General features: G+C 58.9%; 4 protein-coding genes across 8 annotated transcripts; 3 read left to right on the top strand and 1 right to left on the bottom strand.

Moving 5' to 3' along the window:
- The first annotated feature begins 2,277 nt into the window (after window positions 1-2,277).
- Window positions 2,278-15,184, top strand: Iqcn (IQ motif containing N). The gene is given in 4 exon segments (XM_076856876.2): window positions 2,278-2,290; window positions 3,689-3,798; window positions 3,800-7,216; window positions 11,981-15,184. Coding segments are annotated over 4 exon segments (6,744 nt in total).
- An 18,316-nt stretch (window positions 15,185-33,500) lies between these two features.
- Pde4c (phosphodiesterase 4C) lies at window positions 33,501-45,103 on the top strand. Of its 5 annotated transcripts, none has more exons than XM_076845748.2 (15): window positions 33,501-33,680; window positions 36,458-36,649; window positions 37,147-37,183; window positions 37,258-37,337; window positions 37,606-37,658; window positions 38,024-38,136; window positions 38,214-38,307; window positions 38,797-38,960; window positions 39,112-39,210; window positions 39,596-39,760; window positions 39,840-39,939; window positions 40,693-40,847; window positions 42,184-42,306; window positions 42,699-42,881; window positions 43,094-45,103. In XM_076845748.2, exons 1-15 carry the CDS (start codon window positions 33,535-33,537, stop codon window positions 43,361-43,363), a joined length of 1,974 nt encoding a protein of 657 aa, XP_076701863.2. In that variant the 5' UTR covers window positions 33,501-33,534; the 3' UTR covers window positions 43,364-45,103. The 5 variants fall into 5 exon arrangements, with proteins under 5 accessions (XP_076701863.2, XP_076701827.2, XP_076701845.2 ...); XM_076845712.2 differs by having other exon boundaries at window positions 33,525-33,680; window positions 40,675-40,847; window positions 42,184-42,318; XM_076845730.2 differs by having other exon boundaries at window positions 33,525-33,680; window positions 40,675-40,847.
- Window positions 45,104-48,421: 3,318 nt separating this feature from the next.
- Window positions 48,422-54,630, top strand: Rab3a (RAB3A, member RAS oncogene family). The gene is made up of 5 exons (XM_076845985.2): window positions 48,422-48,581; window positions 49,738-49,965; window positions 50,989-51,107; window positions 52,881-53,005; window positions 53,877-54,630. The coding sequence occupies exons 2-5, from the start codon at window positions 49,738-49,740 to the stop codon at window positions 54,065-54,067; spliced, it is 663 nt and encodes a 220-aa protein (XP_076702100.1). The 5' UTR covers window positions 48,422-48,581; the 3' UTR covers window positions 54,068-54,630.
- A 57-nt stretch (window positions 54,631-54,687) lies between these two features.
- On the bottom strand, window positions 54,688-57,437 carry Mpv17l2 (MPV17 mitochondrial inner membrane protein like 2). Its single transcript, XM_076846029.2, has 5 exons — window positions 57,231-57,437; window positions 56,636-56,806; window positions 55,892-55,968; window positions 55,651-55,779; window positions 54,688-55,273 (listed from the first exon to the last, which is right to left on the bottom strand). The coding sequence occupies exons 1-5, from the start codon at window positions 57,415-57,417 to the stop codon at window positions 55,217-55,219; spliced, it is 621 nt and encodes a 206-aa protein (XP_076702144.1). The 5' UTR covers window positions 57,418-57,437; the 3' UTR covers window positions 54,688-55,216.
- Window positions 57,438-60,948: the final 3,511 nt, after the last annotated feature.

Raw genomic sequence — 60,948 nt, forward strand, 5'->3', positions numbered from 1 at the left:
ATCCTACACAGTTTTATAGATGGGACATAAGTATGCGTGGATCTAGGTGTCCACGGGGACCTGTGGAGACAGAGGTACAGCTGTAATTAGAAGAGTTGTTCTCCAATCCTTAACTGATCCCAGAATTTTCAGCACCTTGGTTTACACTTCTTCCTTCCTTCCTTTCTTTCTGTTTTTGTGGTGCTGGGGTTGAACCCAGGGCCTTTGCATATGAGGTGCGCACTGTACCAGCTGAGCTCTGTCCCCAGCCCTCAAGCTGTTTCTTGGAGGGCAGCTCTGATCTCAGTTTGGTTCGGTTATTCCTACCTGGGCTGCTTAGAAACTTCCCCACCCACATGTAGTTCAAAGGTCCTGTCGTGATCTTGGTGGTATATTTTATATTTATTTTTTAGTTGTAGTTGGACATGATACCTTTATTTTATTTCTTTATTTCTTTATTTTTATGTGGTGCTGAGGATTGAACCCAGGGGCCTCGCATGTGCAAGGCAAGCACTCTACCACTGAGCCACGGCCCCAGCCCCTGGTTTATTTTATTGTATATATTTTTGAGATGGGTTTTGGTTGGGTTGCTCCGGCTGGTCTCAAACTCCTGGGCTCAAGCGATCCCCTGGTTTCAGTGTCCCAAGTCAATGGGACTTCAGGTGTGCCCCGCTGCACGGGGCTTGGGCAGTGCTGGGGATGGAACCCAGGGCCTTGTGCATGCCAGGCAAGTGCCCTGCCACTGACCTACACTCCCACCCAGATGGAGGGCTTTTTTTTTTTTAAGAGAGTAGGGGAGAGAGAGAGAGAGACTTTTTTAATATTTATTTTTTTTTTAGTTCTCGGCGGACACAACATCTTTGTTTGTATGTGGTGCTGAGGATCGAACCCGGGCCACATGCATGCCAGGCGAGCGAGCTACCACATAAGCCACATCCCCAGCCCCTCATCAGACTTTTAAAAACCTTTCTGTGAGGAACCAATCGGGGTTCCCGTAGGCTAAGCTCATAAAAAACAGGAGAAACTCCCCATCAAAAATCTGCCGATGGACTCGGATGTCGCTCAGTTGGTAGAGTGCTTGCCTGCACGGCCCTGGGTTCAATCCCCAGTGCCACCAAAAAAAAAAAAAAAAAAATGCCTATGAGCCAGGCCAGTGGCACACCTATAATCTCCAGCATCTTGAAGCTGAGGTGGGAAGATTGCATGTTCAAGGCCAGTCTCAGCAACAGGGAGGCACTAAGCCACTCAGTGAGACCCCGTCTCTGAAAAAAATACGAAATAGGGCTGGGGGTGTGGCTCAGTGATCGACTGCCTCTGAGTTCAATCCCTGGTACCAAAAAATAATAAAAAAAAAAACAATCTGCCTGATGGGAGAGGGTAGACAGCTCCGTGGCCGAGCAGTTGCCTATTGTGCTCAAGGCCTTGGGTTCCATCCCTAACACACACACACACACACAAAAAAAAATCATGGTGCCTATGATTTTGTAATTTTCACTTTCCATTTAAGACTATGTAGTGATTATTACCTCAACAGCCCTTAAAATAATTTTATGACTTGTTTATGAAGATCCTGGATTGTCATGTGGACCCCTTTTTTCTGCTGAGATAGGATCTTGCTCTGTTGCCTACGTTGTTACTCTTAATAATTCATAAGGTTAAATTTCTGGGTTTCCTTCAAGATACTGTTGTTTTTTTTTTTTTACCAGGGGTTGAACTCAGTGTCACCCAACCACTGAGCCACACCCGAAGCCCTATTTAGAGTCAGGGTCTTACTGCGTTGCTTAGTGCCTCGCTGTTGCTGAGGCTGGCTTTGAACTCGTGATCCTCCTGCCTCAGCCTCCCGAGCCTCTGGGATGACAGACGTGCGCCACCTCGCCTGGCCCGAGATACTGTCAAACAGGGCCTGGGCTGGCAGAGCAATCGCATAGCAAGTGTCAGGTCTCGGTTTTGTCCCGAGCCTGGGGGCGGGAGGCATCCTGGACTCTATTTCTTCTCAGCCTTGGGTTGTCTTCACTTTTCCTTCTTCTAAACAACAGTGAGGGATGACGTCCTATACTCATATCTGAATTCCTGCTATTTTCTAGTATGTTCCTTCCTGTGGACTCTCTTTTTATTTATTTATTTTGAGGAATTTGGTGTTTTTTGCTTTTAACATTTCTTCTTGTGTTGGTTTTGAGGACAGAGCCAGCCAAGAGCAGTGTTGCTCCACGGTGCATGTGATGAAGAGCTGAAGGCAGCCGCCTCTTACAGGCTGGCTTCTGAGACTGTACCTTCTTCTCCTGCTCCTCTTCCAACTCTATGACCCTCCAAGGTAAGAAGGTGGCTGGGCAAGGGCTTTGGCTGATCCAGCCAGAGGAACAACATACTTTTCTGCTAAACAAGTATGTCCTGCTGCAGCTTGTGCGGGAGGACTATTTGATAGGGTCCCGAGTCTGCGAGGTAATCATCACTACACGGTCTTAAATGGAAAATGCAAATTACAATCCCAGAGGCACCGGTATTATTAGTAGTATTATTTTTTGGTGTTAGGGATGGAACCCAGGGCCTTGAGCATGGTAGGCAAGTGCTCGGCCACGGAGCCCTGTACCCTGCTCCCAATCAGGCAGATTCTTTTTTTTCTTTTCTTTTCTTTTCTTTTCTTTTTTTTTTTTTGAGATGGGATCTCACAGAGTTACTCACAGGTCCCAAGTTACTTCTGAAGGCCACAGTCATCCTCTCAGTCTGCCTTCTGCTCCTCCTCCCACCTGCAGTTGGTCCAGCCACCCACCAGCCACTCACTCATCCACCCCATTCATCCCTTTACCCATCCACTCACCTACCATCTACTTAATCATCCATCCACCCACCCATCCACCCGTCCATCCATCCATGTATCCATTCTTTCATTCTTTTGTCTATCTACACGTCTGTCCATGCATCTAAGCATCCAACCATCATCCATCTATCCATCTGTCTTTCCGTTCATCCTCCATCTAACCATTCTCCCACCCACCCACCCATTTGCCATTCATCTGTCCATCTATCTATCTGGCCATCCATCCACCCATCCATCTACCCATCTATCCACCTATCCATCCACTATCTACCTATCCATCCACCCATCCATCCATCCGTCTGTCTGTCCACCCATCTATCTGTCCATCTGTCCATCCACCCATCCATCCACCCACTCATCCATCCATCCATCCACCCATCTGTCCATCTTTCTGTCTATCCATCCATCCATCCATCTGTCCATCCATCCATTCAGCCATCTGTCCATCCATCTATCTATCTATCTATCCATCCATCCCTCCACCCATCTGTCCATCTTTCTGTCCATCCATCTATCCATCCATCCATCTGTCGGTCCACCTGTCCATCCATCCATCCATCATCCATCCATCCATCTGTTCATCTTTCTGTCCATCCATCCATTCAGCCATCTGTCCATCCATCTATCCATCCATCCATCCACCCATTCATCCACCCATCTGTCCATCTTTCTGTCCATCCATCCATCCATCTGTTCATCCATCCATCCATCTGTCTTTCTGTCCGATCGTCCATCCATCCATCCATCCACCCACCCACCCATCCATTCACCTGCCCATCTACACATGCATTAATCTGTCCATCCACACATGTAGTCACTTCCACCCCCCAACCATCCATCTACCCACCCACCCCTGCATCCCCCTGTCTGTCCATCGACCTGTTCCCCCCACAGGCCCATCTGACCTGCTCAGGAACCAAGATGATGCAGCCGGCCGCACAGCTCCAGTTCATGAACCAGTTGTCACCGAGTGGGCAGTGCATCCCCCCGCCCCAGCCCATCCACTGCCTCCCGGACAAGGTGGGGAGAGCGTCTGCGCAGCAGTATGAGGCCCGCAAGTCCAAGGAGCAGCTTCTGCAACAGCCGGCTCAGAGCAAGACGGAGCCTCGCCGCATCCCGCGCCTCCGGGCGGTGGTGGAGAGCCAGGCCTTCAAGAACATCCTGGTGGACGAGATGGACATGATGCTGTCCCGGGCAGCCACCCTCATCCAAGCCAACTGGAGGGGCTACCGGCTCCGCCAGAAGCTCATCTCCCAGATGTTGGCGGCCAAGGCCATCCAGGAGGCCTGGCGGCGCTTCAACACAAGGCGCCTTCTCCGCTCGAGCAAGGTCACGGTGAAGAGGGTGAGCAAGGAGGAAGGAGACATCCCTTACCACCCGCCCCAGCAGGTGCGCTTCCAGCCCCCGGAAGACAAGCCCCTTCAGATGCAGCCCGTCATGATGAGCAAGGAGACCCAGTTCCCGTCCTCCGACAGCCTCGTCACCTGCATCCCCCAGCTGGGCCTGCTGCAGCACCCCGCGGCCCAGGGCATGGCTGGGCCCGGCATGCAGGCTCCTCACGGCCCCGGAGCCCACGGGGTGGCCTTCCTGCCGCACCAGACCATCGCCATGAGACTTCCGAGTCCGGTGAGTCTAGATCCCAAGTGCCAGCCATGCCTGCTGACGAAGACCGTCAGGAGCTCCTGCCTCATCAGGCACCTAGAGGGGGACACGGTGAAGACCAAGCACGTAACTACCAGAGCCACCAAAGCAGGGGCCCCAGAGCCACCCCCCTCGGGCAGGTATGGCCAGACAGTTCCTGGAACATTCAAGGCCCAGATCCAGGCCCACGTGGAAGCCGATATCCACAAGACCCCACCCCAGGCCTTCCCAGCGTCCACCCCGAGCAAGACCCCACCCAAGACAAGTCCACTGGTTTCCATAACCAGGACCCAGGCCCAGGTGTCCCCCATTTCCACAGCGACCAAGACGCCACCTCAGACAGGTCCGGGACCCATAATGACAGTCATGAAGACCCTGGCCCAGACAGGCCCGTCGCCCACAGTGACCAGGACCCAAGCTCAGATGCGACAGACACCTTCACTAACCAACGCTCCACTGCAGTCACGGTTGGCAGCCACCATGGCCAAGATCCCCCCCCAGGTGTGCCTGTTGGCTTCCGTGATGAGGCCCCCGTGCCCCGCACGCCCAGGGGCCACCACAGCCAGGCCCCCGCCACAGACGTGCCCAGTGTCTGCAGTGACGAAGCCCTCACCCCAGATACGCCTGGTGACCGCCCCGACCAAAAACCAGATGCCAACTTGCCAAGCCGCCACTGTGACCAAGACTCCGTCCCAGGTTTGCCCAGGTGCCTCCATAATGAAGCCTCCGCCCCAGACGCGCCTGGCGGCCATGATAACTAAGACCCCAGCCCAGATCCGCTCAGTGGCAGCTGTCCTCAGGACCCTGTGCCTGGTCCCTCCCGTCGTGGGAAATCTCAGAACGCCACCCCAAACGGCGGCGGGATCCGCGGGAATTCCCAGCGCGTGCTCCACCATGCACCTGAATGCACAGAAGGGCAAGGTCATGGTGAACGTGAGGCAGACAGCCGGCGTCAAGGACTCATCCCACTCGTACCTGGCTGAGGGGAAGGTCCGGGGTGTCCCCCAGCCACACCTCGAAGCTGGGGCTCCCAAGCCCATGGCCAGGGGTCCCTTGGAACCTGAGAAGGTCAGGACCGGCCTCCAGAGGCAGGTGAAAAAAGAAACGGTGTCAAAGACCAACATGACCATGGAGATGACCCAGCCTTTACCATGGACAAAGGTTGCTGAGGACAGGAACAAGTCCCCGCCACAGGCACAGCAGAGGATAGAGCTCATCAAGGTGCAGTCCCAGGTGTACGTACCTGTAGAAGCAGCTGCGGCCCTGCCCCGGACCCAGACGGCTGCCCCTCTGACCAAGACCTTGTGCCAGGCGCGTCCGTCTCCCAGGCAGGCCAAGGTCCTGCCCCAGGAGCAGCTGACCACACCCCTGACCAAGACCTTGACCCAGTTACATCCAGCCACCGAGCAGGCCAAGGCCCTGTCCCAACAAGTACATCTGGCCACATGTCCCCCAACAGCCATGCCCCAGCCACACCTGGCCACGTGCCTGACGAAGACCACATCCCAGGTGCATCTGACTTCTGAGCAGACCAAGGTCCTGTCCCAGGGACATCTGTCCACAACCCTGGCCAAAACCCTGCCCCAGCCCCCGCTGGCCGCATCTCCGACGACAGCGTCCCCGCTGCACTCGCCCGCCAAGCAGACCAAGGCTGTGCCCCAGGCCCCGCAATCACCCAAGACCCCCTCCCAGGTGTACCCACCCTCCAGGCTGACCAAGACCCCGTCGCTGGCTCACCTCGTCACGTGTCTGACCAAGGCCCAGTCCCAGGTGCATCTGAGCTCGGGGGCAGTGAAGATCCAGTCCCAAGCGCAGCTGCCCGTTGGGCTGACCAAGACACAGTCCCAGGCCCAGCTGGTCTCCCAGACCAAGTCCTTCTACACAGCTCGCCAGTCCACGGACCTCAACAGCAAGACGCAGTCCCAGCCCCTCCTGACCGGGTCCAGGGCGTCTGCCGCCTCCTGCCAGCACCTGGGGGCAATGAGCTTCCTGTCCCGACCCAAGTCCGAGGACAGGCCTGCCCAGCTCCAGCCCCAAGGCCATGTACAGAGCAAGACCACGCACGGACCCTGCCCAGTGGCCTCAGAGGCCCAGGGCATGCTGGTACCTCTGATGACCTCCACCGGACACCCCACGTGCAACATCGAGCCCTGGGGTGACAGCGGAACGGCGCGGGCCCAGCCGCCGGTGGCTAGCCAGGCGGTGCCCTGTCAGGAGGCGGCGGCTTCCCAGATCGCCTCCCTGTGCGCGGAGCTGGCCGCTGTGCTGGGCTCCCAGGAGGACATCCGGGCCCTGCTGGCCAAAGCCCTCTCCCAGGGAGAAGTGCGGGCCGCTCTGAACCAAGCCCTGTCCAAGGATGTCCTGGGCACCACTGTGACCAAGGCGATGCCGCAGGGCATGCTGGGCATGGCCCTGGTGAAGGCCTTGTCCTGGGGTGAACTGGGCATCACCCTCTCCCGGGCGCTGTCTCGGGGCGAACTGCGCTCAGAACTCACCAAGGTCATGCAGGGCAAGTTGGCCGAAGTGCTCAGCAAGGCCCTGACCGACGAGGAGCGGGCGGCCCTCGGTCAAGCCCTGTGTCAGGGGGAGCTGGGTGCTGTCCTCAGCCAGTCTCTGTCCCAGGCAGCCTTGAGGACTGCAGCCATCCTCCCCAAGGCCTCCTCGAAAGCTGTGGGCAGCGGGATGACTCTGCTGCCCGCCTCGGTGGAGGTGGACTGCCGGGGGAACGCGTCGGCCGCGTGGGGATCCGCCGTGGGCCCCGGGAGACCGCAGCCCAGCAAGGTCAGGGTCTCCCAGGTTGGAGGCTGGGAGGACTTCACCAGGGGCCAGCACGCCGGGCTCCTGGAGGAGATGGGGGACGGGGCCACGTTGGAGGGGTCACCCTGCTCAACACTGTTCCCTGTGGGTGTGTCCCTAACCCGGAGGATGGTCCCCAGCATCTACCACTATCCCATGGTCATGGGCCTGGACCTCATACAGTCCTGGGGGAGGGGGCCCGCGGGGGTCTCGTATCTGAGCCCCAGCATCACAAAGAGAAGCAGGTGGCTGACCCCAGGGGCCAGCCCCGTGACGGGGGTGGAGGGCCCCCACTTGCCTACGGCGCCCCGCGCTCAGCCGCCCCCCAGCCTGTGGCAGTCCTTCATTGTCAACGGCATAGGCCCCAGCACAAGCCAGCCATCCATGACATGTGACAGTACCCCGAGCTCCCACAAGCCACAAGTGGTCAGCAGGGTGGCCTCTCATTCGTGGGCGCTGTCAGGGAAGGGCAGCGGGGCCTTTGGTAGACCTCCGGGCAGCGTGGGCGGCAGGAGGGCGGCCCATTCCCAGCCGTCTTTCCCCGTCTGTCAGGATGCCGCTTGCTGGTGTCAGTTTTCGGGGGTCAGCAGGGTGTCCCCCAAACACTCCCATCACCGCTCAGTGATCAGAGGTCAGAATCAGCTGTGCAAGGCCCCCGAGGAGGCTCTGAGGAGGAGGCCCCAGCCTCCATGTCCCAAGCCGCCCTTCCATGGTCCCAAGCAGGTAGTCACCAACATGGCCTCAAGCTCAATGAGGACCACCATGGTGAGCAAGGTGCAGGCACCCAAGTGCCCGGCAGGTGGCGGTTTGTACCCAGGTCCCCCAGCCATCATGTTGGGACGCGGCCTTCCCTGGACACCCACCCCTAGGCCGAGGGGGGCTCTAACAAGGAATCCTCCCCGTCCCCGGGAGCACGTGGCTAGTCACCAAATGTCCCTTCTCAATGAGTTGGTGTCCAGTTTGCCCCAGCACCCAGACAATGTCCTGACTAGAAACTTTACCCCAGGCTCCGGGGTCCCCAGGCAGAATAACAGCGAGTCCCAGAGCTCTCTGCAGAGCTGCAGCTCCCCCAGCTTCTCCGCCCTGTCCGTGGCCAGCCTGACCGCTGTGGACCTTGTGGACAAGGCCCAGGCAGGCCTCGCAGACCAGGCCCCCCGGCCCAAGTCCCTCCCCGCTCAGGACGACCAGGGGAGGTGCCAGAGGCTCGTGGCTACAGAAAAGTCCGAAAGAGGGAGCCCCGGGCAGAAGATCCCAGACCTCTACTGGCGCCCCCCTACTGTCCCCCCGCTCACCCCAGTCCTGAGCCGTGGCCCAGTGTCCAGCCACATGGCCTTGAGTGTCCACTGGGACTCAGAGGATGAGAAGAAGAATAGGTCCTCCCCGGGCCAGAGCTCCTTGGATCTGGTGGAGCGAGTCTCGCGGGAGGCTCTCAGACCAGGGCTGAGGAGGAGTCTGTCTCTGGGCGCTGTGGTCCCTGTGGAGCACCAGCAGCCATCTCTGGCCACCAAGCTGGCTCTTAACCAGTCTCAGTCTATATCGGCCAGTCGGGGAGCCCCAAACCTCGCCAAGTCGATCCTTTGCCAGCTGCCAGTGGCCGGCAGGTTGACCCGAAGCCTGTCCCAGCCTACAGTGTGCATTAAGGTGCCCTCAAGCAGAGCCCAGCCTCTGGCTACCATTAGACCAGCCTCAAGCCCACCCCAGCCAAGAGTGGGTGGCAGGGTGTTCCTAGTAATACCCAGCACGTCCTCAAGCGGCGAGGTAGCCTCTGGAGGTGTATGTACCTCTGGGACTGGCAGGGAGACCCCGAGCAAAGCCCCCCCATCTATGGCCAGTGAGATAGTCCCAAGGTCTGGCCATTTATCTGAGGCCAGTAGGGTCTCCACAAGCCTGGTCCCTATAGCTAGGACTGATGGGGTCGGTCCAACACAGAGCCACCCATCTGAGATCAGTAGGGTGACCCCCGGCCCAGCTCAGCCACCTTTGGCCAGTGGGGTGTCCCCAAACTTGGCCCAACCTTCTGTGGCCATTGGAGTGTCCTTAAACTTTGCCCAGCCACCTGTGGACAGTGGGGTGTCCCCCAGCCTAGCCAAGCCATCTATGGCCACTGGACTGCCCCCCAGCCTAGTCCAGTCATTGGTGGCCAGTGGGGCATCCCCAAACCTGGCTCAGCCGTCTCTGTGCACTGAAACGTCCCCCAGTCTAGCCCAGCCATCCAAGGCCAGTGAAGTATCCCCAAGATTTGTCCAGCCTTCTACGGACAACGGGTTGTCCCCAAGCCCAACTCAGCTACCTATGGGCAGCGGGGTGTTCTCAAGTTTTGTTAAAACTTCTCTGACCGGTGGGGTCTCCCCCAGCCTAGCCCAGCCATCTATGGACAGTCGGGAATCCCCTGGCCCAGCCCAGACATCTTTGGCCACTGGGGTGTCCCCTTGCCTAGCTCTCCCATCGACGGCCAGTGGGACATCCCCAAACCTTGCCCAACAATCTATGACTGTTCGGGTGTCCCCAAACCTTCCCCATAAGTCTATGGCCGGTGGGATGACCCCAAGCCCAGCCCAGCCTTCTATAGCCATTGGGACGGCACAGCTTCTTGAACAACCTTCTGTGGCCCATGGGATGTCCTCAAACCTTGGCCAGCCTTCTATGGCCAGTGGGATGTCCCCACATCCTGCCCAACCATCTTTGACTAGTGGAGTGTCCCCTGGCCTCCCTCATGCATTGATGTCCAGTGAGGTGTCCCCCCCACTTGCCCAGCCTTCGATGACCCCAAGCCCACCCCACCAATCTGTGGCCAGTGGAGTGTCTCAAAGCCTAGCTCAACCTTGCATGGCCACTGGGCTGTCCCCAACCTTTGCCCAGCCTTCTATGGCCAATGGGGTGTCCCCAAGACCACCCCAAAGATCTACAGCCCAAGGAATGGTTCTGAGAATGTCCCAACCTCCTATGGCCATTGGGATGTCCCCAAGCTTGGCTAATCCCTCTGTTTCCCATGGGGTATCCTCAAGTATTGGCCAGCCTACCATGGTCAGTGGGATGTCCCCAAGCCCACCTCACCTATCTCTGACCAGTGGGATGGCTCCAAATCTAGATCAACCTGTGGCCAGTGGGGTGTCCCCAAGCCCACCCCAACGATGTACAGCCCGTGGAGTGTCTCTAAGAGCGCCCCAGCCTTCTATGGCCAGTGGGCTGTCCCCCACCTTTGTCCAGCCTTCTATGACCAGTAGGGAGCCACCCACCCTTGAGCAGCCTTCTATGACCAGTGGGCTGTCCCCAAGCCTACCTCACCAACCTATGACCAGTGCGCTGTCCCCAAGCCTACCTCACCAACCTATGACCAGTGCGCTGTCCCCAAGCCTACCTCACCAACCTATGGCCAGTGCGCTGTCCCCAAGCCTACCTCACCAACCTATGACCAGTGCGCTGTCCCCAAGCCTACCTCACCAACCTATGGCCAGTGCGCTGTCCCCAAGCCTACCTCACCAACCTATGGCCAGTGCGCTGTCCCCAAGCCTACCTCACCAACCTATGGCCAGTGGGATGTCTCAAAGCCTAGCTCAACCTTCTGTGGCCAGCGGGGTGTCCCCAAGGCCATCCTACCAATCCACAGCCTATGCAGTAGCTCCGAGCCTGGCCCAGCCTTTTATAGACAGTGGGGTGTCCCCAAGTCTGGCCCAACTGTGTATGGCTATTGGGATGTCCCCAAGCTTGGTCCATCCTTCTATGACAAATGGGGTGTCCCCCAGCCTAGCTCACCCACTGATGGCTGGTGGCTTATCTCCCATTCTGTCCCACCGACCCATGGCCACTCCCAGCCCGGCCCATCTATCTATGGCCAGTGGGGTACCCCCAAGCTTTATCCACCCCTCCGTGGCCAGTGGGATGCACCCATACCTGGCTCAGCCACCGGTGGCCAATGAGGTGTCCCCAATCTTTGCTCAGCCTTTTATTGCCCACAGGGTTCCCCCAAGCTTTGCCCAGCACCCTATGCCCTGGGGAGTATCCCAAGGCCTGGTCCAACCCTCTGTGGCCAGTGAGGTGACCCCAAGCCTAGCCCATCCAGTATTGGCCAGTGGAGGGTATCCCATTCTGTCCCACCAACCGATGGCCAGTGGGGTAGCCCCCAGCCTTATCCAAACACCTCCATCCAGTCCACCGGTCTCCAGGCAAACCTGGGCCAACCACCCCTTTCTGGCTCCCGGGGCATCCCCTCTTCTGGCTCAGGCCTCCATGGCTCATCTGGGGCCCCTGAGCCTGTCCCAGCCCTGCGTGGCCACTGGATTGGCCTGTGGTCTCTCCCAGCCATCCGTGATCTATGGGGTGGGTCGGGGTCTCTGTGAGCCATCCCCAGGGCCCCGGGTGGATCCGACCCTGCAGGCCTCACGAGTGAGTGCAGGTGGCCCCGGCCTGTGCCCTCCGTCCATCTTCCTCTCCCTCGGCTCGGGCAGGTCCTACTCCTGCGTGCCTGGGAGGCTGGGCCTGGGTCTGCACCAGCCTCCTCTGGACGTCGAGGTGGGCACGTGTGAGGACCCCGCTGTGGCAGATAGGGTGGTCTCAAACCTCCAGGACGCTCAGTTTAGCAAGGTGTCCCTTGGGCTCCACCAGCCATCCAGTGTGTGGGGGAGGCACCCCACAGCGGTCTCCATGTCCGCTCCCAACCTCTACCAGTCGGATATGACCAAGGAGGCCACCCAAGGACCCAATATGTTCCATTCGACTTGGCTCAAGGGCATGTCTGCCTGCTCCTCTGAGGGGCCCGCAGCCGCTGGTATGCTGCTCAGTCTGTCCCAGGGGGCTACCCCCGCTGGCCTGGCCAGGAGCATGTTCCAGAAAAACATGGTGCCTTCAATGGGCCCAAGCCAATGTCAGGTGACGGATGGCCTGGTTCCCATGGCGTCCCAGGTCTTGGAGAGAGGGGTCTCTCTGACTCATGGAGAAACTTCCATGGCCTCGGGGATGGACCCCAGTCGTCCCCGTGTCGCCCTGCCCGGCAGACTGGGTACGAGCCAGGACCCGCTCTCCATGTTTCATCTGGGCCTCAGAACCTCTCAGGCCACCGTCCCACTGCCCGTGCCATTAGACCACCAGCTGCCCGCCATGCCCACAGCTGTCCCATCTAGTTACCCATATGCACGTATTGTCCCTGAGGATGCTGTGATGGGGACAGCCAGCGGTAGCCTTGCCTCAAGGTCTGCAGACCGTCGGCTGACCCCAGCCATGGTCCCAAACGCTGTGGCTAATTTTATGGCCTGTAGTCTTTCCCGAGGGTCTGTGATCAGGGGTATGGGTCAGAGCCTTCCCCGGGGGTCCATGGTCACTGGCATGGCCCAGAGTCGTCTTCTAGACCCCACGGCCAGTGGCGTGGCCCACAGTCTCCCCCCAGGGACTGGAGCCGGTAGGGTGGCCCCTCATCAAATGGCGGCATTGGGAACTAAAGGGAAGAGGCTGGACCTGGCCATGGGGCCCTTGGCCAGGTTCACTGCTCCGAGCTTGTCCCCAGGTTCGGTGGCCCGTGGGGTTGGCCCAAGTGTCCCTCTTGGTTCTGTGAAAACCGGAGGCCAGAGTCCTCCCCAGGGGTCCATGCTCATCGGACTCACCCCCCGGCCCTACCACGGAGCTGGGGAGGGCCCTGCGGCCCTGCTCCAGGCCGCCCAGGCCGCCCAGGCCGCCGGCCTGGCCCAGGTTCACCCTCAGGCCTCAGGAGCCCAGGGCACAACCAGGGGTCAGCACCGAGTGCCCACAGTTCTGTCAAGAGCCTCACCCTTTATTCAGGACCCTAGGATACTGACACCGGGGACCATAGAGGACCCAACCAAATTGAAACCAAGAGACTTAGGTGAGGCTCTAGCCCAGGAATCAGGATCCGATAGAGAGTCCAACAAATCCAAGGTCCTTGAGGTGACCCCATGGATGTGCCAGAGCCCCAGGGACAATTACGTCGAGACTCCTCCAGGGCCCCCACGGGCAGAGGAGACACTTCCCAAAGGCCAGATGTCACTGCTGGGCGAGAGGGCTCCCGGCCAAGCCAGCGGCATGGCTCCCGTCCCTTTCCGGGCCAGGCACTCGATGACCAGTAGCTTCTCCACGAGTCTCCAACCCGACTCGGTGAGCCCCAGGGGTCCCCCCGGCACCTACCTCCTCACCACCAGCAGGGCCCGTAGTCTGCAGTTGGGGACTGCAGTGGACAGGGCCATGCCACAGCCCCTGACTCCAGTGGTCTCTGACGACTTCTCAGCTCTTCAGCCCGAGTCCATGACTCACATGAGACCGCCAAGCCAGGGGTCACTGGCTTCTGATATAGTCTTGATATCACCCCATCTGGCCAGTCCCGTGGCCTCCAGTGTATATGCAGGGTCTGCGGCCAGGACGGAGAGCTCAGGTGTGCTCCAGAGGTCAGGGGCCGGCCACGTGGCCCCACACGGGCAGCCCTATCAATCGAAAGCCGTGCCCGGTCACTCCCAGATGGCACCTGTCCCCAGTGCATTCCAGAAACCAGTGTCCGGGAACCTGACCCAGACCAGCCTCAAGTCTCTCCGCCCTAAAAAATACTACCGACTCATTCATGGTAAACTTATTCCCGAGTTGCTAGAAGGTTCTATGACCACGGTGGTGCCCTCCAATCAGGTGCAGAGGCAGGAAACCCAGTCCCCCCTGGGCAGCCGCAGACACTCCCCTTGTGAACTGTGGGTGGGCAGGTCACCCACTGTCCAACCCAGCGATACAGCATTTGGCTCCAGCGTCACTAGACTGTCCCCCGGGGTTCGGAGGGTGTCTCTGGGCTATACAACTTCACCCAGTGGCCTCTGGAGGCCCCTCCTTGAACAGGACTCCCAAGAGTCCGTGCATCTTGTCACTAGACATCACAAGCCATTTCCGACCCCCTCTGTCCACCAGGGCCAGATCTCCCGTCATGCCGTGGGTCCTGTAGCTGGCCTTCACAAGCCACCCCTGGTCCCCACTGTACTCCAGGGCCCCGTGGATGCTGGCTTGGCCAGTGCTGTTCCCAGCGTAGCCGTCAGGCCCATGGACCACGCTGTGGCCCCCCAGAGCATGTGGGAGACGGCCAGGGGCCCCGTGCCGTGGGACACCTTGGGCAGCGTGGCGGCGGTGAGCCCCAGACAGCCGGGGGAGCTGATGGTGTCCGTGCAGACCATGGAGAAGATCCTCGTCCGGGCCGCGGTGGTGATCCAGGCGTTCGCGCGCGGCTACCTGGTCCGCAGTACCATCCGGGTGTGGCATCAGTGCGCCACCGTCATCCAAGCGAGTTGGCGTGGCTTCCGCGTGCGACGGAACCTGGCCCGGCTGTACCGAGCCACCACCATCATCCAGGCCGCCTGGCGAGGCTACTGCACCCGCAGGGACTGTGCCCAGCAGATGCTGCTCCCGGCCGTGTGGGTGGAGCTGGGCAGCAAGGTCCGGGCCGCCCCCGACCCCCGCTCTTTCCCGGGCAGCGAGGCCAGGCTGGGCTCCGACCACCGCTGCTTCCAGTCCTGCCAGCCTCACATCTGCAGCCTCTGCCAGTCGCTGAGCCCCGGGCTGGGCAACCCGCCCAGCGTGGTGATGCTCGTGGGCTCCAGTCCCCGCACGTGCCACATGTGCGGCCACACCCTGCCCACGCGAGTGGTGCACGGCATGGGCCGCAGCATCTCCAGCCAGGGGGGCCTACTGTGGGCCTGCAGCTCCCCGAGGGCCTCCCAGGGCCTCTGCAGGTCACCCGGCCAGAACAGAGCGGCCATGGCCATCCAGTCGGCCTGGAGGGGCTTCAAGACCCGCCGCCAGCTCCGGCAGCAGCAGTCGGCAGCCAAGATGGTTCAGTCCAACTGGAGAGGCCACTACACCCGGAGCTGCCTCACCACGGACATGCTCCTGGGGTCGGGAGCCCCGCGGGACTGCTCAAGGGATCCCTCGCGACACAGCACCCACAGCACCCGGTCCGCGCGCTGGCCTGGCGTCTAGGACCCTGGCTGCGTGCCAGCAGAGGGACATATGGGAAGGACCGTGTGGCTCTCTGGGTCTGACGAATAAAGTCCTCCACAGCCTGGGTCCCGGGTCTCGTGTTCTGGGTTAATGGGCGTCTTGGGAATTGGGGGAGGGGATCCGGAACAGCCCAGGGGGAGGGGGCCCCAACGCTTCCAGCCACGTGGGTCTGTCCTGAAGGTCGCCGCCTGCCAGGACGGCCTCTCAAGTGCCATCCTATCCTTCCATGGCTAGCGGGGTGGCCGCTGGCCGGTCACTTCCGGATGAAAGCTGCCCCCTGCATACTTCAGAAACCCAAATCTGGGGACCCGGCCCAGAGCAGCCGCCTGGAACACCTCGGCCTGGGGGCACCTGGGGCTGGAAGTACTGGCAGGTTCCAGGTGCACCCCGATTGGGAGGGTGCCAGGCCCACCCACAGAGGGGGACAATGACATTCCCAGCCTCATGGGGCATAGGATGGAGCTGCAGAAAAGGGAAGGGGCAGGGGCGCTCTGGGTGGGCAGCCTGGACAGAGAAGAGTCACGCAGGGTGGAGGGAGCCCCAGAGGGGACGTTAGAGTGGTGGGGGCTGCGGGGAAGGGGAGCAGAGCACCAGGGGTGCTGGGGGTTGGAGGGCTTCAGGGTGACGGTCCAGGACCGTTCTGGGAGGACTGGGGAGGGAATGGCACCCTGGAGGAGCGGGCGCCACCCCTGAGCCCCGTCTGTGCCTGGTCTCTGCGCAGTACCAGCTGCCACCAGCAGGGGCGCGCTCGCGGCAGAAAGCGCACCGTGCCGCGCACCTGGCGGCGCACCTGGCCACACACCTGGCCACACACCTGGCAGAGCCTGCTGTGGCCCTCCCCGCTCAGAAATGGCGAGCTCCCAGCTGCTGCCGCTTCTGCTCCTGGCTCTGGCGCTGCTACGGAAGCCGCCAGGGAATTCCTCTACTCTTGCCTTTACAGGTGAGGGCAGGTAAGAGGGAGGCTGAGCTTCCAGAAGGCTGGTGGGGGGTGGGGACAGGGCACACTGTCTGGTCTCTGGGCCCCGGCTGAGGTCACACTGCTCTCCCAGTCTCGCAGGGATACCTGCCCTTTCCCCAGAAACAGGAGAGAACACCTCCAGTACCTCTGTGTGACAAGCCCCAGGGACACCAGACAACCAGTTTGAAGCTCTGTCTCTCACCCCGTCCCAAAGGGAGATTGGCGAGGACACCAGGGCCATGGGAAGGGCCTGGTATCAGGGGTTCACTTCCTGGTCATTCAGCATCCACAGCTCCCAGGAGAAGTTCTTCTTAGTGTCTGACTTAATTCCCTCCTGCTGCCCTATGAGACAGCTTCCCAACTTCCCGGTGGGGAAAAGCGTTCCGTGCATCCCCTCCCCCAGTCATCCTTCCACCCTGCCATGGCTCCCTCTGGCCAGCGTTCAGCCCCAAACTCCAATGCCAGAGCAAAGGTCACCTGGGTTGGGGTGTTTACTGCAGGCCGGGGTTTGTTCATCCCAGTTTCGATAGCTCAGGAAGCTGAGGCTCCGTCCCAGACGCAGATTAGACCCCGCTGACTTGGCGCACACCGGCCTCCCGTCCGGGCACACCATCTAGAAGCAGCCCTACGTTTCTCTTCTGGACAACTGTCCAGTAGCTCCTGAGCACCTCCTCTGTGCCGAGTGCTCAGTAGGGCCTGCACCTTCCTCCTCTTCCTCTTCCTCGCCCACTGCTTTTCCTCAGTTTACTTTAAAAACTCGGTTTCTTTAGAGTCCTGGCGAGTCTTGGGGTTCACTAGGGCCCCTGAGTCATCTTCACTTCAGTAGAAACCTCTCATAGTCCGGATTCCTTCTCAAATGATGGTGGGAGGCAGCCCGGGAAGCTGACCTATTATTCCTGGAGGCTCTGAAGGTCCTTAAAGGGCCTTCTGCCCAGCTTCCCAGTGGCCCAAGGCCAGACCTCTTCTACGATGAGCTGTAATTCCTTACATTTAAAATGAGGGTGAAGTTGGGGTGTTACTCCAAGCCTCCTCTAGACTCACTTGTGTTCCCCTGGGGCCTGGGAGGCCGAGGGGGAAGGGGGCTGCAGATCCACCTCCCCCAGCCCCAGGGCCAGGGCTAAGTGTTATTTCCGCGTTTCTGCTGCCCTTGGTGACTCAGGGAGAAAGCAGAGATCTGCCCAAGTCAGAGGGAGGTGGGGTGTGGCCAGAGGCCACCGGGAATGAACCTGCAAGCACCTGAGGTGCCCAGCCACCTCGAGCTGGGCAGGAAGCCACCGTGGGAGATGTCTGCCCCTGGGCTCCATGCCCGGACAGTGGGGGGATTCTGGATGTGGCTGGGGCCAGGCAGGGCTTTTCAGAGGTGTGACCCACCGAGGGTTCCCAGGGCCCAGGTCTCTATGTCTCCCCATTAAAGCCCCAAGTGTAGGGCTGGGGTGAGGCTCAGTGGCAGACCAATTGCCTGGCACACGTGAGGCCCGGGTTCCATCCCCAGCGCTGCAAAGGACAAACAAGAGACAAAAGCAAGACCTCTCGGGTTTAGGCCAGCCTGCAATCCCCGCAGCTCGGGAGGCTGAGGCAGGAGGATCGCGAGTTCAAAGCCAGCCTCAGCAACTTAGGGAGACCCTGTCTCTAAATAAAATACAAAATAGGGCAGGGGATGTGACTTGGTGGTCGAGTGCCTCTGAGTTCAATCCCTGGTACAAAAAGAAAAAGAAGAAAAAAAAAAGCCCTCTGGGTTTAGCCCTGGAGACCCTCCGGATCCCTGAAGCGCAGAGGTGGCTCTGTGGGACGGAGAGTCACTGCACGCCATTATTCCAGTCCTGGGTGAGCTGGGCAGGGACTTTCTGTAATCTCCATTTTACAGTAAAGGAAACCGAGTCCCAGAAAGTCATCCTGTCCCTGCTACTGGGGCTCGGACACAGGCTGGCCTCAGAGTTGCAATCCTCCTGCCTCAGTCTCCCGAGTAGCTGGGATGACGGGCGCGCACCACGGCCATGACTGACTGGAGTCCCACAAAGTTGCAAGGTGTTATTCTGCCTGGGTGAGAGCCACTCCTCCACCTGGGGGCTTCTAGAGGTCCGAGGCAAGAGGCAGTGGCTGGGAAAGGCCCCCACCCCTCCACACACACCTGGAATTGAACTTGAATCCTGGAAGGGGGCGGGGAGCTTGACCTCTCCAGGGAGCCTGCTTCTCTCTGAACTCTCCTGTGGGGTCCTGGGGGGAGCTGAGCGGGCTCCCTCTCTCTCCTCTCTCTCTCTTGGGAGCTGGGGGTGGAACCCAGGGCCTTGCATGCTCAGTACCTGTCCTGCCAGGGAGTCCCTGCCCCAGTGCCAGCACCCCTTTGACCCTAATCACAGGCTCCCAAACCCTGTCTTCTTTATTCTCAGGTGTTGCTTTTGTATTGATCTTGGAAAACAGAGCAACGACAGAGGCGTCTTCCAGCTCTAGCCCCACGTCCAGTTCAGAGCCCACCCCCAGCAGCTCCCTCAGCCAGGCAGAACCAAGCCCCGCCAGCCACACCAGCCCCTCAAATTCAGAGCCCACCCCCACCAGCTCCCTCAGCCAGACAGAACCAAGCCCCGCCAGCCACATGAGCCCTAGCTCCTCAAATCCAGAGACAGCCCCCCCGTCTGCACCACCAGGGACAGTCACGCACCCCAGCGCTGGCCCCCCCAGTTTAGAGCTCACCTACTCCACTCAACCCAGTTCCACACACTTGAACTCCCACTGGATTTCCACTCCCCCCAGCCCTGGCCAGGGTAAGTATGAAGAAATTGGGGCTCCTGGCGGCAGGGGGTGGTGGGAGGGGGTAAGAGCTAACTGGGGTACCTGGATGCAGTTCTGGGGTTGACCACAAGGGGGAGGCACAGACCCAGGAGATTGCGGGGAAGGGCCCCCTCCCCCACGCCATGGACCAAGGTGGTTCTAGGGGAGAGTCTGTGCACATTCACGAAGGGTCCAGTATGTGGGGACCTGGGGACCCACCGCTCTGCGCAGGAGAGACCGCAATACCCGTGTGCAAAAGAGACAGGTGATAAATTCTATAACGAACTAGGGGCTGGGGCGTGGCCCAGCGGTAGAGCAACATGCCCACCTCGCACCAGGCCCTGGGTTCAAACCCAGTGCCACCAAGAACAACAGCTCAGGGCCCTGGTGGGTGTCCCCGACGGGGAGGGTGGGGCTCACGGCTGACCCCGGCCTCTTCCCCAGGTGACCCTGGCGTCCCCACGTCACACAGAAACCCAGGCGTGGTGGTGGCCGTGTGCTTGTTAGTCTCTGTTCTTCTCATCGGGTCCGTGGTGATGGCCGTGAGGTCCTGTCACCGAGAAGTATCCAGGTTCCATAAACTGGATGAAGAGTCCATGGTGAGTCGGGGGCCCCGCCTGGCCAGGGGCGGGGAGGGCAGTGGCTTTCCCACACAGGGCCAGCCCTGCCGCACAGCCTGATGACCTCTGTGTGTTCTGTCTCCAGGGAAGTGAGAGCCAAAGGTCATCCTTTGCCCACCGCACACCAGAGTGACTGTCCCGGGGCCAGGAGAGACCGGGGCTCAGGTGGGGCTGGGACAGCTGAAGAAATAAACCCCCTCCTGTGCTGCGCGGTGGCCAGGATCTGTAGCCACAGCTGCTTGGGAGGCTGAGGCAGGAGGATCGCTTGAGCCCAGGAGTTTGAGGCCAGCTTGAGCAACAGAGTGAGACCCCCATCTAAAAAAATAAACAAAGTCCCTATGGTTCATCGGAGGCTTCCTGAGTCATAGATTCATGTGACCAACATTCAGGGTGCTAACGTGTGCCATAGCCTGTGCTGGGGGCGTGTCCGTCATAGGGAGAGGTGGACAAGAACCAGGAGATTGCTGGGCACAGTGGCTCGGGAGGCTGAGGCAGGAGGATCGCAAGTTGGAGGCCAGTTTTAGCAATTTCATGAGGCCCTAAGCAACTCAGCAAGACCCTGTCTCTAAATAAAATACAAAAAAAGGCTGGGGATGTGGCTCAGTGGTTAAGCAGCCCTGGGTTCAATCCCAGGTACCAACCCACCAACCAACAAATAAATAAATAAGTAAAAGAACCCGATGGCACTGAGGGTCAGAGGGTCACAGGTTGGGGCTGCTGCTGCCCCCCACCCAGGGTCTGGTGTATCCAGGCTTGCAGGAAGGGTGGGGAGCTCTGTCTGAGAAGGTGATGTCCAAGCAGAGACCTGAAGGTGGGAAGGAGCCACCTGGGAGAAAGCCAGAAAGGATGTCCTAGAAAGAAGACACAGCCTATGCAAAGGCCCTGTGGTAGGAAAACTTGGAAGTGTTTGATAAAAATCCAGGAGGTGAGCAGGGTCACAGCGGGTGAGAGAAGTTGTGGGGGTCACTGGGCTGTGGGAGCGAGGATGGGTTTTACCCCAAAGGTGGGAGTCCATGAGGGCGTTTTCAGCCTGCAAACATCAGAATGCAGTGGATCAAAACCTTGGAAAGAGGATCAGCTCCGGGGACAGGCTGGGGCAGGGGCAGCTGGGGGGAAACTTCAAGGAGGCAGAACGGCCTGAGCAAAGGTCAGGGGGCAGGAAAGTGCCCCAGACACTCAGAGAGCAAGAAGTCCAGGCTCCCTGCCCCCTCCTTCCCTGAATCACCTCAGTCCTGCTTCTCAGGGCCCAAGGTGAGGTCCCCTTTGCTCCCTCCCATGATACAGGGGAACACTGAGTCCACAGAGGGACAAGCCTCTGGCTGGGGACCTTTCTGCTGCCCGCGCCACTTCCCCCTGGCCTCTCCAGCCCCAGGGGGACACTGAAGTCTTGGCCACGTGTCCCCACACTGTCTCCCTGGCCACCTGGCTGGACCCTCAAGTTCAGGGCGCACATGGAGGGCAGAGGCCCCTGGAGCCGGTCACGCTCCGATGCTGTTGGGGGTGGGGCTGGCAGGCAGCGGGGGAGGGGTGAATCATTAACCTGGAAGTGGGGGCGGGGGACACCCTCCGACAGCCTCAGAGCCCCCACCCCAGCCAGACCCCGTCAGGGCCCCCGTTCTGGCTGTGGCTGGTCTCAGCGAGAGCTGCTGATGGGCCTGGTGTGGCCGGCCAGAGTGGACAGGTTTCTGGGGACCCCAGGGAACCCCAGTGCCATCTCCAATTTCCTGAGGCCACGCCTCCTGGGCTCCGGCAGGTAAGATTCCCATCCTGCCCTGGGGGGCACCTCTCCCCGCCTCCTCTCCCGCCCCCTTCCCTGGGTCTCTCCAGTCTCTCTGTCACTGTCACCCATCTCTCCTTGTCACCTGCAAACACACAACCAGCTGAACAGGACCCTGCCCACCCCCTCCCTTCCCCCCTCCCCTCCTCCTCTCCGGCTCCGTCCTCTGCCCTCTGCCCTCCCCTGGGTCACGCACCTGTCGCTCTGGGTTGTTGGCAGCCAGGTGCTCAGACAGTTGAGGGACTCTGTGGGGTGTGGGGACCCTTCTTGGGCAGGCCCAGCCCTCCCCTCCCAGCCCCCTGGGAAGTCACAGTCTTGACTGGCGGCCAGGAAGAGCACGGGGCCTGTTGGGGCCACACAGAGCCAGAGCCTCTGCATCCGCGGGGTCCCAGTGGTGGGCGGGGCCTCCCGAGTCCCCCGAAACCCCCCCCCGAGCTGCGCCAGGAGCTGGAGGTGTCCCTATGGGGTCAGGAGGGGGGAGACCCCTCCAGCGCCTGTCAGGCTGCTGGGGAGGAGCATGGGGGGCTGTGTCCCTGGACAGAGTCCCCACACTGTGCTGCGGTGTGACTCAAGCTACCTTGATTGTCCAGGGCGCCCAGGGGCAGCGGGAGGGGCCGAGTGCCACGGGGAGGAGCGGCCGCGGGGCAGGCGGAGCGGCAGCATGAGGCGCAGCAGGACATCCCTGTCCTTCCTGATGACCGAGGTGAGCTGTGGGGCGGGCGGTGGCTGGGGCCCAGGTCATGGGGAGGAGCTGAGGCCAGAGAGGCCTTGGGGAGGGGCCACCCAGGAGCTCCACTGCCCTTGGGAACAGGGACCCCAGGCTGGGGGCAGGGCCGCGTCCACGCGGGAAAGGCAGGCTGCTCTCCCGTCCGGGCGGGCAGGGGCGAGGCCACACCTCCGCAGCAGGACCCGTGACCATTCAGGGGAACCGAGGCGGGAGAGAAGACCGGCAGACAGGTGGCCGCCAGCAGGCCTGGAGGACGGGAGGCTGCTGGCCTCTCCGAGACTCGGGGGTCCAGAATAGGCTGGATCCACGAGGAACGAGGGACTCAGGGCTGGCAGGGGGTCCCCTGGGGCAGGGAGCCCCCACATGCCAACCCAGGGTCCCCCCCAGCCGTCTGCAGGAAGCAGAGGGAACAGGGGGAAAGAGCGGACCCCAGCTACAGATTAGGAGACGGAGGCAGAGAGAAACACCCTCCCTCACTGTGAGCGGCCAAGCAGGGTGTGACCCTGGGACCCAGCTGGGACCCTCAGTGCCGACCACTGGGACTGGCTCTCGTCTCCCCTCCCAGGACGTCCTCTCTAAAGTGGGAGCTTCCTAGGGTTCCCCAAGCACCGGTTCCTGGCACGGAACGTTCCCGCATGCAGAGCACCTGTGGTGTGCCGGGCCTGGGCTGGCCATGGGCCTGCTCAGGGCCCATCAGGGGGAGAGATGGATGTTAAACCAGGAAAGGGGATAAATATGGGGGTGGGTGAGCATGCATCAGGCCCCCTGGCTGGGCAAGAAGGGCTTCTTGGAGGAGGTGATATTGAGCTGAAGAATGGATGTAAACCAGCAGCCACCAGGGAGAGGTGGGAGAAGGAGATCCCTGGCAGAGGGCCCAGCACGTGCAAAGGCCCTGAGGCAGGCTTAAGGAGATTGAAGGGGCTGGTGCAGCTGAAGCAGTGGGACCTAGGGTTGTGGTGGGGGTGAGAGCTGGCAGTGGTAGGGTCCCCGGATACCCTAAGTCTTGGGGGTTGAGGGGTGTGCCTTTTGTTCTAGGGGTGGCTTAGGGACAGATAAAGGTAACTCCAGCTACTCAGAAGGCAAGGCAGGAGGATCACCAGTTTGAGGCCAGCCCGGTAACTTGGCAAGACCCTGTCTCAAAGTAAAAAATAAAAAGAGCTGGGGATGTGGCTCACGGTCCAATGCCTCTGGGGTCAACCTGGGACAAAGTCTCCAACAGCCCCTGGGAACATATCACCTGCCCAATCTCCCCAGGCCCTTCCACAACTTTTCCTCTCTCTAGAACTCCCCGAGCTCTCTTTTCAGTTGTTGAATAACTGAGCAAATGTGTGTGGGGGGGGCTCTCCCACCTGGATTGTCCCCCCAAGTAGAAAATGGTCAGGTGCCGTCTTAGCTGGCCTCTGCTTCTCCCGACACACCCTCCTGACCCCCAGGGGAGGCCCCAGGCTGAGGAGATGGATTCCGAGTGAGAATTCAGGCCCCTGGGAGAGGGTGGGGACATTTATGTCAAATGGGGACCGCTGTCAAGTGTTCTGGGTCCTAGAAGGACTGGATCTTGCAAAGAGTTAAGGGACCCTCAGCCCCAAGCTATGGGACCCCCTCCTTCCATGCCATAGGTCATTTCCTCTCTGAGTTTTAGCGTCTGCACCAGGACGTCGCAGTAAGAGGACCTGCAGGCGCTGGCCGGGCGCACAGCGGAGAGCCCACCAATGTCCCTCCTCCACCTCCTCCTCCCGCCTTCCCTGGCTCCAGCTTGGGACCTCCAAGCATGGTGGGGACCTCAGTTTCCCCCTCTGAATGTTCAGTCTGAGGGTGGAGATGGACGCATTGTGGGACTCAGGAGCAGGGCCGTGACAGGTTGGGCCACTGGTCAAATTGTCCCCTCCGGTCCCCACCACACCCCATCTTAAGGCCACGAATTCCAGTTTTATGCACCACCCTGCGGTCAGCACCGTGGACAGATCCCCCACATTGCCTGCTGAGGGTGACCCCATCACTACCAGCCACCCTCAGGGGTCCTTCCTCCAGGCGCAGTGGCACACACCTGTCATCCCAGCAGCTCAGGAGGCTGAGGCAGGAGGATCGCAAGTTCAAAGCCAGACTCAGCGAAACCAGGTGCTAAGCAACTCAGTGAGACCCTGTCTCTAAGTAAAATATCGTAATACGGCTCGGGGTGGTCAGTGGTTAAGGCCCTCTGGGTTCAATTTCTGGTACAGAAACAGACAAACAGAACCAAAACTGATGCTTCCTTCCTGCTGGGCTCAAGTGACCCTCCTGCCTCAGCCTCCTGAGTAGCTGGAACTACAGGCCTGGCTGGGCCACCGCGACCCACTTGTTAGTTTTCATTTCCATTTTATAGGTGGGGACATTGAGGCCAGCCTTAGACCGTGTGGCGTGGACCGAACGCAGGCCCATCATGCCGGGGGGCTCACCCCCAACTTGTCCCTTCAACCTGATTCTGTGAGCTTTCACGATGTGCCCCGCATCCCCCAGCTGCTGGCACATGTTTCTTAAACTCTCCAACTCAGTCCTTTGAGAAATGAGGCGCTGAAGCTCAGAACCCAGAATTGCCCCAGTTTACCAGCGCAGGCTTGAGCTGCTTCATCGCTGAGCCCCAGTATCCTCATTTTTAAGAGGAATTATTTAAAAAAACACTGGGGACTGAACACCAGGGGCGTTTAACCACGGAGCCGCATCCCCAGCCTTTTTTATTTTTTTTTATTTTGAGACAAGGTCTCACTTAGGGCCTCAAAAATGCCGAGGCTGGCTTTGAACTTGCAATCCTCGCACCTCAGCCTCCCAAGCCGCTGGGACTACAAGCGTGTGTCACCGAGCCTGGCTTATGTCTGCAAATCTTAGTGGGGGTCAGGCACTATTATCCCCTCAAGGCTGGGCTGGGGGTGCAGCTCAGTGGTAGAGTTCTTGCTTAGCACATGCAAACCCCTGTGTTCCCTCCCTAGCACCCAAAACAAACAAGCATCCCCTCGGTTGAGATCCACATGCCCATTCCACAGATGCAGAAACTGAAGCTCAGAGAGGCACATTCACTCAGGGTAGAAGTAGGACTGAAATAGAGTTCTCTGCACCAGTTCAGGTACCAGGGTGCGGGCACTGCAGAGCCCCTCTGTCCCCTAGGTCCTGGTGACCCTGTCCAGGAACTTGCTCACATATTGCCGGTGTCTGTCTCCCCAGCGGGTCTGGGAGTCAGCAGACTTTGGCTTGGCCCCCATGAGCGCCTGTGGAGTCATTCGGAGACGTTTCTCAGGGACGCCATTGCTGCCACCGCTGTCAAGCCGCCTTGGGTCCCCCGGAGAGGTAGAGTCCAGTGCCTGCGTGGTGTTCACCATTGATGCTCAAGGGGTGGACAAAATCCATGGCCTGTCCCCAGGCAGGTGAGAAGGAAGAGGGGGGCCAAGAGGGTCCGTCCCAGGAAAGGGAGAGCACACAGTGGGACTTCTTTTTGCCGTATTCAAAGAGCAGTTACAAAGTAAGCACCTACTATGTGCCAGGCTCTATACTGGGCACACAGAGGCGCTCACAGGCTGGTGCGAGAACAGAGTCCTACTCGGTGTAGACAGTGCAGGGTGATCTCTGCTCAGATCCACGGAGGCTACTGACCCGGCAACGTCGGGAGGAGGCGTTGGTAGAAGCAGCATCTGAGCTTAGCCTGAAGCATAAAAGAGGTCAACCAGGGAAGAGTGAGCCAAGCCAGAGGAACAGAATGTGCAAAGCCTCAGACTCAAGAAAATCAGGGGTGAGAAGCTGAAAACAGACCAACATGGCGGGAGAGTGGGCAGGGAGCTCAGGGAGGGGGCGGAGGATGGCCACTCAGAACCTCACAGGGCTCACGGGGAGCCACGGGTGTCCTGTAGGACAGGGAATTGGTCATAGTGGAATTTGTTTAATTCTCTGTGGCTGCCACGGGAGAGAACTGTCAGGGCCAGGGGGGAAGCAGGAAGCAGGAAGAGACGCAGGAGGAGGCTTGGGTAAGGTCCTGGCAGGAGCCGTGGGCCAGGGGCAAGTGGGCGGACCTGGCGGATGTTTACCAGATTCACTGGCAGAGATGGGGCCGGGGACCGGTGTGCATGGCTCTGGTCCTTGGTGTGTGATTTCGCTTTGAATCTGAGATGCCATCCTCATTTCCATCGTCCTCAATCAAAAAGAGGCTTTGTGAGTAGAAGTGACAGAGCCAGTCAGTGGCATGGGACACAGGGGGCTCACTGTCAGCTCTGGAAGACAGAAGACAGAGAGTCAACCAAGGAAAGAACAGAGAGGGTGTCCCTCATTATGCATCTCACAGCAAGATGGGGGGCGGGTCCTGGGGCCTGAGCTCAATTTTTCTAAGTCCCTTGTCCAGACACATTCCATTTCTCCCACCTGGAGACATGGGGGAGGGAGACAGCCTCCATGGGGAATCTCTCTCTCTCTCTCTCTCTCTCTCTCTCTCTCTCTGTCTCTCTCATACTGGGTATTGAACCCAGGGGCACTTTACCACTGAGCCACTTCCCTAGCCTTTTTTAGCTCTTATATAGAGACAGAGTCTTGCTGAGTTGCTAAGGCTGGCCTCAAACTTGCTATCCTCCTGCCTCAGCCTCCCGAGTCACTGGGATTACAGGCGTGTGCCACAGCACCTGACTGGAAATATCCCCCTCAAAAGCTTCTGAGCCTCTGGAAATGCTGGGGCTCATCCTGTCCCCCAAATCACTAGCAGCTCCCAATGCCTTCCTACCCTAAGCGAGCCACAGGGAACCTCCACCAGGCTCTGAGAACAGGACTACAAAGTCCCACCTCCTTCCTCCCGCACCACGGCCCAGCCCTGCTCTTGTGCAAATCTACTCTGGTTAACCATGATGGAAATGTTCTCCTTCCTCCCTGCCACTTCCCGGGAATTACCCCTGAGACTCAGCTGCCTAGTGGGTGGACACTTGAGTTTCTAGAACTGTGCGGGAGGGGCAGGCTTCGATCTGGGGGCAGGAATCATAGCTGCGAGGTGGGCCCTGGGGTGGCGACTAGGGGCCAATGGGATCCCGCCGATTCCTCTGAGGGTCTGAGGGCTATAAAAACTTGGGGGTCTCAGAGTGCTCCTGCCGCCTGCCTGGGCCCCCTGCATAAAGGTGGGTCACCTGCTTGCTCTCCGGTCCTACCTCCTAGGGGCCCTGGAGTGGGGGGTCTCAGGCATCCCCAGGGTGGGTGTTGGAGAGAACCCACTCCCTTCTCTGCCATCCCGCGGGTGGCTCCTTGAATTCCCAGACAGAGGCTGTTCTGCGGGTCCACTCCAGGCACCGAGGAGCCCTGCCACAGCCCTCCCGACTTCCCTGTCCCCTGGGATCCCTGCCCTGCGTGGGCGCGGGCTTAAGGCTCCGCAGCAGCCAGGCGCCTCAGCCTACCTCGCTGAGCTTGGCACGAAGACCGCCATCTGGACGTCCCCCGCGGGCCAGACCCTTGACTGCTTCTACTTGGCGTTGCTGTTGTCGCCCGGGAGAGTTGAGGACCCGCCGAGCTCAGCTCCTGCCTGGGGTGCTCGGAATCCTGTCTTGGCGCCCTGGGTTGGGCACCGGGGGTCCTGGGCAGCTCCTCGCTGCCTCATCCACCCGGAGCCCTGGGGAAGGGACAGCGCGTTGGCGCTGGGGGTGTCCGGAGCCCCTGCCTCCCGGCCTCCATTCCACACCCTCCAGGAGGACGATTTCCGTCCCCTCCACTCTAAGTCCTGTCTCGGCTCTTCCATCCAACCTTAGAGGGGACACAGACCGATTTGGGCGCCCGAGGTCCCCCAGCCCCCATCGCCAACCCCCTCACCCTGCGATCTTCTCGTCCTGTCCCCTTCGGTAGGGTCTGGACACCCGCAGCTTCTCCGCGCTGACCCCACCTCGAGCCCCTGCCTCCACCTTCTCCTGCCTCAGCACCTCCGGCGCGGACAGCTCCTCGCTGTCGCCTCCACCCCTGGCCCTGGCGGGACCCCGGCGCGGACCTCCTGGGCGCCTGCTCGCGGGGACAGCTCCCGCGCCCTGCCCTCCTCGCGTCCCTCCCGGGCGCATGGAGACCCCGGGGGTCTGCGACGGGGCCGAGGCGTGCGGCGGGCCGAGCCGCGCTCGCAGCCGCCCGGGCGCACCCAGGCCCCCGAAGCACCTGTGGCGGCAGCCGCGGCGCCCGATCCGCATCCAGCTGCGCTTCCTTTCGGACCCGGACAAGCCCGCGGGCCGCCTCGAGCCGGATCGGAACCCGCGGCCCGGGCTCGGGAGGACGCGGCGCTCCTGGCCCACCTCCCCGCACCCGCGGTAGGTGGCGGGGCGCGGCGCGCGGGGCCTGGCGGGAGTGGGGGAGGGTCCTGCTCCTGGGGCGGGGGTCTCGCTGCGGGTGGGGGGGCGGCGCTCGGGGACAAAACTGTCCTGCACGAAGTGGAACTGGGGCTGGGCGCGCGGGCCGGGATTTCCTGCGGGTTTGTGGGACACCCTGCGCCCAGGTGGGGCTGGGTCCCAGTGGGCCTGGGCATGTAGGTGTGCAGAAAGTCGCAGCAGTTGTGACCCTTGTGTCCGGTGAGACCTGCTGTGTGAGTCCACAGTCACCCTTGCCACCTTGGGTGACCCCATGTATTTGGGTTGTGCCTTTGCGGGGAGAGTCCGGGGGCCACCAGATGCTGTGAACTTGGATAGGTGCCTGAGTTTCCCTCTGGGGTGTCTGGGTGGGTGGCCGGGTGTGACAGTCCTTGCTCTGCTCCAGTTCCTCAGGCCCTGGGATATCTGCAGGTGTCTGCAGGGGAGAAGTGTGGCCACTGTGAGCATCTAAGATGGCCCTAGGTGCTCCAACGTAGTGTGGGAGGCCAGGGTGGGCCGTGCTGGGCAGGGCGCAGCTCTGTGGCCCCTGTCACCCGGGCCCTGCCCTCCTGCAGCAGGAGGGAAGCCCCTGGGGAGCAGAGCACTGGCCGTGTCTTCCACCTAAGAAGGGAGGGCTGGCTCCTGCTCCAGGATCTGGTGCTGGGGACGGCAGGCAGGTGGAGAAGGGAAGGAAGACAGGGAGGGGTGAGAACCCCTAGAGGGTAGGTGTGGGGGTGTCCACCCGCTGGGTGGGGGCTGTAAGGCCAAGGAAGAGGGCCCAGATCCTCGGGCTTCTTTGGATTCCGGGAGGAGCCAAGCCAGGCCAGAACAGGCTTCGAGGTTCAAGTCCACGCTGTGAACTTGAGTGGCTCACTCTCTTCTCTGAGCGGGGTTTTCTGCCATCCATGGGCTTCCTGGGGCCACGGGTTTCTTAATCAATGAGCCTGGCCGCCGCCTCCAGCCTGACCCTCCAAGGACCCTGAGAGGCCTTTGGGCCAGATGGGTCCCAAGGCCCAGAGCTGTTTCCAGGTGACCGCGAGGCCCCGCCCCCTCCCCAGCCGCCGGCTCCTCCCTCCCCACCCTTCCTGTGACTCATGATTTTCCATTTTCAAGAACAAACAGCCTGTCTAGGGGGAGACCCCACGTGGCTCTGAAGATCTGAGTGGCGGATTGTATGGCTCTGGGAGAGAGAGCGTGTGTGAGCGTGTGTGAGTGTGTGTGAGCGTGTGTGAGTGTGTGTGGATGTGTGTGGATGTGTGAATGTCTGTGTGTGTGTGCATGTGTGTGAGCGTGTGTGAATGTGTGAGTGTGATGTGTGTATGGATGAGTCTGTGTGTGAGTGTGGGGGGTGAGTGTGGGGGGCTGTGTGAGTGTGTGTGAGTGTAAATGTGTGTGAGTGTGGGGGGATGTGTGTGTGTGAATGTGGGGGGGTGCGAGTGTGTGTGGGGGTGTGAGTGTGTGTACACGCATGCCTTGTGCTACATTCTGGCTCTGCGGTCCTGCGGCTGTGGCGTGCCTGCATGCCCCTGTGTGGCCTGTCAGTACATAAAAGCGTTGACCTGAGGGAGGCCCAGGGAAATCAAGTTCAAGGCCAGGCCCAAGGCTGACTGCTAGGTGCCCCTGAGCAAGTGGTGGTCTGCACTGGCCTCCACCTTGTGAGATGAACACTCTGCCCCAGGACCTAGGCCGCACTTGCTCCCAGCTGTGCCTTCCTTCAGCTCCTGGTGGATCACAAGGGTCTGGAAGGGTCTGAACATCTTGCATGAAAAGCATTTATTAAGCACCTACTGTGTGCCAGCCCTCACTGGGTGATTTGTGCTGTGATCCGGCGAGATCTCTCACCAGAAATAGACTTGTGTGTGACCCCAGCCTGCAGGAGGGGGAGTCAGGGAGGATTACTTGGAAGCAGCAGCATCTAAGCTTAACCTGAAGCATGAAAGAGGTCAACTAGGTGAGTGCAGGGAAGGGTGTGCCAAGCAGAAGGAGCAGAATGTGCAAAGCCTAAGACTCAAGAGGATCGGGTGTACAAGGAGCTGAAAACAGATAACTGTGGAGGGAAGGCTTTATGTTTTTGTGACAAGCATTTATTGAGCACCTACTGAATGCCAGGTGCTGAGGCCTGAGCTGAGAACAAGGCAGACCCATTCCTACCCTCAAGGGAGTCACAGGCTGGCCAAGGGGACAAACACAGATCAAATAATCACAGCCAGAAAAGTGAGATTGTTGGGCTGGGATGTAGCTCAGTGGCAAAGCGTCTGCCTTGCATTCGCAAAGCCCTGGGTTCGACCCCCAGTTCCAAAAAAAGACAAAAAAAAAAAAAGAACCCCAACAGAAAAGTGAGATTGTCCCCGAGACAGGAACAGGAAGGCATGCGGAGAGACATCTCTGGCTGGCCCGGAGGGGCTTCCTGGAGCAGATGGTGTCCCGGCTGTGGAGAGCTGAAGGGTCACAGGGTAGGAATGAGGCTGTGGGGCGAGGGGCAGCGGGGGCCGGGGAAGCAGGGCAGAAAGGAGCTAAGCGGAGGGGGCTCAACAGGCTACACGGGGAATCAAATCTGAGGGTGACAGGGAGCCATGGAAGAATCCAGAGCAGGGAAGGGGCTGATCTGCCCACTGACCGGCCTCCACCTCCTGGAACTGCCCGAACCCTCCACAGGGAGCTGGGCAGTCACCTCTCCTCCCCCGACTCAGTGCCCCTTCTCTCTGGGGCCACCTGGTAGCCGAGGAGAAAAGTGCTCAAATGGGAGAAATCGAGGTGGTGATGTGTTAAGGGCACGAGACACCATTGGGCACCTTCTCAGCTGGAGGGCACAGGAACAGAGTCAGGCCGGGGGCCTCCCATCCACCAGCAGCTTTGGCCCCCTACCCAGCAAGGTTGGGTGCCATCCAAGCTCAGGTGGGCCAGCCCCCCCCTGGGGCTGTCATCCCAATTTTAGTTTATGTGCTGCCGAAGAGACCACCCTGTGGCTGTCTCCCTCCCCACCTCCGTCCCCCCACCCCTTTGCTGGAGATAGAACTCAGAGCCTCCCTCGTGCTAGGCCAGTGCTTTACCACCTAGCTACAGTCCCCATGGCCCTCTTTTTAAAATTTTTGAGACAGGGTCTAAATTGCTGAGGCTGGCCTCAAACTTGCAATCCTCCTGCCTCAGCCTCCTGAATAGCTGGGATTACAGGTGTGGCCACAGCACCAGCCAGTTTCTCTATGTTAAAGGCTATTAATCACACATGAATCAATCTGTTAATAAAATATTTATCAAATCTATTAATACAACATTAACATTACAACTATTGATAAAATATTAATGACAGGGTAGCCTCTGGGACTGTGGAGAGGATAAAGCCAATTAACAAATTAAGTGGGAGAGGGGAGAGGCTGGGGAGCCCAGTGGCTTGGCCCAAATAACCTCTCCCTGCTGCTTGTGGCTGTGTGACTTCAGGCCTGAGACCACACCTCTGTGGGCCTCACAGCTCTTGGCTCTGTGCTGGGTACATCAGAAACGCAATGATTATATTCACGCTTGATTGATTGACTGATTGATTGATACCGGGGATTGAACTCAGGGGCACGTAACCACTCAGTCACTGGCTGAATTGCTTAGGCCTCGCTAAGTTGCTGAAGCTGGGCTTGAATTTGCGATCCTCCTGTCTCAGCCTCCCAAACCGCTGGGATGACAGGCCAGTGCCACCTCGCCCGGCTGTCAGATGACATTGAGTCTTAATCTACCGTTTGAGTGTGATTTCAGGGAAGGGACTGAGTCACTCTGAGCCTCGGTTTCTCCTTGGGGATGTGGAAGCCCTGTGAGCCCCTTCCCAGGCTGGGGTTGTGTCAAGGCCCCTGGCCCCTGACCCAGCATCTCCACCAGTGGGAGCCTGGCGGCCTCTGTCCCTGGGGACTGGCTATAATTAGGTCCGACCAGCGGCTACAGATGGTATTTTTGTCTTGGGGTCAGTGAGGTTGGTTTCTGCCAGGTGTCTGGTTTCAGGCCTTGGTGGACTGAAGGGGGTTTCTGGCCAAACCCCTGCGACTCTCCATCCCCCAGGGCTGCTGGCCCCCGTCTTCTCGTCTGTGCAATGGGGAGAATAACATTTCCAGTGTGGCGTGGTCGCCTCGGCCTCTCCCAGTGATTCATGGAATTGGGTCTCTGATGCCAGGACGGAGGCTGCCATTTCACTGGGGACACCCAGGACCGGGCCTAGGCTGAGGGGGTGGGGTTCCTCCCTCAGCAAGGGGCTCCGTGAGGCCCACAGCCTTCTGTGTGGCCTCGGCTGGAAGGTCACCTTGGCCTCTGCCTGCCATGTGGCCGTTCCTTGTCTCTCCCATGCCTGGGACACCCGTGGAGACTCAGTTTCCTCTTGTGTAGCATGGAACGGGACCAGTCTGGCCCCAGTGTCCCCAGGGCAGAACACCCAGCACAGATGCTTGGATCGCCCCAGACACCAGGCCCCACCTTCTCAGGCTAGTGGGGTCCTTCTGCAGTTGGGATGGGGACAGGAGCTGAAGCGTCACAGGGCGGAAGGCTTGGCGGGAGGTGGACTGCGGATGTTTGTCCTGGGGAGAAGGAGGCATCCAGAGAAGGGGCCTGGAGAATGTCAGAGCAGGCGGGGGTCATGCGGGGACTTGGGGGGTGCTGGGGGAGCGGAGCTGGCCCTGCAGGGAAGGCTGTGCCCTGCCACCTCTCTCCAGTCTGGGTTTTCCCAGCACCGCAGGATGGAGGGCTGTATTTCCAGCAGCCTTTCGGAGCCCTTTCCATCAGGGAAATGGATGGGGAGGCTGGACAGGCCAGTGGGTCTGCCCAGCCCCTGTTGAACTCCGGGCCTCAGTGACCTTCCTCCTGATGGTGAGCAGGGCCCCCGACATCTGTGACATCCCTTTCCCACTTCCTCATCTTACACCCCGAGGTTAGCGCGCCAGCTGCACCAGGGGGGACGTGCAGAAGGAAGTGGCGTAAGACCAGGCTCTGTCCCCAAGGGGCCACCTCCTAAGCAGGGGAGCAGTCTTATCGCACTCCGTGCCTCAGTTTCTCCGTTTGTCCCATGGGTCACCAGCGAGCGGTCCAGCCACTGGGCGGGGTGGCTGCGCCCTCTCTCCCTCCCCGCTGGGCCCCGCCCCCAGGCTGTCCAGAAAAGGTCCCGAGCGGCGACCGCTGCTCCAGCCTCCACGCGGTCCTGGCCATGCAGGGTCCCCCTGCGCCAGCCCCGGCCCCTGGGCCCGGCTCCCCTCGGGGCTCCCCGCGAGGCTCCCCCGGGCTCTTCAGGAAGCTCCTGGTGAACCAGAGCATCCGCCTGCAGCGGCGCTTCACGGTGGCCCATCCCCTGTGGTGAGGCGGGACGGGGGCTGGAGGGCCACCGGGCGGCGGGGCGGAGGCCTGAAGGGCAGACCCAAGGGCAGCGGGGCCTCTTTCCCTTCGCAGCGTCTCTGTCCCCCGGCCCTCGCTCTCCGTCAGTTTGTGACTCTCTCCCCCGCTCCCTCCCTCCCCATCTCTGTCTCCCTCCTCCTCCCACCGCCTAGACACGCGCCCAGGGGACCGGCCGACTGTCCCTTCCCAGCTGTGTGGCCCAGAGCAGGACGGGCGGAGGCTCACGTCTCTCCTGACCCTCGCTGGCCTGGAACCGGAGGGTTGAGCGCCCTGGGGAGGGAGGAGAGGAAGGCTGCGTCCTTGGCCTCCCCACCCCCGCGGCCATCCCAGCGCCAGCAACAAGATGATCTGGGGGCCTCACAATGAACCCGGGGTGTCCACCGAGCAAGACTCGATTTGATGCGGGCAGGATGTTCGGGACATAAGGAGAAGGAGGGCGAGTGTCCCTTTCCCAGGCTGAGAGTGGACCCCGTCCGCTCCAAGCCCGGTTCCCTGCAGCCCGGTTCAGCTGCAGCTCTGAGGAGGTCCACGGCTCTGGGTTCAAATCCCGCTCTTCGCCAAGCAAATGTCACCTCGTGGGCCAGTGGGTCGAGGATGGGTCTTGTGGGCGCCAAGTGTGGCTGGCACCCTGCGTTCTTTTCGCATCCAATTCATATCCACTTGGCAATCTGGCACCCCCAGGCTCGGAGACAGGAGTCTCCTTCAAGGTCACAAGGCCAGAGAGTGACAAGCTGGGCAGAGAGAGGTGTGACTGTGATCCCTGATGGTGCCATTTCAGACTGGACATGGGGTCCCGGGTCCCAGAGAGCGACATCAGGGTACCAGGCACCAATGAAGAGCGGTACCTTCCGAGGGCTCAGAGCGGGCACCCGGGGTACACGAAAGTGAGGCTGAAGCAGGACCCGGGCGTCTAGGCTGCCCCCAAACCTCGTTCCGAGGTCCGGGAGCCCGGAGTCCCCATGCCTCGGTTTACCGATCTGACCAATGGGCAGCCGCGCAGTTCCCAGAGCCAGAGCGACCTCACCCCGCACCTCCCGCGTCATGGAACCACCGCCTGACCCCGCCGCCCTGGCTAAGTTTAGAGCAGAAAGAAAAACAGCCACCCCCCGCCCCAGGAAAAGCCAGGCGCTGCCCTTAACCCTCGGCGTCCGGGATTCGGACTCGAACACAGCACCCTACAGCTGTTCCCTGCCTCAGTTTCTCTATTTGTCCCCAGGCACGCTTTCCCATAACCTTTGGGGATCTGTGAAAGAGGGACAGGGGGGGTCGCCATCTGCAGGTCTCCCCGTTCGGAGGGCAAGTTGGGGTATCCGCCGCCTGCCAGCAGCGTCTCATAGCCTGCCACCACGCGCGGGTGCCAAGGGCTCGGAGGGGTTACAAGCCACCCCCTACGTGACGTCACGGAGAGACTCTGATCTCCCCAGCCCTGGGGGACCTGTCGGAGCGCAGGAACCCGAAGGAATCTGGCGGAAAAAGCCGAGGGCAGCCGAACTTCCCCGAGTGCGACTGGACTGAGCCGAATGTTCCCGACCTGGCCCGAGCGCTACCCGGACTTTCTCGAAGCAGCCGAGCGTGTCCGGACTTAGCCGAAGAAACACGAACTCATTCGAACCTGCCAGGATTGCCGGAAGTATCCGAAGCTGATCGAAACCATTCCACCCAACTCCCGGAGAAGAGGTCCAACCCTGTGTGATCTGAGCCAACCAGACACGACCGAATCTGGCCCAGCAGAACCGAATCGTGCCGAATCCCCCACCCCCCGCCATCTGAGCCAAATGTTGCTGCCCCCTGCCCAGAGCCTCCTGGTGGGTGTCGGTCTGGCCCTGAGACCAGGGTAGAGTCACAGTGAGGAGGTGGATTCAGGCCCTTGGGCAGGAGCTCGGAATCTGGGTGGTGCCGATTTCTCCTCCTCTCAGCTGTCCCGTCCTCATCTTCTCAAAAGCCCTTGACCCCCAAGGTCGCCTACATCTCAGCACTTTCTCTGAACTCTGACCCCAAGAGGAAGGGCATAGATCCCTCTGCCCAGGGAGATGTGGTGGGGGTAAAACAAAGACCTGGAGTTTGAATGGAGCAGGGGGTGTTGGTGCTCAGGGTAGAGGTAGCAGCTTGTGCGAAGGTCCGGGGGCTGAAAAGAACAGGCTGAGGGCAAATTGAAGATGGGGCGTGGTCGACGGCCAGTGGGCGGGGCCGTGAGGGATGAGGGTGGAGCCTGGAGGTTTCGGTCAGTTGCTGGGTGGCCTAAGGGTGTGCTCAAGGCGGCTCTGGGTGGGGACTCTGGTATGAGGGACTCTGGTATGAGGAGCCCTGGAGAGTGTGCTGTGTAGGTGGATCTGACCCTTCCAGGTGGAAGAGCCCAGGGCCATTTTCACTCCAGGTGGACTTACCCTGGGACCCACCCTTAGTTCCATCTTTGCTATACAGACACCCAGTCACCGTTCTAGGGCGCTCAGATGTGACCCCCTAGAACCCTTGGGGACCGAGTTTAACACGCCCATATTAGGGACAGGGTGGCTAGGTCTAGGGAAAACACCTGCCCAGGGAACGTTGGAACCCAGGACCTGGAGTCCAGGCCCAAGTGGGAAGAGTCCGGGTGGACACGCCGAGCAGGTGTGAGGGTTACCGGGTCCCTGCGGAGCCGGGGGCAGGTGGCCACAGTGCCACCCAGGGAGGCGCCCACCGCCGCCAGGCACCCAGCTGCCAGGGTCCTGTGCTCTGACCATTACCTCCTCTGCCTTCAGCTTTGACCTGGAAAATGGGCTGTCGCGTGGAAGGACTGTCCTGGACCCTCAGTCCGGGCCTGGCCTTGGACGTGGGGCTCAGGCCCCGGCCCCCCACAGCCAGCGGCGAGAGTCTTTCCTGTACCGCTCCGACAGCGACTACGAACTGTCACCTAAGGCCTTGTCCCGGAACTCCTCCGTGGCCAGCGACCTGTGAGTCAGGGCTGCTGGGGTGCCGGCTCCCACCCTTCCCCTCCCAGCCAGCTCCTTCTGGGAGCCATTCGAGCTAGATTTGGGAGTTTAAGTAGGAGTTGGCCAGGCCCTTGACTTACTCAGTGGAGTGTGCGGCAGAGGATCTCAGGTGACCTGTGTGCTCCTGGGGTTGGGGGCAGGGGTGGCATTCTGGACACATTAAAGCCAATTATCAGCAAGTGAACAAATACTTTGATTTGAGCTTCCTGGTACCCGTAATGAAAAGAGAAATACGACCGTTTCTGTCCAGACTCTACTAAGATTCCCACTGCCCCTGGGTCTCGGCTTCCCTATTGGGGAAAAGCGGATAAAGCCAGGCGCTGGCGGGAGGGCTGCGGGGTTCCCCGGGAGAGTGAGGGAGGAGGCCCAGGGCCAGATGAGGTCGGGAGGAGTCTCCAGGGGAGCTGCGCTGAGGCTGAAGACGGTCTCCTGATGGCCCGTCCCCCCATCCCCCGCAGACATGGAGAAGACATGATAGTGACGCCCTTTGCCCAGGTGGGTTCCTCCCCCATCCCCACCACGTTCAGGCCTCAGCTCCCGGCCACCCCTGACCACCTGTCACCCGACAGGTCCTCGCCAGTCTGAAGACAGTTCGGAGCAACGTGGCAGCCCTTGCCCTTGCCCAAGGCCAAGTCCACGGTGCAGTCAAGTACGCAGGGGTGGGGCAGGTGGGAGGGCGGAGGCAGAAAAGCAGGCGACAGGTGGCTGGAGATGCAGCTCAGTGGGACAGCTCTTGCCTGGCATGGCTAGGGCCTGGGTTCAACCCCCAACCCCGCAAGAAAGCAAGAGATTTTAAAAAGGGGAGACAAGTAGGGGCTGGGGCTCAGGCACCTTCAGGGTGGGGTTGAGGGGCGGGGCCTGGAGGACGTGGGGGCGGGGCCAGGTGGGGGCTACCCCTGAGCCCACTGTAACCTCAGGCAGGCATCTGTCGGGAACCCTCCACCCAGCAGTCAGCCCCCTCCACCTGCAGGTAATGCCTGTTCCCACCCCTCCCCCACTGAGAGACAGCTGTCACTTCCTCTCTGCAGTGACCTCCCCAGCCCACTAGCTCTGGCTCTGTGGCTGTTGTAACCCTGACACCCCTCCCCCTCCTGCAAAGAACCTTCTTGGCAAATGGAGTCCACCATTCCCAAATTACAGATGGGGAGGCTAAGGCCCAGAGAGGGCAAGAGACCTACCCGTGGTCACACAGCCACTTACAGATAGACCTGGAACTGGGGTCCTGAGCATGCCCAGTGGGAAGGGTTTCAGGGTCCAGAAGCAGAGATGGAGGCATGAAGGGCACTGGGTCCCCTAGTAGGGGTGGGACAGGTCCCTGACCAACTTGGCCCTCAGAAGACTCTGGGCAGAAGCTGGCGCTGGAGACCCTGGAGGAGCTGGACTGGTGTCTGGATCAGCTGGAGACGCTGCAGACGCGGCACTCGGTCGGGGAGATGGCCTCCAACAAGGTGAGAGGGCCGGCCGAGCCAGGGCAGGACTGCAGCCCCGCCCATGGGCCCTCCTCACGTCCTGCCCCCGCCCACAGTTCAAGCGGATGCTGAACCGGGAGCTCACGCACCTGTCCGAATCCAGCCGCTCTGGGAACCAGGTGTCCGAGTACATCTCCAGAACCTTCCTGGGTGAGCTGCGAGGTCACTGCCCGCGCAGGGTTGGAGAGGTCCTAAGAAGGAGGGGGAAGGCAGGCTGCTGTCACCAACCCCAACATGCAGGGGACCGCCAGATGGCCCCATGGGACTAAGGCTGCACAGGGGGACTTCCAGAAGGAAAGGGCACTGCAGCTGGGGTTTTAAAGCATCAGTAGGAGTTTGCCAAGGAGGAGCTGGAGGGAGCCCAACACTTGGAGCTGCAGGTTGGGACATGTCAAGGACACTGGTGTGTTTGGGAAACGTGAGCCCAGGTGCCCAGGAACCAGGTCAGCCCGGAGCTCACTGAGACACGCCCTTGCAGAGCAGGTGGCTAAGGGCCGGACAGGACCCTACTCCTCTAGCTTATCTTGGTCCAGATAAAAATGACGAGGGGGACCCAGGGCTTGGCTCGCTGCAGAGCCCGAGGCCAGACGGGACAGTCCCAGCTGGTGAACCGGCTTCTCGGGGCTCCACCGCCTACAGACCAGCAGACAGAGGTGGAGCTGCCCAGGGCGGCCCCTGAGGAATCCCAGAGGCCCATGTCCGAGATCAGTGGCCTACGTGGGCTCCCCCACAGCGCCAGCCTCTCTGCAGCCACTGTCCCACGCTTTGGGGTCCAGACCGACGAGGAGGGACAGCTGGCCAAGGTGGGTCCCCGGCCGCGAGGTGGAGGCCCAGGCTTGAGCCCTGGCTCGGTGTGGGTGCTCCCTCCCGGGCCTGTGTCGGGCCAGTGTGCCCCATGGGGGTGGCGCCACGCCTGGGGAGCCAGAGGGGTCAGCGCGGTCCCTCACATCCTAGGAGCTGGAAGACACCAACAGGTGGGGCCTCGATGTGTTCAAGGTGGCGGAGCTGAGCGGGAACAGGCCGCTGACGGCCATCATATTCAGCATCTTTCAGGTACTGTCCTGCCTTTGCCTTCCCAGGCCCTGGGGTTTCCTTCCCCTGATCCTGCCCCGCGTCCCCGGGACACTCATCTCTTCAAATCTGACACCCCTGAATGGGACAACGTGAGCAGGGTATTGAGGGATGAGTAGGAGTTCACTGGGCCAACGATTTATCCTCAACAAGCCCGGGCCTGGGCCTGGGCCTGGGTCTGAAGGGACTCCATCAGGAGAGGACATCTGGATACAGACACCTGCAGTTCCGTGGGGATGTGACGCAGGGGACAAGGACAGAGAGGGCAGGGATTCAGGGGAGGACAGAGGGCACATGTGAGGTTGGGCGGGGTCCGAGGAGGAGCAGGGGCTGTGCCTGCGGCCCTGACCGGCCTGTGATGGACCAGGAACGGGACCTGCTCAAGACCTTCCAGATCCCGGCTGACACCCTGGCCACCTACCTGCTGACGCTGGAGGGTCACTACCACGCCGACGTGGCCTACCACAACAGCCTGCACGCCGCCGACGTGGCCCAGTCTGCGCATGTGCTGCTGGCCACGCCTGCCCTGGAGGTATCCGCGGCTGGGACGGCTGGGCAGGTGCAGGGTGCCGAGTGCCCGCCGGTCACCTCTCCCGCCCTGGGCCTCTCAGGCGGTGTTCACAGACCTGGAAGTCCTGGCTGCCATCTTTGCAAGTGCCATCCACGACGTGGACCACCCCGGGGTCTCCAACCAGTTCCTCATCAACACCAGTGAGTCTGGGGCAGGGGGGACACTAGGGGAGAGGGCGGGGCCTATAGGGAGGGGAGGAGCCTGCAGGGGATGGGCAGGGCCTGAAAGGGTGGGCGGAGCCTGCAGGGGAGGGGAGGGGCTTTCAGGGAGGGGCGTGGCCTGCAATGAGGGGCGTGGCCTGTCCCACAGCGACCACCAGGTGCTTTCAGGCTGACCCCAGCTCTGCTCTGAGCTCAGCCTTCCCTTGCACAAGCACTCAGGGACCTGGTACACAGTAGGTGCTCAATAAGTTGGGCCCACTGATTTTTTTTTTTTTTCGATACCAGAGGTTGAACCGGGGCACTTTACCACTGAGCCCCACCCCCAGCCTTTACTGTGATTTGGGGCCAGGGTCCCCATGAGTTGCTGAGGGCCTGGCTGCATGGTGGAGGCTGGTCTTGAACTTGTAATCCTTCTGCCTCAGCCTTCCCTGTCGGTGGGATCACAGGCGTACACCACAGTGCCCTGCTTGAAACCTTAAGTTTGGGGAACTTTGAGGAGGCTGTGACAAGCAATTATTGGGCACCTGCTGTATGCAGGCCGTGGTGTGCTGGGGCTGAGAGCGGAGCCTTTTACTTAGCCTATGTTCCATTAAGACCAACACTCGGCCGTCATTCAGCCAGGGACAAGGCACCCCCAGCCCTGCAGGGCCAGAGGAGCCCGGGCCTGGGTGGCTTCGGGGAGGCGGGCCCTGGAGTGGCGCCTTCGGGTCTCAGGCTCCCGGCTTCGCGCAGACTCGGAGCTGGCGCTGATGTACAACGACGTCTCGGTGCTGGAGAACCACCACCTGGCCGTGGGCTTCAAGCTGCTGCAGGCTCCGAACTGTGACATCTTCCAGAACCTCGGCGCCAAGCAGCGGCTGAGTCTGCGCCGGATGGTCATCGACATGGTGGGGCCACGGTGGCTGGGCGGCAGGAGGAGCGGGGGCTCCCTTATTCTCTGCGCCCCAAAGGGAGGGAGTCGCGTGGCCCGGTGTTCAGTTGGACCCAGGCGTGTCCCCGCGCTGAGCCTCAGCTTCCTCATCTGTGAAATGGGGTGATGACATCCGAGCCCTGGGTGGGGTGGGACCATCCGTCTGGCTCCTCAGGCCATTTGTGTGTGAGCAAGTGGAGACGGCGCTCCTGGGCGTTGGGGCCGAGGCTTTTTCTCAGCCTTACAGTAACATCCATCCCTTGGATTGTATTCAGCCAGGAGGACTCTGGGGAGTTTTGGGAAATTGTTTCTCATTTATTCATTTAACAAGCATTTATTGAGCTATTATTGTGTGCTTGGCCTGTGCCAATCACCTAGACAGTTCTGGCCTAATTTCTGAGATTCATGGTCCCTGGGGGAGATGGATCGTAGGAGAGCCATGTAGCATTTGAGAGGTGCGGATGGCGGAGGGGCCAAGGAGGGCCTCTAGTGTGGGGAACACAGGAGCCAGGCCCCTGTGGGATGGAGGGAACAGCATGTGTGGATGGTCTAGAGGAAGCCAGGGCCTGGGGTGAGGAGCAGCTGGGGTTTGGCGAGGTGAAGAGGGGCCTTGGTGGCAGAGCCACAGTAGGGGTGGCATTTGGTACAGATCAAGTGTTTGGGGAGAAGTTTTGAGACTTGTATTCAGGTCTCGGAATGTGGCCGTGTGTGGCTCACTCCTGGGCTGGATCCACAGGTCCCATTAATTTGACTTAAACAGCTGTGCTGAGGCTGAGCTTCCCAACAAAAGGCTGAAAATAGTCCTTCAGGGCACACAGTGGCCATGCCAGGTCCCCAGCTCCAAACCCTCCCATAGATCCCATGACCCTCTCCATAGGTGCTCCACCTCCCACCCCCACGTCCTCTGCCCCCTCACCTCCATCTTTCTTGTGCTCACCGGCTCCAGTCTAACCTCCTCTATGTTCACACCCAACTCATTCAACCCCAGGGCCTTTGCACAGGGCATGACCTCTGCGGAGCTTTGGGGCTACCCTCTGGTGCAAGTCATCTCAGCTGCTGAGTGTCCTCACCCTTCCCCATACCCTGTCACACATGAGGGATGCTTGGCTGAGCCCAGGGAGCCCAGAGAGGGGCCACTGATCGTGTCCCTCTTCTGAGCTGGTTTGCAATGAATCCTTTATCATACCCTCCCATTTCGCAGATGAGGACCCGGGGACTCTGACAGTAGAGGGGTCTCAGTGGGGGTGGCCTCTAGAGGTGGGAAGCAGGGCAGAAGGGTCCTCATGCTGTCACCCTCCCTGGCCTGTCCCCAGGTGCTGGCCACAGATATGTCCAAACACATGAATCTCCTGGCAGACCTCAAGACCATGGTAGAAACCAAGAAGGTGACAAGCCTCGGTGTCCTGCTCCTGGATAACTACTCCGATCGCATCCAGGTATGTGGCCAGGTGAGCCCTGGGGCCTCCGTTTCTGAAGTTCTTATTTAATGCATTTATGAAGCACCAACTGTATGCCAAATCTGAAGAAATAATGTCACATGTCTTTGTTGTGGCCACTTCTCCTCCCAGGTCTGCTCCCCACCCGCAAGATGGTGTCTGTGGCTCGGAGCATTTCAGGGGTCTCTATGCCTAGCACAGGGAAGGGGAGGGGTCCCACAGGTCCCTTGTCCACCTTCTCCAGAAGTCATTCTTGAACCACAGAATCAATGGTCACCCAAGTTTAAATTCTTTCCATGTGTTTATTGAGCAGCTACTATGTGTCAGGCCCGGACCTGGGCAGGTTTGGAGGTGGTGGGTCCAGCCAGTGCCCTCCTGTCTTGACCCCCCAGGTCTTACAGAACCTTGTCCACTGTGCTGACCTCAGCAACCCCACCAAGCCGCTGCCCCTGTACCGCCAGTGGACGGACCGCATCATGGCGGAGTTCTTCCAGCAGGGTGACCGGGAGCGCGAGTCGGGCCTGGACATCAGCCCCATGTGCGACAAGCACACGGCCTCGGTGGAGAAGTCCCAGGTCTGAGGGTGGCCGAGCCTGGCCCGCGGGGGTGGGGGAGGGGAAGCCGGAGCTGGGCCAGCCTGGGGTCCCCGACCAGGCACAGCTCTGTCCTGCCCTTGGGGGGCATATGAAGAGACTTTGGAGGCTTACCAGGAACGGGGAATGGACGTCCAGGAAGAGGGACAGCCATGGCCCAAGGGCTGACCTGCCACCTGCCTGTGTCACCCCAGGTGGGCTTCATCGACTACATCGCCCACCCGCTGTGGGAGACCTGGGCTGACCTGGTCCACCCCGACGCACAGGACCTGCTGGACACGCTGGAGGACAACCGGGAGTGGTACCAAAGCAAGATCCCCCGCAGCCCCGTGGACACCGCGGTCAGCTCGGAGCGGGGGCCCCCCGACAGGTTCCAGTTCCAGCTCGCTCTGGAGGAAGCAGAGGAAGAGGAGGAGGAGGAGGAAGCCCTGGAGAGGGAGCCCTCAGGGTCACCTGACACTTAGTACCGTCCCCAAGGCCCTGGGGGGCCCTGCCCCTGGACAACCAGGAGATTCCAGGCAGGCCCTGCGTGGACCCCGGGGCAAAGTAATGACCAAGCCCTTTGGCACCCGACGGCCCTGGTGGGTGAACTTTCCAGAAAGAGGCTGCAGGGGGCCCTTGCTTCAGTCCCACCTGCTGAGTCAGACCACCAACTTTTTAGTGATAGGTAGGTCTCAGGGTCCAATGGAGGCTGGGGTCCACTCTGACCTCAGGTTTGGCTGAAATGGCTCTATGGGGCTGCACGGGGGCAGCCTCTTACAGCACCCTTGGGCTCTCCCTCTGGACCTCTGTCCCTAGTATGGAAAAGGGGGTCTGCCAGGCCCTTGTCCACCTTCTCCAGTAGTCATTCTTGAACCACATCGATCGCTTAATTCTTTCTTTCTTTCCATGTATTTATTGAGCAGCTACTATGTGTCAGGCCTGTGCCTGCTCTGTGCTTCTGGGGTAGCCCTGCACAAGGTAGGGAGGGAGTCAGCACCCCACAGGGGCTCCCCACCCTCCTCTGCCAGGTGGCTCATGGCAGGAGAATGTGTACTTGAAGTGTTGTTGGTGGTGGGGGCGGCGATTCTCAGGGCCAAAGCTCCCAATTCTGGCCCTGGAGCTGTGGTGGAGGCATAGGAAAAGGGAGGCTCTTGTTGGGGACCCTCTCTGAAGGCTGATTTAAGCTGCACAGCACTTGTTGAAATGGTTGCTGTTTTTTTTTTCCTTCTCCTCTTGCTGGGGATGGACCGCAGGGCCTTGCACGGGCCAGGCAGGCGCTCTACCACCCAGCTCCTCCCTGCCGCTCAGCCTCTGCGTTCTCTGACTCCCTGCCTCCGGGTGTACAAAATGAGTGTCCTATCCAGGCCTGGTGGCCCACGCCTGCCATCCCAGGGACTCAGAAGGCTGAGGCAGAAGGGTTGTGAGGCCAGACTGGGTCATTAGAGAGATCCTGTGATGAGACAGAAAAATCAAAAGGTCTGGGGGTGCAGCTCAGTGGCAGAGCACCCCTGGGTTCAATCCTTAGTACCACAAAAAAGCGCATGGCCCATTTCATGAATGGGGAATGAGACACAGAGCAGCCCTGTCGCCTGCTCAAGGCCACACAGCCCTGAAGCGGATAGCCAGCGGCGCCCCCTGGCGGTCGGAGCGGGAGGTGCACCGGGCGGGGCAGGCGACTCCGCGGTCCTCCGAGCTTGGCGGGGACCAGCTCGTCCTGGGCAAGCGGGCCTCCTACCGGCTCTGTGCTCAGGGCTCAGGTAGGGGCCTGTCTTGCAATCCTTCCAGAAGCCTCCAGTATCCTCCCCGCCCCCACCCTGCAAATTTATCCACGATGCACGTCATCGCCGCAGTCCCCGCGGGAGAACAGCGGCTTCATTCGTAAATATTATGACCACTGGCCACTCTCCAGCACCCAGGAGCGCTCTGCTTCCACCCAGGAAGAACTAAAAGGCATCTGGGGTCGTGAACTTGGTAGGAGCCCTCCAGATTTTCCTCTGTCCTCTCTGGTAGGGCCGGGGATGGACCCCAGGGCTCCCCAGCAAGCGCCCCACCTCGGAGCTCCACCCGCTTCCTTCCAGACTTTCCAAAGGCAGAGACTTAGGGGACTTTGATTTCAAAATGTTCTCTCTCCACACTCCTTACAAAGTAGTATGCCTCTGCTGCAGCGGATTTGGGAATAATGAAACATAAAGAAGAAAATAAAGTATTACCCTAATCCCAAAGCTGTCCATTGTCTTCCTTTAGTGTTTCTACTTATTTTCCTCTGTCTTTTCTCCACCTGCTTAGGACAAAACGCACATGGGGCTGGGGGTGGGGCTCAGGGGCAGAGCACTTGCTTGGGGTGCTCCAGGCCCTGAGTTCCATCTCCAGTACTGCAAAAAAAAATAATAATAATAAAATAATAAATAAATAAATAAATAGGAGCCGTGGCAGTGGCTCAGGAGGCTGAGGCAGGAGGATCTCGAGTTCAAAGCCAGCCTAAGCAATTCAGGGAGGTGCTGAGCAACTCCATGAGACACCGTCTCTAAATGAAATACAAAATAGGGCTGGGGATGTGGCTCAGTGGTTAAACACTCCTGGATTCCATCTCTGGTACCTAAATAAATAAATACAAATAAATTTTAAAAATCATATGTTCTCTCTTTCATTTTGGGGCCCCAGGGCATCCCTCTGTCTCCCTCTTACTGATTCCACTCATCTCCCGCTGCCTCGCACACACCTGGCTCTGTCCCCCTCAGGGCTTCTGCACATACAGTAGTCACCACCAGCAGCGTCCCTCCTAGTCCCCACCCTCACCCTTTGAGTCTCAGTTGTGCATGGTCCCCTCCTAGAAGCCCTCCCAGGTCTTCTACCCCAGGCCGGCCCCAGCAGAAGCTCCCCAGGCTGCCATCCTTTGACTGGAGCCTGCTATGCTCCAGTCTGTGTTCCCCAGAGGCCTTGGCCAGGTCTGCCTTGCCCACCTTGCTGCTGGGCTCTGCAACTTCGGGAGGGCTTTATCTATTTATTTATGGCACTGGGGATTGAGCCCAGGGCCTCTACCACTAATTATAACAGACGACTTTTGAAGAGAACGTGTCCTGAGCCAGTACACAGTGATCCCCAGGTGACAAACCAACTGGCTTCAGTCTCCCGTATCACAGATGTAGAAACCGAGGCCCACAGAGGAGGCAGAGAGACCACTCACACCCCAGGTCTCGCTCCTGCTTGGGACTCTTCCCAAGGGTCACAGTCTTTGCCTTTATGGCCCATCCTAGACCCAAAGAGGAGGGTCAGAGAAGGGCTGGTGGGGCCCCTGGAATTTCAGCCCCGTGAACTCCTGGGGAGGCCTCAGGGCCTCAGTTAAGAGAGAAAACATCGCTGTCCCCTTCCCTCCCAGAGCTGGAGAGGGCTCCTTAGGGACAGAGGGGGCTCCTTCTTCACCTAACCTCCCTGAACAGTATAATATAGTGTCACAGTCTAACTGCTGGGGACACCAACCTCTGCCGCTCAGAGCTCGGGAAGGGCTGATTCTTCCTTCTCTTCCTTCCCTTTCATGTTTGCTGAGGCTGGAACCCGGGGGCTCACACAGCCTAGGCTGGCGCTCTGCCACTGAGCTGCATCCCAGCCCCAGACTGCACCTCAACCTAAGGATCTTGTTGTTGTTGTTATGAGTTCTGGGGATTAAACCTGGAGGCATTTGGCCACTGAGTCGCATTCCCAGTGCTTTTTATTTTTCTTTTGAGACAGGGTCTCACTAAGGAACTCGCTAAGTTATAGAGGCTGGCCTCGAACATGTGAGCCTCCTGCCTCGGCCTCCTGGGATTCCTGGCCCCGCCGCCATGCCTGGCTGTTATTTTAAAATACGAAGTCAGTGCGGAAGCTGGTGCGCATTCTCCTGCGGACGGGTATTTCTGGGAGCCACCGTGTAGGCAGCGCGCAGCGGCGTCCGTCCGGGAAGTCTGGGAGCTGAGCAGCTTCGCTGTCCTCACTTCCAGCCCGGGGCCGCCACGCCGCGTCCCCACCCAGAGGGCGGACTTGACTGAGGGTCTCCGCGTGGGCAGGGAGCCGCGGGGCAGAGCTGGATTCATTGTTCTTTATTTTTTTTGTTTCTGTATTTCTGTATTTTCCCAGTTCTCCCCAGTGGGTTTGTGATAGTTTCATAGACCAAGTGGGAGAGGGGGACAAACACGTCACCCTTGGAGAAAAATTAATTTCCCAAATGCAGACGGAGGGGGAGGGTCGTCCCCGTCCTTCTAGCCCCGCGGGCTGGGCTCGGGGGCGGAGCCCCCCCAGCCTCCAGGCGCGAAGTTATTCTGGTCGCGGCGCCTCGGCAGCTGGGAGCTTTTTATAAACAGGATGAGTCCTCCCCGCCCCCACCCCGCCCCGTCCCCTGCTCCACCTCCAGGGGTGGGGATCCAGGGGGTCTGGACTCTCTTGGGGGCCACAGGTCCCCTGCTGTTTGAAGACCAGACTGAGTGGGGACAGGAGACCCACAGTGGGGGCTGGGGCTCCCCTCCCCGAAATCCTGACTTTCCCCCCTTAAGATTAGAAGGGACACGCGGGGGAGCACGTTGCCCGATTCTGCATCTCCCCTGGGAGACAGGGGTCGCCCAGTCCCCCGAGTCTGTGCACCTGAGTCAGTGAAGGGCTGGGGGGGACCCTCTCGTACCTTCCCCGCTTTCTGGTTTTTTGTTGTTGTTTTTTTTTTTAACCGCAGGCTTTGGAGGTTTAGGGGACAGGACACGTCTCTGACCCTATTTTGTTTTTTCTTCGAATTTTTCTCTCGATAATGGGGCCCAGGGAAGGGAAGAGTGTCGGAGCGCCCCTCGGTCCTTCCTTTTCTGGGAGATGGTGGGGAGGGGTGGCTCTTTTGACCCTATTTCTTCTTCTTTTAATCTCGTAAACAGGGGCGGGGTGGCGCCCCTGACAGCCGGGTCCTCAGTAGAGGTCCTACACTTTGGGAATTGGACTGGGGTCTCTCTTAAACCCTCCTCCTCTTTTCCTTTTTTATTTAATTTGAACCCTAAAAATTGAGGGGCCATGGAGCATCTCTCGGATCCCAGTTCCTCATTCCTGAAAATGATAGTAGGGGACACTTAACACGAAATCACAGCACTTGGGACTAGGCAGGGGCTGTAGGAGACCCGGAGCTGGGTGGGCGTTGGAGGAGAAGAGAACCGCCCCCCAAGACCAGGGCTCAGTCAAGGCCTCAGCTTCTCGGCCCTTCAAAAACCTTAGAGCCTCCATTGGACAGGAGAAGGGAGTTAACAGTCACTGGTTGGCTATGCTGTCCGTCGCTCAAGTATTTAAGCCAATGAGAGGACTCTAATCAGCCCCGCCTTCCTGGACAGTACCAGAGGCGGAGCAGGAGCTGGAACCGCGCCCGCCCCTACAGCATGTACACATCTGGCCCCGCCCCATTCAAGCGTCAATCCGCGCGGGGCCCCGCCCCTTCTGGTTCTGCAAGATTCGGTGGGCATATCTCCATGCGCGGCTCCGCCCCGATGGCGTCACGACCGTATCTGCATGTGCGGCCCCGCCCCACTCTTTGCAGGACGTCACCAAGGACTGCAGGGGCCTGAGCCGCTGCCGCCGCCGCCGCCGCCGCCGCCGCCGCCTCCGCCGCCGCGCAGCCCCACATCAGCTCACTGGGGGTCCCCATCACCGCCACCGCCCAAAAGTCACCGCCTCTCGGATCGCTGCCACTTGGTGCAGGGCAAGGTGAGCTCCCAGGCGTCCCTCTGTGCTCCCGCTCTGAGCACCTGCATAACCTTCATTTGACTGATGGGCTGGCGGAGGGGAAGGGGGTTGACCAGGGTTGAATGGGGGGATAGGAGCGGCTGTGGGGGGGCCTGGGAAGGGGTAGGTCCGAGGGTCCCCCAACTTGCCCGATCCTCACCAGTACCCCCCAACCCCCAGGCGCTGCGGTGGAGGGGGAGGGGAGGCGAGTGCCTTGCGGGAGCTGTGCGCGCGGGAGGCTCTTGCGTGCGCGTGCGCGTGGTGTGCACACGCGTGTGCGCGCCCGACTGTGTCAGCGGGTCTGTGTACACTTGCGTGTGTTCCTGGGTACGTTCACGTGACTCCGTGTGATCTGGGTCTAAGTATGTGCGTGCCGCACGAGTGCGGAGGGAAATTCACGAACTGTGAGTGTTCGCACTGGGCTCTGTGCATAGGTGCACAAAGATTTGTGTCCATGTGGGTGATGTGCACACACCTGCAGGGGAACTGGGGGCCGTGCGCCGGGGATGGGTGGGGGTGGGTTTGCACATCTTTATATGTGAACTGGTGTGCACACAGGTGCGTGCTGCTCTGCCCTGTATATCTGGTGTTGGCACACTCATCTATGTCTGAGCATGGACGGATGGGTGTGGATGTGTGCGGGACTGTGGACACCTGAGTCTGTACATGCCCCGCCACTGTCACGTGATGCAACTGTTCTGGCCTGAGTTCTCCCTGCCTTGGCGTTTGGGGGAAGGGGAGCTGCAGACGCGCCACCCCGCCACCCGCGGGCCATACATTCGTGTACACGTGCAGCCCGGTTCTGAGGACCGGGAAAGATTGATGGGGGGGCGGGGCCGGCAACAGTCACCCCTCAGAGTAGAGCCATAGGGTTTAGGGTTACAGTTCTGACCTGGGGCAAGCCTGATGGAGGGGCTGCAGGGGTGGCCCCTTCCACTCTCCTCCTTTGAAATCTTGGACCTTTCAAGGTCACAGCTAGGCTTCTGCTGGGGCAACCCCATTAATACTGGGGCCCCTGATGGCTTCAGTGTGGCCTCCCAGTACCACTGTGGTACTCCTCTGCAACTGTCCATCCTGGGCTTGGGAAATTGGGGATGGAGAGAGCCCCCTCATGCTGTCCTACAACCCGCACCCCCAGATGGCATCCGCCACAGACTCCCGCTATGGGCAGAAGGAGTCCTCGGATCAGAACTTCGACTACATGTTCAAGATCCTCATCATTGGCAACAGCAGCGTGGGCAAGACGTCCTTCCTCTTCCGCTACGCAGATGACTCCTTCACACCCGCCTTCGTCAGCACTGTGGGCATCGACTTCAAGGTCAAGACCATATACCGCAACGACAAGAGGATCAAGCTGCAGATTTGGGTGGGTCGGGCCGGAGGGCTCCTCCTCTTACTGGAAAAGCAGCCCGTATGGTTAGATTTATGTATTCCTGGTTAGATTTGTGCATTCACATCCCGGGCACTTATCAGATGCCTACTGTATACCTGGGGGTGGAGGATCATAGAGCACCCCTTTTTCCATCAGTGTCTAATTTCAGTGCCTGTTTCCCCATCTTGCAGTTCTTTCTGGAACTTCTTATGAGGCTTCAGCCAGATCTTGGCCCCTGTCCTCATTTCCTGGGACAGATGCTCTACGGGCCTCAGGGCTTCCTACCTTCCTCACTCATTCTACAGAGGCCAGAGGGAGCCTGCCCACCCTTCATGGCTTCCATCGCACTCCTAGTAAAAGGAACCCCTCACTGAGGCCAGGAGTCCCTGCCTGGTCTCTCTCTGTGGGATGCTCCTCCCTCCCTCCCGCCTTCAGGTTTTTAAATGTCCCCCTCCGACACTCCCCATCCTGGGCAGGCTTTATTTTCTCCTCAGGCCTTGCTACCCTCTGATGTCTATGCTTATGTGGTCACTTTATGTTATTTCTGCAGTAATGGGGTGGAACCCAGGGCTTCACATGTACTGGGCAAGTGCTGGACCACCGAGCTCCACCCCCTGCCCATTTAATTTTCAGACAGGATCTTGCTCAGGTGCCTAGGCTGGCTTCTACCTTGTGATCCTCCTGTCTCAGCCTCCTGAGTCACTGGTTAGGCAGGCACCACCACAGTGTTGTGCATTCCACAGGACGGGATTTCTGTCCAGGGTGGGAGCACACGGTGTGTGGTTTGGTGCCCAGTACGTGTTTGTTGAATAAATAGGGATGGATTCTGCAGTAGGATGATCGAGTACTAAAAGTTGGGGATACTAGTGACCCAGAGGGCTTTTCCTGGACCATGGAGTCCCTGGGTGAGAGCCTGTCCCCTGCTGGCCCCGAAGGGACAGACTGGATGATCTCAGAGCAGATCTCCTCTATGAGGAGCTCCCGTGTGGGTCTATGGCTCCCGTCTCTTCCTCCCAGGACACAGCAGGGCAAGAGCGGTACCGGACCATCACCACCGCCTACTACCGCGGCGCCATGGGCTTCATCCTCATGTATGACATCACCAACGAGGAGTCCTTCAACGCTGTGCAGGACTGGTGAGCACCTCCCTCCTCTCAGACCATCCCTTCACTTCAGATGGAAACCCTTATAGGAAGGTAAAGGGGAAACAATCTGGGGTCTGACGAGGCTGGGGACACAGACTAGAAGAGCAGTTTACATAGGTTGTAAACGTTTCTTTTCTTTTCTGGGATTGAACCCAGGGGTCTTAATCACTGAGCCGCACTCCCAGCCCTTTCCGTATTTTATTTAGAGTCAGGGTCTCACTGAGTTGCTGAGGGCTTCACTAAGTTTCTGAGGCTGGCTTTGAACTCGCCATCCTCCTGCCTCAGCCTCCAGAGCTGCTGGGATTTCAGGCATGTGCCCCCAGCAACATTTGTTTGTCTTCTTCTTCTTTTTCTTTGTGGTTCTGGGGTCACACGCAGGGCCTTGTAAATTCTAGGCAAATGCACCACCACTGTGCACATCCCAGACCTGAGGTTGCACACATGTGAATGTTCTCCCTGGCCAGGGATGGTGGCAGGTGCCTAAGGTCTCAGCTGTTGGAAGTCTGAGGCAGGAGGATTACATGAGCCCAAGAATTTGAGACCAACCTGGGCAACATAGCCAGACCCCATCTCTAAAATAAAATAGGGCTGGGGATATAGCTCAGTTGGTAGAGTGCTTGCCTCGCATGCACAAGGCCCTGGGTTCAATCCCCAGCACTAAACAGAAAATAAATAGATAGATAAATAAATAAGATAGCCAGACACAGTTGGTGCATACCTATAAAATTCCAGTGAGGGCTGGGGATGTGGCTCAAGTGGTGGTGCGCTCGCCTGGCATGCGTGCGGCCCGGGTTCGATTCTCAGCACCACATACAAACAAAGATGTTGTGTCCGCCGATAACTAAAAAAAAAATAAATATCAAAAAATTCTCTCTCTCTCACTCTCTCTTTAAAAAAAAAAAAAAAAATTCCAGTGACTCAGGCGGCTGAGGCAGGAGGATCTCAAGTTGGAGGCCAGCCTTGGCAACTTAGTGAGACCCTCTTAAAATAAAAACTAAAAAGAGTCTGCACACAGTGGCACATGCCTGTAATCTCAGCTGCTTGGGAGGCTGAGGCAGGAGGATTAGGAGTTCAAAGCCAGTCTCAGGAATTTAGCAAGGCCCTAAGCAATTCAGCGAGATTCTGTTTCTAAATAAAATATAAAAAAGAGCTGGGATGTGGCTCAGTAGTTAAGTGCCCCTGAGTTCAATCCCTGGTACAAAGCCCCAAACTAAAAAGGGCTGAGAGTGTATCTCAGTGGTAGAGTGCTTCTGAGTTCAAGTCCCAGTACTGCAAAATAAGTAAGTAATCAAACAAATGAATAAATGATCTGCCTAGCCATGATGGTAAATTCTCAGAGAATTTCTGAATTTGTTGCAGAGGAAGTAATTTCTCTGAGGGTGTCTGGGAATGGTGAGACGGGTTGCTTGAGAGCGGGATTTTGAAGCGCAGGCAGCTTTTGGAGCAAGTACCTACAGGCAGGAAAGAGCATGAGTTCTTGGCAGGAGCAGAGATGGGGCCTGGAGGGCTTCCTGGAGGAAGAGGCTGGTGGATGGAGAGAGGATAGTGGGTACCCGACAGGATGAAGGCAGGGAGGAAGGGCCAAGCCTGCCATGTTGGAGAACTACGGGGCCATGATGGCTGGAGGAGACCTGGGGTTGGAAGGTCGTGGGCCAACCTCAAGGTCTCTCTCCCCAGGACAAGGGGACAGGCCCTGCCCTAGAGCTTGGGGATGGGGCTGGGGTCCTCAAACCCCTAAACCAGCCCCATTGCTGCCTCATGCAGGTCGACCCAAATCAAGACCTACTCGTGGGACAATGCCCAGGTGCTGCTGGTGGGGAACAAGTGTGACATGGAGGATGAGCGGGTGGTGTCATCGGAACGTGGCCGGCAGCTGGCCGACCATCTTGGTGAGTGCCCAGCAGACTGGGGACCCACAAGGTGAGAAAAGGGACACTGAAGCCCTAAAAGGGAAGGACACACACCCAAAGTCTCACAGTGGAGTCAGGCCGGGGGTGGCTTCAAATCTAGGCAATCAGCGCTTTCTGCCAGCTGGCATCGCCCCAGGAGCCGCTGGGAGGGCTCAGCAGTTCCCACTCTCTCACCGTCTGGCTTCCTGCTGGGTGCTAAGGGCCCTGACGGGCTTCTGCCTCACTGGGAGTGAGGTGGCCTTAGCTGGTCCCTCAGGTAGAGGAAACAGGTGGGCCAAGGCCAGAGATGAAGATGATCCTGTTAGGCCAGTTTCATGGGGCTGGAACACGGGGGTTAACTGGAGGACATCAGTTGTGCAGAGCCTCGACCATGAGCCAAGGAGCCAGAACTTCTTAGAACAATAGGGAGCCATGGAGGGTATCTGAGGAGGGGAGGGCACAGTTGGATCTGAGTGTGGGAGGTCTCCAGGGCCCGTGCACGGATGTGGGCTGGACAGTGGGGATCGGAGGTGCTTGCTAGGGCCCTGGAGACAATCTCAGGGTGAAGAAAGGATAGGGGGCCAGGGATGTGGCTCAAGCGGTAGCGCGCTCACCTGACATGCGCAGGGTGCTGGGTTCGATCCTCAGCACCACATAAAAATAAAATAAAGATGTTGTGTCCACCGAAAACTAAAAAATGAATATTAAAAAAAAAAGGATGGTAAACGCAGGACGGTCCCGCCCTCCCCTTCTGTCTTTGGACATTCACAGTGTGGCTTTCCTGGGTGACTTGTCAGTGTCTTTAATGGGTCCTCGGACTCTGGGAGCTGGGTGCAAAGAAGGGTCTTGACCCTCCCTTCCCTGACCACAGGGTTCGAGTTCTTTGAGGCAAGCGCTAAGGACAACATCAATGTCAAGCAGACCTTTGAGCGCCTGGTGGACGTCATCTGCGAGAAGATGTCCGAGTCACTGGACACGGCAGACCCCGCTGTGACCGGCGCCAAGCAGGGCCCGCAGCTCACTGACCAGCAGGCGCCCCCACACCAGGACTGCGCCTGCTGAGAGCAGCCCCGCCCCCGCCCCACCCCCAGGGCCTGGGACCCGCCCCTGAAGTAGCCCATCACCCTTATTTATTATCGTAGTTATTTATTTATTTATTGAAGATGTCCCCCAGGGGCCCGGGCTCCCCCGCCCTCCCCCCCTGTACATATAGCCCTGCCCCTGCTCTGCTGTGGCGTGTCGTGGTCACTGCTCACCCTCCTCTGGAGACCTCACCTTTTTTTTTTAAATTCACCCTCATCAGCAGTTGTTGGTTGTGAAGAGGGGACCAGATGACACCCCAGAGCAGGCTGATGCGGTGATGGGGTGGCCAGGCCCGCCAGCCCCTCTTGATGCAGCGCCCCGGGTCCCCTGCTCGGGCTTCTCCTGGTGGACCACAGGGGAGGAGTCCAGGACTCCTCTCCCCCAGTTTTATCTTTTGAGTGGGTGGGGTGCTGGGAGTGGATTCCACCCTGGGAACACCCCTCTGGACCTGGTCTGACGTCACAAGTGTCAAACGTGCCCCTCAGTCCCCTAGGAGATGTTATGACACACTACACACAATCCAATAAAGCGAATGGACCATGCCCTGTTCCTCTGCGGGCGGTCCCGCCCTCCCCTTCTGTCTTTGGACATTCACAAGATTTCAATTACAGAGAGAATTTAATGGAATTTCCATGTTCACGACCAAAGAAGCGACCTGGAGGCTCCGCGTCCTGCTTGAAGCTTTTGGAGTTGACTCCAGGCCGGACCCTACTCCAAGGGGATGGGCCATGTCCTTGCCTTGGTCCCCAGGGGCCTGGAAAAGCCCGAGTGTGGCTGTGTGGCCCAGAGCCAGGCCTTGGCAGTGGTGAGGGTTTGGTGCATGGGACCAGCTGGCTGGCTGAGGCCCTGTGCTGCAGGTGGGCCATCTTGGTCACAGGTCTTATTAGGCTTCCAGTGAAAAGGGTTGGGGGACGACTGTCCATCTGGTGGCTGTGTTCCAGATGGGAAATGGCCCGCTGTGAGCTTGGAAGGAGCTCAGCTAGATGCCTGGGAGTCGGATGGGCTGGGACATGGCCCCAAGACCCTGCCTGCTTCAGGAGTCCACTCCCCTTCTGACGGTAGGCGTGGCAGCTCCTAGTCGCTGTCGCCCTGTCTAGAGCAGGGATCTAGTCCTGGGTGTTAGGCAGCTCAGTCTGTTCGAGTGCCCAGGGCCACACAGCCTGGAGGTGTCATAGGGCCGGGGACCTGTCAGCACAGAGGGTCTGGTCACATGCATTGCTTCTGTATGGAGGGCACTGGGGATGGAACCCAGGGCCTTGCACAAGTGGGCCAGGAACTCTCTGAGCTGTATCTCCTGCTCCCTGGGCCCACATTTGTCTGTCCTCAGGTTTGGGGTCAGCCCTGCTCAACAGGCATAGCAGGGACCTGGTGGTCACACCGGTACCTGGCCTGGTCCATCAGACAGCAGAGCTGCCTCTCCATGGCCGGGGAGCTCCCCGCCTGCCCTCCCTGGGCCCAGCTGTCAGCGGCCCTCACCCTCCGCAGTGGCTGTAGTGCCACTGAGGCTCACAGAGATGGCCCCAGGGGAATCCCCGGGTGCCAGGTCCACCCACCACACTCACCCGGTACTTCAAGTAGGACAGGTATGTGTCCCAGCCTAGTGTCAGACCATTGATGTAGGTGACTCGAAACTGGGGGGGCACGAAGAGGAAGTTCACCAGCTGGGCCGCGGGCCACACGCACCAGTCAGCCTAGGGGGAGGGGTGGAGTGCGGTAAGGGGCGGGGCCAGAGTCTTGAGGGGCGGGGCAGGGTAGCGCTGCAGAGGCGCCGCTGCAGGTGGGCGGGGCCTGGGGGATGCGCACCTTGTAGAATTCCCAGAACTTGTCCCGCAGCTCTTGGCAGCTTTCCTCCAGCGTCTGGCCCTCCAGGCAGCCGAGGCCTGGGAAGGAAACCAAGAAATGAGTGTCAGAGGCCACAGCATACCGTGGAGGTGAAAGAGACCCAGGATGATGGTGGGGCGGGGTTGGACCTCTGAGTGACAGAGCGACCCAGGCAGAGGGTATGGGACAGTCTGGTGAGATGGGCAGAACAGCAGGGTGGCTGGTAGAGGGGAACAACATAGAACAAGTCACTTATAAAATAAACACCTGCTCCAAAGGAGATGCCCTGAGGTAGAATCTGGTTTTAGTTCTTTACAGCCAAGGAAACTCAGCCTGGAGGGTGGGGACGAGCAACTCTGCCAAAACTCTCCTTAGAGCCTGGGGCTGGGATGACTGTACCCCATTAATCCCAATCGCACTCCTCTCCCTTTAGGCCTCAGGGCCTTTGTATAGGCTGACCCTCCTGCTGCCAGCTCAGTCTCTGCTGAGTGTCCAACCTCCCATTCAAAGCAGCCCCAGAAAATGTCCTCATCTCCCCCACACTCACCACCGTTCACACCAACCCCCACTGTCTCCCTGAGGGTCAGATTGGGTCTATTCTGTCACCCAATCCAGGGCCACCTACACAGGAGGCGCATCAGAATCACACCTCAGCATCCTTAACACATGCTGTCTCCACCAATCCCAGTCTATGAGGGGCAAAACCCAAGATCTTGGGCTCCTTACCCACGAAGTACCAGACGCCTAGCATAGGAGAGGCGACGAGCTGATCCACGAGGACCTTCTTGAGGATGTTTGGGAGGCCTCGGAGGCCTGATGCAGGGAGTATGCGATCCAGCCACAGGTACCAGTAGTGCAGGACGGGGCCCATGCTGCAGCCCACCATAAACATGCTGGCTGAGGCGGCAGAAGAAGCAGGGTGCCAGATCAGGCCAGCAAGCCCCACAATACACTCCCCCTGGCCAAGATGTGGGTAAGCCCAATGCCCTCCCCAAGCCTCAGCCAGAAAATCGGGCGAGCTCAACCGTGTATTCCTCCACTACAAGCCCCACCGCCAGACAGACGCCGTTCCAGGCTCCTCGGTGGATGGCAGAGATCCCAGGGACTGGGGGTGACGGACACCTGGGGGTGTTAGGGGACAGAGACTGAGGGAGGGATCATCGGAGTCCTTAGACTTAGTACACGCCGAGGTTGTGTCCTGACGGAGACGGAGGCTACGGATCAGGGATGAATGATCACTGGCCGGATACAAAGATATCCGAATCTTAGGTAGGAACAAAGGTCCCCGGAGGTGAAGGGCCAGCAGCGCCGGCGTCCTCACCTGAGCGCCGCCGGTCAAACCTCTGGCCAGGTCGGGTGCGGATCTCCCAGGACTGGCGTGCGCCATCCCCAGCGGCCATGAGTGCGCCGCAGCCCAGAGTGTTGGTGATGAGAAGCGCACGGCCCTGGAACAAGGGTTGCCCCGCTGCCCACAGACCGCGCAGCCACTGCCAGCCACCCGGCGCCATCGCCACCCCGGGCGCAGGAACCGGCACGCCGCTCTGCCCCGCCCCGACCTGCGCCAGCCAACCATGAGTCCCCCCGCCTCCACAAATCCCCGCCCACGCCGCCGCGGACCAATCCGCACTGTCTCCCATCCCTCGTGTCCGCCCCAAGTCGCCCTCGACCAATCGCTGATCTTCACGGAGCTGCACTTGCCCGCCCCTGGAAGTATTGACCAATAATAAGCAGCCGAGCTCTCCCAGGGTCGGTCGTTGAAAGCAGCTGTGTACCGCCTTCCGAACTAGCGGACCAATCGCACTTAAGTGTTGCCCTGACGTCCAGCGTGCCCGGGGGAACGTTAAACCCCGTTTCCCGCCCCTTTCTGGGCCGGCCTATGGATAACAGTAACCACACCCCCGGATGCCACTACTGGCCAATCGCTGCCTGTTGCCCCGCCTTGAGACGGCCAATCTTAGGCAGGTATTACAGTCTGGTTTGAGTGCCTTCCAGATTTCCAGATTCTCCTGGAGTTGGTGACAAGAGTGGACTTGACCACCTCAGGAGACTGAAGTCCGGTCCTGCAGAGCCTTCTGGAAGTTGAACGTGGGGAAGAAGCCTCAGCTCTGCACCTCATCCAGATGTTGACCTTGGTCCTGACCTTTCCCGAGTCTTAGACCTCAGTTGCCTAAAAATAAACACTGTTCTGGGCTGTTACACGCACTGAATCATATCACAGCAACGTTGTGCTGTTGTAGAAACTGTGAAAACTCCTCGTTTTACCTCCTGTGTTTCTGTAGGGAAAAATGTCATCTGTGTTGCAGAAAACTGACCACCGGCCAAATCCTGTTCCTGCCACATTTTGGGTGGCTTTCGAAGTAAAGATGTTTCTTACATTTCTTTTTCCTTGATCCTGGGAGTTGAATTCAGTAGCTCTCTACCACCGAGACTCATCCCCAACTTTTTTTTTTTTAGTTTCAGGTGGACACAATACCTTTATTTGTTTATTTTTATGTGGTGCCAAGGATTAAACCCAGTGCCTCACACGTGCGAGGCAAGTGCTCTGCCACTGAGCTACAGCCCCAACCCTAATTTGAACCTCTTCTTACAGATATTATGGCTACGAAGAATTATCCTGATCTGCCTGAATTCTGGGATTTGTTCCTTGTAAGTCCTATGTCCCTTCTTCAGGGGAACTCGTGTTCTTCTTGTTGGCATTTCCTGGTCTGCCTTTCCCCTACAGACAACAGGTAGTTTGCTGAGGAATTTAACATACTCTGTTGACTTCAGTCAAGCAGGGCTGCAGATAAATGGCTTTTTAAAAAATTAAAATTATTTATTTTAATTTGTTACGTATGACAGCAGGATGCAATTCCATTCGTGTTATGCATATAGAGCACAATTTTCCATGTCTCTGGTTGTACAAGATGAATTGCTAAGTGAAATCACGCTGGGGTCATGGGGTTCCATGTTATACTTGTTCCCTTAACTCCTGTTCCCATGTCTCACATCCATCTGTCCCTCATCACTTCTGCCTCGGCTCCCAGGGTCGCTGGGGTTCCAGGCACACATTTCTGCACCTGGTCTTTATGGGCCTCTTTAGAAACAACTCCAACCATTTTGCTTATCTTGTTGGTAACACTCCACTCTTCCTCCCGCCCTCCTGATTTGGCATCACTGAAAACTAGGACTGCGCCTTCCCAATGCTCTGCCAGCGCAGGCTGAACAGCTTCATGTAAATGGCAAAGAAATCATCACAACGAACCGTGTATAACATGGTGGGTCACTCAGAGTTCTCTGGACTTTGAACTTGGCTGTTTCCTGGAGCAGGTGGTATGAGGTCCAATCCTCTCTGAATCCCAGGCAGCTCCCGGTCAGTCCCGTGATCAGGAGGGGAAACACCGACACTGTGCTCATTGACTACAGCCCTGAAATTCAAAACCCTAATGGCCATGTGGGTTTTGCTGTCACACCATTGTGAAGTCAAAAAATGGTAAGTTGGGGGTGGGGATGTGGCTCAAGCGGTAGCGTGCTCGCCTGGCATGCGTGTGGCCCGGTTCGATCCTCAGCACCACATACAAACAAAGATGTTGTGTCCGCCAAGAACTGAAAAATAGATATTAAAAAGTTCTCTCTCTCTCTCTCTATCTCACTCTCTCTTAAAAAAAAAAAAAAAAAAGAAGATAAAAAAAAATGGTAAGTTGATCTATACCAAGGTGAACCATGTAAGTTGACCCATGTAAGTACTTTGCACTCCCCGTGACCAGGGAGATTGAAGCAGGAGGATTGCAAGTTAGAGGCCAGCCTCAGCAACTTAGCAAGACCCTTTCTGAAAACAGGAGAAGAAAAAAAGGAAGAGTGGCCTGGGGATATAGCTCAGTTGGTAGAGGGCTTGCCTCCCATGCACAAGGCCCTGGGTTCAAACCCCAGCACCACAAAAAAAAAAAAAAAAAAAGAGGAGAAGGGTGGTGTAAGGGGAGGAGGAAGAGGAAGGTGAAGAGGAAGAGGAAGAGAAACAGAGGGGGTTGGGGTGTTGCTCAGTGGTCAAGTGTCCCTGGAGTTAATCCCCAGCAGTGCAAAAAAAAAAAAAAAAAAAATTCCGTGGATACCAAATGTCATCATCATAAAGACATTGGAACCGCAAACCAAGCGGCCTATTGGATTGCTTCCCCACCCCCCACTGGATCTTCACTACCATCTAAAGATGTTTACGACTGACTAAAAATCTCTGCTCACTGGCCCGTGATTTAAAAATGTGAGTTTAGAGCCAAGGATGTAGTTCAGTGGTAAAGTGCTTTCCTACCTAGTATGTGTTGGCCTGGGCTCCACCCAGCTCTGCAAACCCACTACTTTGGTTCTAATCATTAAACTCAGCTTTTTTTTTTTTTTTTTTTTTTGTACCAGGGATTGAACCCAGGGGTGCTTCACCACTGAGGCGCCTCCCCAGCCCTTTTTTTTTTTTTTTTTTTTTTTTTTAGAGATAGCATCTTGCTGAGTTGCTCAAAGCCTTGCTAAATTGCTGAGGCTGGCCTTGAACTCTCCATCCTCCTGCCTCAGCCTCCCAAACTGCTGGGATGACATGTTGTCATGTTGGCTGCTTGGCAGTTCCTTTGTTTTGGTAGAAGTAATCCTGGTGAAGTGCATGATGGAACTGGGGTGTGGCTCAGGGTAGAGCACCTGGGTCCAGCCCCGCCACCCTCCAACCCAGCCTGATGGCTCTCACAGTGCAGAGCTCTGTGCTGTGGCACCCCCCCAGCCACACCACCGCCCCCCAAAATGAGAGCCGTCCATGGAACCCAACGGAACCTGTGCAGAGCCGCTTTCTTCAGCTTGTTTCAGTTTTTGTTTTCTCTCCTTTTATACATCTAATATCTCAAAACATTTTTTTATATTTATTTTTTAGTTTTAGGTGGCACAATATCTTTATTTTTTAATTTTTTTTATGTGGTGCTGAGAATCGAACGCAGTGCCTCACGCATGCTAGGCGAGCGCTCTACCACTGAGCCACCACCCCAGCCCACATTTTTTTCTTTTTGTTTTGCAACTAGAAAGGTCTTTCC

Source organism: Callospermophilus lateralis, chromosome 1, assembly GCF_048772815.1.
Source record: "Callospermophilus lateralis isolate mCalLat2 chromosome 1, mCalLat2.hap1, whole genome shotgun sequence".
NCBI classification, from domain to species: Eukaryota; Metazoa; Chordata; class Mammalia; order Rodentia; family Sciuridae; genus Callospermophilus; species Callospermophilus lateralis.

Coding starts and splice junctions, on each gene's coding strand:
- Mpv17l2 (XM_076846029.2), bottom strand. CDS start 57,417: ATGGCGCCGGGTGGCTGGCAGTGGCTGCGCGGTCTGTGGGCAGCGGGG. Junction 55,780..55,891: donor AGTTCTGGGAATTCTACAAG/GTGCGCATCCCC, acceptor CCCTCCCCCTAG/GCTGACTGGTGCGTGTGGCC. Junction 55,274..55,650: donor TGTCCTACTTGAAGTACCGG/GTGAGTGTGGTG, acceptor CTGTGCTGACAG/GTCCCCGGCCCTATGACACC.
- Rab3a (XM_076845985.2), top strand. CDS start 49,738: ATGGCATCCGCCACAGACTCCCGCTATGGGCAGAAGGAGTCCTCGGAT. Junction 51,108..52,880: donor TTCAACGCTGTGCAGGACTG/GTGAGCACCTCC, acceptor TGCCTCATGCAG/GTCGACCCAAATCAAGACCT. Junction 53,006..53,876: donor GCAGCTGGCCGACCATCTTG/GTGAGTGCCCAG, acceptor CCCTGACCACAG/GGTTCGAGTTCTTTGAGGCA.
- Pde4c (XM_076845712.2), top strand. CDS start 33,535: ATGCAGGGTCCCCCTGCGCCAGCCCCGGCCCCTGGGCCCGGCTCCCCT. Junction 38,308..38,796: donor CATCTCCAGAACCTTCCTGG/GTGAGCTGCGAG, acceptor CACCGCCTACAG/ACCAGCAGACAGAGGTGGAG. Junction 39,761..39,839: donor TGGCCACGCCTGCCCTGGAG/GTATCCGCGGCT, acceptor TGGGCCTCTCAG/GCGGTGTTCACAGACCTGGA.